The sequence below is a fragment of the Ambystoma mexicanum genome, chromosome 1q (genome assembly GCF_040938575.1).
Source record: "Ambystoma mexicanum isolate Mex_15411 chromosome 1q, UKY_AmexF1_1, whole genome shotgun sequence".
Lineage (NCBI taxonomy): Eukaryota > Metazoa > Chordata > Amphibia > Caudata > Ambystomatidae > Ambystoma > Ambystoma mexicanum.
Window position 1 is genome coordinate 564,113,458 of NC_090922.1, and position 72,089 is coordinate 564,185,546.

Consider the following 72,089-nt stretch of genomic DNA (forward strand, 5'->3'; position numbering starts at 1 on the left):
CACACTCCTCATTGACACTTAAGCTCTAGTGAGAATGTCTGACTTACAAGATCATGCATCACAATTCACCAGCCTGCCTGATATGATATGATATATGATGTGATAGGTTATTTATAACAAGCTTAACACCCAGTGGTTTCTAAGCGCAGACCCTGTGATCGCACCTGCGTTGCTTCGTGTTGTCTTGCTTCCAACGCGAGCACGTTGCCCCCGAGCTATCCTCCCGAGGCCTGGCAGAAAAGCCCCACATTTGGTAAAAAGTAAGTAAAAACCTTGCTTGTAAACTCTGGAATCCAGAAAGCAACACACACTTGAGCAATCCTCTGGCAGATGTGCTCCACCATCTAGAGCTCCTTTACATCAGAACTCTGGCTCGAAGCAGACATCATCCATTCTGGGAAAAGCCTTTCTACTCAACCAAGATGCACTTCAGACCCTTTCCCCCAGGGTGCACCAACTCACCTGTGCATTTGTATAGTCAATGCACCAAAGTGCAATGCATGATACCCAAGTTGTATCAAGTTGCCTAAATCTGCAAAGGCCACAGTTTCATGTTACTTTTGTACACAGTGGTCTGAAACCTGGACTTGGACGTGCTCATTAAAAACATTAAAAAAAAAGGCAGAGACAGCTCACGAATGTACCAGCACTTTTTATTATCTGATGTGTTTAGGTGATATGTATGTTAGGACAGAGAACATCGGTTTCATCGTCTGGCACTCTATGTCCATGAGCTGGCCCGTGGAGGTGATGCACGTCTTGGACAGCCAGACCAGATGTCATATTTAGTTTAACGCCAGGGTCTCCTCGATCCAGGGCAGTAGGGCGCAGACCTTGGTGTACACACCAGGGTAGTTCCTCTCAGCACAGCCATAACCCCAGGACACGATGCCTTGGAGTTCCCCGTTGCACACCAGAGGTCCTCCGGAATCCCCCTGCATCGGAAGGGAAAGAGATGGTCCAGTTATCATCCAACAACAGGTCCTATGTCCATTAGTGACACCACCCCCTGATATGGACACTTTCAAGGGCAAGCATCATAAACCTAGCCCCTCCAAGCAAATATACCACATCAGCAAAACTTTGAGAATAAGCATAAAAAAAAGGCTTGATTGTCCAGGATAGAAAATCCAGACAGGAGATGCATAACTATCCAGCACGTCCTTGCAATGCCCTTTAATCGCTTGCAAAGCACTGCAACACGAACTTGCCGATAGTCTTTGCTCAACAAAACTTTTAAGCAACTCAGACCTCATGCCTATTGGCGCTATTATGTCCATTGCCCAAAACTCCATCAGAACATAACCAAAGGGCAGCTTCTTCCCCTAAACCTCTGCCTCCACAACGCTTATCACACAGAAATAAGAGCGGGAAACGAACAAGCTTACTTGTTTGCCATATGCACACAGCGAAATTCCCACTCACTCCAAACTCTATAGTGCCCGGAGTTGACCCGGAGGTAAGACCCTGAAATAATGTGGCAATGGGTTTCAAACTCTCACTGTTCTACCAAGCACTTCCAGGAAACCCTGACATGTTCAAAAATGGAACCGGTGCATAGTCAATGAAACCAAAACACTCTATACGGCAGCAGGCCGCTGGCTACCATTTTCCACAGTGTGCGCTAAAAATCTCCACCCACGGCACTGCAGAGAATGCCGGTCACCTTGCGCATAGGCTCAGATGCTGTGATGACACCCTGGACAGGGTTCACCACAGCCTTATGCAAACCATGGAGGCCAGAGCCTTGCTGTAACTGGACTGCAGTGCACAGAAAAAAAGCAAATACCCAGCAAATAAACTGCACCCATCCTCACAAAGGCCCAAGATCAGGCTCTGCCCCAGCTGCTGCCTAAAACCCATGTGCTCCTAGAGGCTACTAATCAAAAGAATAAGCTAGCCCAGGGGTCTGCAACATTTGCCTCTCCAGGTGTTTTGAACTACAACTCCCAATGCCCTAGGCAGTGTAATCAATGGTGGGTGGTCATGGGAGTCGTAGTCCAAAACACCTGGAGAGTCACAGATTGTAGATCCCTGAGCTAGCCTAACAAAGGTCTATCAAGCAATACTGGCTGAAAGGTTTACAGAGTCACAGAAAGTGTTTCTTTTGGCACTTCCTGTCCATAGAGGGCCGAGGGGGAGAAAGAGAATGTAATAACGATAGAAGGGAACAATGATGACAGAAGGAGGAAGGCGGAGAAAGATTGTTCATTCTCTTTCCTCTCATTGAGGCTCTTGGGGCAATCTGGGGCCTTCCCTAAGGTGCATGAATGAATGAGTGATGGGACATTTGCGGCAGGAGCAATGCTCTGTAGGATTTCAGTTACAGGATATCCGTTAACATTGCTAGGAGGGTTCGGCTCTCTGAAGATACAATGATGCCCTGTAATTCCATGTCCATGGCAAAGCCAGGTCGGTTACCTGACAGGCGTCCTTGCCTCCCTCGAAGTACCCGGCACACACCATGGTGCTGGTCAGAAGATAGACCTTCTCGCAGTCTTCATGACTGAGAATTGGCACATCAACGCACTGCAACCTTTCAGGATTTTGCTCTATTGCAAAGAACATGCAGAAAAGACATACATGGAGTTAAAGATGTATCACCATATCTCTCAGAGAGAACAAGGAGGCGGCAAAGCATTATCACGAACATGGCCGCTCGGAGGGCTTAGTCTTAGTAGCAGACGTGAAACCAGAAGCACTGCTGACTCTAGGGCCTATCCCACCACCTGTTGCCTCCACCCAGGTTCCCTTTTCTTATTTCTCCAATTCTTTGGATAGACTGTACCACACCCTTCTGAATCATGAAGAAGAGAGTCAACAAGTGAACGAGTGTTCCTGCATAGCTAACTGCTGCGTACAATAATAGTTCTGCTACTCACGGATATCACTGCGTGTGGTGCCCCATCCTGACACCACACACTTTGTTCCCACTGCTGGACATGCAGTGGGTAGTGCAATGGGCTGCACAGCGTTGTCGAGTGGCACAGGATGGTAGAGTTTGATCAACATGATGTCATGGTCCAGGGTTTGGTAATCGTAGCTAGGATGCCAAACGATGCGATTGATCTTCATCAGCTTTTCGGTGCCTTCAAAGACTTGGATATTGTGATCACCGAGGATAATCTGCATGGCATATGGACTGTGATAGACAACAAGAAGGGACTCAGGAATAGCCAGGAATAGACATTGACAAGGAACTGATGAAATGGCAAAAAAAGACGAAGGAAGGGTAACAGGATAGCAAGAAGAAATAAGACATTTGGGATGGCTCTAATGGCAGACTGAAGGAAAGGGGTATTGAAGAAGGCAAGCATGAGTCAACAGGAAGTAGGAGGAGCTTTGAAAGAACTATGAGAGACAGCACTGGAGTTTGAGGAAGGAAACTGTGACCATCAAAAATATATGAGAATGACTTCTCCGGAAAGAAAGCGCATTAACAGGGAATACTAAAGGACTGCAAGAAACATTAAGTATGGAATGGGTGACTTAGGAAGAGATTGCTAGAGTCAGTAATAGGGGACTGAGGAAAAAGTGGTATAAGGCAGTAATATAGGACTGAGTTGGGTAATACAAAAGTTAACAAGAAGGGGCAGGGGAAGTGCAGAAGGCAACAGTATCAAGGGACTAAGTAAGGGCCTGCATGTGCCAGAAAAAGCCTTTGAGAAGGAAATCACAAGTGGCGGTGAAAGGATATCAAGAAAGTGAATGACACAAACAAAGGAACACGCGGAAGGGAGCGTATGGGACTGAGGAAAGAGATGTAGGAATGGGCTGCATGAGGCACAGCTTTAAGAGAATCAACTGACGGAGAATCTGAGAAAAGAGAAAGAACTGCGAGAGACACCAAGAATGGATTTAGGAAAGGTCAGAAATGGACATTGACAAGGGACTGGTGAAAGGACTACAGGAGACAGGTAAAAGAGAAGGAGGAAGGACAACAGGAAATAACAAGAATGAATCGAGAATAGGAAATGCACCACAACAGAAAGAAGGAAAGGGGTATTAATGAAGGCAGACACAAGCCAGCAAGAATCAGGAGAAAGAGCTACAAGAGACAATAGCGGAGTCTGAGGAAGGAAGTAGTCGCCATATAAAAATAGAGAAAGAGGGACTGCTGGGGATATAAAGCTCAATGGCAGGGAATGCAAAAGGGTTGCAAGAAACAATAACTATGAAAGGGATGAATGAGAAAGAGACTGCTGGAGGCAGTGAGAGAGGACCAAGTAAAGGGTGGCAGAAAATAGTGATATAAGAGTGAGTAAGGGAATACAAAAGACAACAAGAGTTCGTGGTGATGCACAAGAAACAGTAACAAGAGAATGAGGAAGGACCTGCATGTGACGGAAAGAATATACTGAGAAGGAAAACACAAGGGTCCGCAAGAGGATATCAGGAAAGGAAGTGAGTGTCATCAAAACAGGGGACTGAGGAAGGGATCTTATGGGACAGGAATGAGGGACTTGAGAATGGACTGCACGAGGCAGAGGTTTAACAGAATCAACTGGACAAGTAAGCAAGAGAAGAGTAATGGCTACATGTACTGCAAGAAAGAAAGGAAAGAAATGAAAGGGCGTTGCAAGTGACAACAGTATTGAAGAGGAAATACCAATGCGGAGCGGGGCATGTGACAGTACAGCAAGACATAACAAGAAAAGACTGAAGAAAGTGCTGAAAGAGAAAGCAAGAGGAGGAATCTGTGGAAGGTACTTGGAGAGACATTGAGGAGAGCGTGAGGAAGAGACTATATGCAACAATGAGAAGAGCCTGAGGAAAGGACTGCAGAAATAGTAATATACAAAGGAAGGGTCTACCAACTGCAGCATGATGAAACCACTGGGGAATGGTTACACAAGACACCAAAATAGTCTGAGAAAGAGACCACTAGAGAACGTAGGGACCGAGGGGACCGATGAGGAAATTGTCAGAGATATTGAGAAGGGAGATGGCATTTAGGAATCAATTTTAAAAGCAGTGAGGATGGATAAAGGAGGAAAGAGATGAAGGAAATGGTACGAGACTGTCATAAAGATTATGACTATGGGATGCCCTCAAGAACACCAAGAAAAAAGCATGGAAGCAGTGGCAATGCTACAGAAAATTGAGAAAAGAGAAAGCAGTGAAAGAAATGAGTGTTTCAGCACCAGGTGTGTGATGTAATAACTTACTTGTACCAGCAGTGGGCAGCAGACACCACCCACTGGTCGTTGATGAGCGAACCTCCGCAGAAGTGGTAGCCTATATTTAGGGACACTTGCCATGGTTGGGAGTTGGGCTGACAGTCATAGCCACCTATGATCTTTTCTTCACCCCATGGGGCGGCGACTAGTGAGAGAGCGAGAGAGGGAGAAAGAAGCAAACTGTAGGTTGTGCTTCGGAAAATCTGTTTCAGATCGAACATTGGAGTGCTGGAACGAGCTATGTGCATGTTTCGGACACTGAGACAACATTTCTCTTCTGAAGTGCAATTCCCCAACCAGTCCACGATTAAAAGCTTGGGAAGAGGTCACACCTGATGGATATAATGTTTGCAAAGACATGAGTTAGGAGTCTAATTTGAGCCATGGATTAGTAGAGACTGCCTAATTTGCACAACCCCAGACGTTTACATCGCAACAATCAAGAGAATGATTTGAGTAGATCTTTGGTTCAGCGATGGTCCGGGTTTGAGGACTTACACAACACCCTGTTGTCAGTGAGGATGTGGGCATGTTGAAAGAATGCACAGGGGAGTAAATTCCCCCCTACTGCTTCCCTAGCGACAGAAAGGCCAGGTTCTATAGACAGGAAAGCTGTGTGGAACTACATTGTTTCTTAAATGTGGGTGGGATATGAACTGTGGATACTGTGGAACAATGCCTACAGTATGCAATGCCCTGCACTGGGATTCCTGGTGGTTCCTAAGGTCGGCAATGAGCTCTATTGGGATTGCTATAGGCGTGTTGGAGACTTGATCTCTCTTGCGATGAGTCGGCATTTTTTTCTACCTTTTACCTGGACTGCTGTTTCCCTTTGCCATTTAGATGTCAGCAAGGTGATCATGGGTCCAACAAAGGTGTAGAGCCAGTTTACCACTTTACATTTCCATGTCTACTTAGGAGGTTTAGGCAATGTTGATGTACTAAGTTTCGCTTTATTTATTTTTTAATAGTGATTTGTGGAGTGCTACATGTCGCCTTCCAGCTGCCTGAAAGTGCTGGTAAGCCTTGTGCATAGCATCAAGTTAAAAGATTTGATCTTATATTAATAGCTCATCCTGATTCTCTGATTGGCTGATGGCTTAATAGTCGTGCAAAGGAAGCAACCAAGTGTTCTCCTGTTGGTGCGGCCATGTCTCTCAGATGATGCTCCAGGCCTCCTACAACCACCATCCTCACGGTAAGCTGCCATCAGCCCCCTAGCCCCCACCTGAATTCCCCACTGCACAGCACGCTCCCCAACATGTTTTCTAACCTTCCTTTGCTCCCACATCCCAACCCGCCCACAGTGCATCCTGATTGTGACTTGCTCTGACCACGTGACTGGCGTGTGACGTTTTGAATCAGCGTATAGTCTGTGTGCAGCTCTGCAGGCCCTCTTTAGCTACAGGCCTCCTACAGCCACCATCTTCATGGTAAGGTGTTCCCTGCCTCCTGATCCCCACCTGAATTTCTCACTGCATAGCGCAGCCCCCCAGCCATTTTTACGACCTTCTTTTCCTCCCTCATCCCAACCTGCCCACAGTGCATCCTGATTGCGACCCGCTCAGACCACGTGATCGGTATCCACCTTTTCAATGGCCCTGCCAAAGAAGCCTTGCCCAGGCAGCCGGCAAAAGGCCAGATGCAAACGATTGCTCCCTTCTGGACCACTCCCATTTCCTGTTTGCCCCTGGTCACCTGTGTACGCCAGTCAAACAACTCAGCCTCTACAATCCTGGTAAGGTGGTAAGGGTGGGGAACACAGCAATAACTGTGCTGAAGAAAACCCTGCCACTTCCACACTATTGCCCTATAGTGGCTTTCAGACACTGCATAGTTGAAATTAGGCTGTTTATTTGAGGTGCTGCAAATGTTTTGAATCTCGGCGTTTTCAGGTGCTGTATATGTTTTGAATCTGGGTGCTTTTTCAGGTGCTGCATATGTTTTGAATCTAGGTGATATGATATGTTATGGCATTTGTAAAGCGCCTTTACACAAGTGTTTCAAGGCGCGACGAGGCAAGGAAGGGGGAACAAAGGGAGGACAGAGACAATGATCTTACCAGGCCAAGTGACATTGAGATCGTGCAAGTGCAGGGGAGGTGGGAGGGGTAATGGGAAGGGCAGTGCTGTACATGGGATCAAAACAATAACAAGAAGTGCAGCCAGCAGGTGGCAGGTGCAAGGGTAAGTGCAGACAGCAGGTGTCCAAAAGTGCGGGTAGGGTGACTGTAGGGTTACAGATACAGACCCAAGTGCAAGGGTTGCTGGGAGGCAGTGCGGGTGTGCAACTGGGCGGGCAGGGACCTTGGCCCGTATTCAGAGGGTAGCCAGGTGACCAGTGCAGTATCAGACAGGAAATCAGCAGGGAAGAGAGAAGGCAGAAGCAAAAAGTAAGGTCTTGGGGTGCTTCCGGAACCGGAGATTGTTCTCCTCAAGTTTTAGAGAGGCAGGGAGACTGTTCCAGAGGGAGGCCCCAGCCGAAGAAAGTGATCTACCACCAACTTGTTGCTTGGAGAAGCGACTGACCCTGAGGGAATTGGAGGTGGAGGAGCAAAGAGCTCGAGTAGGAAGGTATTTACGAAGAGAGAGTTGGAGTTATTGAGGACCCAGACCCCAGAAGGCCTTGTGTATAATGCAGAGGGTCTTGAACTTAATCCTTGCAGCCACTGGGAGCCAATGCAGAGATTTCAGTGCTGGAGAGATACTATCCTTGGGCTTGAGGCCAAGGACAAGTCTCGCAGTCCTGTTCTGCATGAGTTGCAGAGGGTGCAGAGTAGAAGCAGGCAGATTTAGAAAGAGGCTTGTTGCAGTAGTCCAGCCTAGAGAGAACCAGAGCTCTAGATACAGTGAGCTTCTGGGGGAAGGAGAGGAAAGGAAGAATACCTTTGAGGAGGTGCAGTTGGTGGTTTGACTTCTTAGAGACACCAGAGATGTGAGGAGAAAAGGAGAGTGTGGAGTCGAAGATGACCCAGAGGTTCTTAGCCTCACAGGTGGGAGCAGGAAGAGGGCCAAGGAGGGCCAGCCAGAGAGTAACAGGAAAAGAGGGTGCAGGTGTGCCGATGAGGAGAATCTCCGGCATTAAGGCACAGATTGTCTTATTGGCATTTAGGCAGAGGTGCTTGTCAGGTACTGCATATTGTAGCCAGTGATCCCCGGGTCCGCGCTTAGAAACCTCTGGGTATTAAGCACGTTATAAATAACCAATTACAATTACTGAGCCTAAGTGAATGTGGATTGCGGTCGGTGCTTGAATCTGAGTGAATGTAGAGTGCAGCCAGTGTGTTGTAATATGCAAATGTAATATTACACACAATGTCTTCCCTGCTTCACATATCTTGCACAACAACTCCACCAGTAGAATGCAGCAATCCCCACAATAAAATTCAGTCCAGTTGCACACATAATGTCCCTCCGGCTCTTATATTTTGCACAATACCTCTGCCAGTAGAATGCAGCTATCGTCCATGATAAGATTCAGTCTAGCTGCATGCATATCTCTCGCATACTCTTCAGTCTACCTATAAGCACCCACCCACCTGCCTGCTCAACACGGGTGACCAGCGGGGACCTGGCCACCCGTACCTAACGTGGAACTGGTCAAAATGCACACACGCATTCTACAACTCTCAGACAAATATCCCATACTTGGACTCCGGTTCCCAAGGGCATTCAACCTACAGCGTGTTGCGACCATACCAATGGTGCAAGGCGCTACACAAATGCCCATTGCATTACATTACAATGTGGTAATGTAGTGGTCTCACATCTTTGGTTTATTGTATTTATACTTTATATTTATGCTTCTATGAATATAGAACTCTAGCTACCAAAATCCGAAATAAATAAAGTAAAATCTGGATTGGGTGGGTTGAAATTGGACAACTTGAGCTGTCTGTAGTATTTTCAGTTCATGGTGCAAAGCACAATTAAAATGGAGGTATGTGCAAAACAATTTATTAACCCAAAAAATCAAACCATCCCCATGTGAAGAGCAAGTGGTGCTTCCTGTACTGCCTCTTACTTTGCATTATGGTACTTGTTGTTTTGCTTCTCTATTATAAATGTGATTCTGCAAATAGAAGAATGCAAGTAACGAAGGCAGTCCTGGATGTGCTATTTACAAGTGAAATGGGACAACTTCAGATGTCTATAAACCCTCCTCGGGATTGTAGTATCAAGGAAACATCATCGTATTTGTAATTTGGAAGAAACCTACAATGCTCGAAAAAAGTAAACTTTGTTTTATTTGTGAATCAAGAAAACAGCTAACAGTGTTTAGTTCACTCTTCCTTCCACAAATGAATCAGCCAGAGTAAGTGCAGTTTGGTGGCATCTTGCAGGGAAGTCATTTGGGGGTCGCTAGGGTTCGCATCTGCACAGTGAATACAATTTACAATTCAGTCACAACTGCGAACAGGTTAATGAGGGTTAAACAAGCAGAAATTATAAAATAGCTTAAAACAAGTTTACGTCATGATTCAATTTGCTTCAGAGGAGGCACAGATTTAATAGCCAACTGGGGGCTTTAGAATGCACATGTGGCATCCTAGTGATAATTACCAAACATTCACATGCAACAGAAACAGCACATTTGCAGAGTCGGGCCTCTCTCACACTTCATTCATCAATGATTGAGACGACTGTTGCAACCCCGAAATGCACACGCATTGTTGAAACTAAAGACTCTGAGAAAAGACACAGAAATTGCAGCTAGCCCTTTGGGCTCTACAACAAACAAAATGTGCAGTAATGAGAGGCCAGCAAGGGGTCAGATGTCTGCCCCTGCCACCTCTCATTACGCTAACAGCGTACACATGTTGACTGAAAGGGGAGGAGCACTCTCCTGTCAGTCAGCGTATTCACATTGTGTTGGGGAAGAGAGGTACATCCAACTCTCCATGGTGGAGCAGCACGTGCAGAGGGTGCGAGAAGGTAAGTGTTTTGTTGTGACATGTGTATGTTTGTGTGTGCATGTGCAAGTTTGTGTGTTTGTTTGTATGTGTACATACAAGGAGTTGTTTGAATGAGGCATGAGTGTGCAAGTGAAAGTGCTGTGTGGGAGCGTGCATGTACATATGTGAAGGGGGAACTGGGACGCTAAATGCAGGAGTGCCAGTCTGCATTTACTTCCCTAATGGCCAAGTGTAAAGGAGAAATGATAACTGTTATAACCTGTCTAGACTGGCCTATATTAGTGGTGTCTGTCTGCATATACTTTCTTACTGTGGTGTGTCATTTCTTACTTGGCATCAAGGCTAAAGCAAACATTATAAGTGTTGTTAAGTGACTAGGCAAACCTCATGGTGGCGGTGGCGTCAGTTCGCATTTACTTTCTTACTGTGGCATGGCATTTTTGTACTGGGCCTCGAGGGTAAAGTAAGCATGATAAGTTTTATTATGTAGGTCGACTGGCCTACATTGGTGGCTCCTGCCTGGCCATATATTCTTTGTGGCAGGTGATTTTTGTTCAGGCATAAAGGATAAAAGCAAACATAAGTGTCATTAGTTATGTGGCACACTGGCTATATAGCAGGTCTGGATTTACTTTATTTCGGTGCATGGCATTTTTTACTAGCTGGGAATTCTTATATTGTAATACTGGCAGAGCCAGCATGAAAGTGTTTTTTTATACTGGTATATTTTGTGGGCATCATGAACATGAGTTGACAATTGCTCCTGTGCACTGTTGGTGACTTGAATCTATTGGGATTTGTTTTTCTTTCCTGTGCTACCATACAAAACTGATTGAAAACTTTGTGGCTTTTTATCCCATTTTCACAGTAAGTGTTGTAAAATGCAGAATATTAAACCTCCCTCCACCCGAACACCCCTGGTTTGTTCGGTTGTTGTTGCTCACAGCCGCCACTGCATATTAAATGCACACATTACTGCCTTTTCAGTTAAAAAATGTAACTCCCCCCATTGTTCGTTATTTCAATCAGACCGCATTTGTGCAGCCATGATGCAATGGTGCTCGTTTTGATACGCAAGAGTCATGTGCTGCACGGCACGCATTACATCATCAGTTCCTTTCACCATCTCTGGTGGGGAATGAAACAGGCCATTAGCTAAGGAAACTTTGGAACAGGTGTGGTCTATGAAACTAACACAGTGGCTTAAAAGCCATGAATGATTCATCTATTGTAGAATATACCTCTCATGAAAGTGAGAACCAATAGTGGGCCAGCTTCTCAAAACTTGTGGCAGGAGTGAGGAGACGTGCTAGTGCAGCTCCTCATTGGCGCCAAACAAGTACCACCCCAATTCACAAAGGGCATCTGAATCAGCACAGTCAGAGGCCCTTTTTCCCCCTTTGCACATATATGCAAATAAGGGGGCATCTCCGGGTCTTTAAAAGTGCATCCTGAATTCACAAACGCTATGCGCTTTAAAATGCCCAGAAACTAGCGTCACCCGCCTGTTCCTTCGGGGGAGGTGCACATCTTGTTTTCGAAGTGTGACAGCCGGGCCCTTTAATGGCCCGTCTTGGTGAAATGCGCTGCCGGCAAGCATGTGTCTGCTGAGAGCTGATCAGACATGCACGGGGGATGGACAGTGCATATTTGCGCCACTGTCCAGCCCCTCCTGTAATGCTCTGGTCTCCTTTGAGAATAAGGTGACCTGAGCATTGAGGAAAGTGGCGCAAATGAAACGAGTGCATTCGCTGCGCTCCCTTCATTTGTGCTACTTTGAGAATCTGGTCCATAGTATCTCATATTAGAAATCAACAATCCAAACAAATATTAAAATAATAATATTGAAATAAGAAAACAAAATCAAGTCAAAACGGGAACTGCCAACACCAATCATTGTAGGAATGAGAGATAGTTTGAAAACATCTGCTCTTAAAGAGGCACATTTTAAAGAAATGGTAGGTTTTGCTTCTGGTGCACTATTAGCAGTGATCAGTGAGGTGTTCATGCCTCAAAATAGCTCCTTTTATGTCTCAATGCCTGAAGGAATTGCCTGGTGAGACATCAGACTTTTCGCCCTGACTGCAGTGGTGGGACCATCATCAGGGTTTACAAAGGACATCTCCCTAGAGATGCTGTTGCCATGCAAGCTTTGGAAATGACGAACACCACGAAAGGGAGAGGATGCTCCAGTGCCTACATCACTGGAAATGGCCGACACTGCCCCTGCCACATTCTGGCTTGCACCCAGTTCTTTTTCAGATCTGCCAGAGCACCTTGGGACCATGCAAATGACAGCGGTTCGCGGTAAAAATCCCAGTGACGTAGCATCTCTACTGATCCTAACACACGATGCTGTTCTATCTAAAGCACCTCCTGATACAAATGCAGCTAATGCAATAATATGTTTTCTATAAAGCTCCCTGCCACTCCTTTCAACCATGTATGTGCTGTATTAAAACCCTAACACAAATACATGTCATTCCAGGGGTCACAAAAGCTATGTAATGGCTTAGCTTCCCATCTCTTCCAGATTCCTCCTGAAATCCAGCTGTTCTTCTCCCGCGTCTCCCATGATTCCTGGCCAGATGTTTAGCGCTGCCCTCTCCTCTGTGATGATCTCACCTGCTGCCCCAACCAGCACCGAGAACAGGAGAAGCATGATGCCAGACTGCAGGAAGGTCCACCAGGAAACAATGCTCACAAAGATCCCATGTATATATTCCCATGATATAGGGCACAGGTTTATGATTAACTGAACTCCCTCGACCGAAGGAACCGAGCCAAGGGCAACAGATGGTGCTCTTTCACGGAAGTCTGGAACTTATGTAGATTAATTCTGAAATCAATCAGACCCTGTATCAGAAATATCTTCAGCGTGTGTATTACCCTTGAAATAGTTGGCCATATGGAAGCAAGATAAGCACTTCAGGGTGATGAAACTCTGGGCTCCTGCCTCTTACTTGTAATTCAATGTGCCTGTGACTCATTGGTAAACCTTTCAGCCGCAGAGTCTTTCTTCTCTGGAGGCCTGCCTCTATTCCCATGGTGTCTGCAGGATGAGCCCACCAAACCTGGTCTCCACCAAGCAGTATCTGGGACTCTTCCAGAATAGCCCTGAACACGCACTGAAGGCGCTCAACATTGTCTTAACAACCACCACGCACTTCACAAGTAACTATTGTAGCACTTTCTAAACAACCACCTAATCACTTTCTAAGAAAACACAATTACAGTTTCTTAACATGTAAAGGAAGTGGTGATCCCCCACTATGCAAATGGACCTACGGAAGCGATGAACTCTGACAAGACTTCCTTGTGGGGACTGCTAAGTGCATGTTATGTTATTTTATGTCATTAGGATAGGGTCCCGAACCCCTGTCGTAAATAAGGCCATTCCCCTCCAATGAGGGGCACGCACCACAATTTGAATACCTCTCTTCTATGCTAACCTATGTGATGTACACTGGACCAGGTAAGTAAGTAGACAAGGAGCGCAAACCATTCTGACCCAGGTAGGTGCAGAAGGAAAGATGCATCTTTATGCATCATTTACATGTTAGACATGGGAAAGCAGGGTCTGAGCACCCACTCTAGTTCCTTCCTTATCTCCGAGTTCCCAACCGACTCTCCTGAAAGCTGCCAATCCCCCTGGTCTCACACACATCACTGCATCCCACTAAGCCTCACACACACCACTGCATTCCACTAGGACTGTCAATGCAAACACTCAACACACCTTGATTGAAAGTCACTACAAATGTCCTTCCTTAAAAAAAAAACAAATGAAGGGGGGACACTGCTGAACAGCCACAAAATGGCTGCCTACTTCTAACCCTCCGTCGTGTGCTCAAGAGTGATGGAAGAAGCCCTGCTGAAGTGTGATGACATGGAATCCAGATTGAGAAGGAATAATGTCCCCATAGCGGGCCTCGCTGAGAGCTGTGCACGTGGCTCCATAGAAAAAGCCATTGAGTCCCTGCTTATGTAGATGCTCAGTCCCATACACTATGCTGTTTCTGGCTTGGCTGTAAATACAACACTGAGGAAAACCCCTTTTTTTGATGATTCCGGAGGAAGCTTTGGCCTTTATTGAGGCCAATATACCCATCCCACCCTTGGGAGATTGCAGCAGAATGGGGGAGGCGATGACCTCTCCCACTTGAGGGAAGTACCGTGCAGTGCTGGGACCCTGGCATGCTTGGTTCAGCTGGCACCTTTTGGACTGTGCTGATAATGTTGTATCCACTGAATAGGGGTAATTCTATGCTGGATTAATATGCATGAATGATACACGTAGCAGGCAATTGGTCTTATTGTACAATTATCCTGTGCATAGATGGGCGGGCTAGTATCAGAGGTTGGTGTAAATGGAAGAAGTGCTCCTCTATGCAAGGTTGCTGGTATGGTACTGGCTTGGAAATTGGTATTAGGGGGGGTTGGGCGGGGTTTGGCATGGCCCCGGTTGAAGGGGTGCTGATTGTGGTGAGAGGACAGGCTGGGAGGGCATTGGCATTACTCTGGTTGGGTGGGTGATGAGGGAGGTGAGGTTGGGGGGAACATTCAAGGGAGTTATGTTAAAATAAAATGGACAAGCATGTGGCAAGAATGCTTGGTACGCTATCTTGGTGAGAGTATACCGTCCCTGGATACTCGCTGGCACAATAGACCTTAATGGGGACTATTAAAATACTGAGCTGGAACATTAGGGGTCTTGGGAATTACTCAAAGTCTAGGAAGATAGTAGCATTTGTGGGCAGGCATCCATACCTGGGGCTGTGCCAATGCTCACTTAACATAGGATGGGGAGACAATGGGCCCCAATATAAGTGTGACGGTCCGGTAGTAACTGTGCCGGTAAGCTACCGGCACCATTGCTACCGGACCGGCAAACTACGAGTTGTTCTCGCGGGTGCCTTTCTGCCCAGCAGGTCTGACCTGGCGGGCAGACCGGCACCCGCAAGCACAACTCGTCGGATGCACTGGCACCATTCACGGTACATCGGACCTCCCCATTCCCATTGAGCCCTGCAGGGCTCAATGGGAATGGGAAGTAATGAATACCGGCAGTGGGGATGGACCAATCCACCGGGGCTGGAATGCCTCAGTACATCCCCATTGCCAGGTGCCGGTAATTTCACGTGTTTGGTGGCAGCCGTGCCGACTACCGCCAAACTCGTAATGAGGCCCAATAGGTTTTACAGCAGCTACTGGACACAATCCAGGACAGTGCTTACCCTAATACATAAAAGTCTCAAGTTCGGACTACTTCACTCCCATATTGATACTGAGGGAAGATATGTAATTCTACAATGTAAACTGTTCAACACTTATGGGCCCAATCAAGATGGCCAGACTTCTATACAAAGGTGGCCGATGTGGAGGCTGCCTATCCCTTAGTACCCACTGTGTGGGGTGGGCATATGAGTACCATACTGGATCATCAGCTTGATAGAACCGCTAAGACACCCTGGTTACTCTCACAAGCAGCACGTTGCTTACTGAGCCAGGTGGTTAGGCTTGACTTATGCGACGTGTGGCAAACACTCCACCCGAAGCTGCTGGGATTCTCCTTCTACTCCACGGCACAAAATATGTGCTCCAGGTTACACCTTTTCCTGACATCGAGATGCCTTGTGGGGCAGATATCGGGAGGGACTATAATCCTGCACACTTATTCGGACCACATGCCTATAGGACTGTTCCTGGACTGGGGCGGGTGGCCCCAGGATCGCTCAGCATGGCAGTCCAAGTCAGCCACCTTACAGGACCTGGATTTCCTGGTAGATACAGAGGAAGATGTGCGCCCTTTTTTCCAGACTAACAACAACAATGCAGTTTCATAGGGTGTACCTTGGCAACCATTTAAAGTATAAATCAGGGTTTTGGCCATGGCTAAAGAGTGTGGGGTGATTAAGTCCATCCACAGGGAAATTGCCCAATGGAAGAGTAAGCTTAAGGAGCTAGAAGATAAATATACGGTTGATCCCAGCCAATCCCGTGCTGGCCGAAATAAAGACTCAGCTGGACCTATATAACGAACATGGGAATAGGGAAGTGAAATACTTTGGGTGCCTACTACAGCTAGAAAATACGGGGAGGGAGAGTGACTGGGTAGGAAACTGTCACAAGTAGTGCAGCTCGAAAGAGATTAAGCCCACATAGTGGGGGTCAGAGACATTCACCAAAATACGAAAACTCGGATCAGGATATTAACTAGATGTTAACAGATTTCTATAAGGCCCTACGTCAGGCACCGGCTGAAAGAGGGCGGAAATGAGTTACAAACGCGGCTAGACACAATCCCAATTTCACTCATCTCGGAGGAGGCCAGAACACGAATCAGTAATCCTCTTACACAAGAGGAATTTCTTAAGGTAATTGCAGAACCGCTGCACAATAAATCCACGGATCTGATAGCTTCACAGTCGAATTCTACATGGACTATGGGCCTATCCTTGCTTCTTACCTCTTCAGAGTATGGGAGGAGTCCTTGCACAACAGGCAACTTCCCGAGACGCTACGAGAAGCCAATATTATAGTGCTCCTGAAACATGGGAAACCCAGCAAGGACTGTGGCTCATATGGGCTGTTGTCTCTGATGAACGTTGGTACTAAAATATACACTAAATCCATCGCTAATAGGCTGCTGCCGCTGATGCCCTTCATGGTCCACGGAGACCAAGCAGGCTTTATCCCTGGCAGATCCACATCATTGAATCTCAGATGGCTGTTTAATGTTATGGCCCAGATCTCACCTGCTTCCCAGGTGTGGAGTGGGAGACTGCATGCTTCAGTACAGTACCTCCTTTATACTAATCCCATGGCCTCTGTCTGTGTTAACAGGGTACGCTTGTCACCCTTTGTGCTTGGTAGAGGGACTAGACAAGGCTGTCCACTGTTGATGCACCTCTTTGCCTTGGGAATTGAACCCATGACAGACCTGATCATAGACCGCCACGGAAAGCAGGGTATTAGAATATCTGGTCGGCCAGAGATCATCTCGCTATATGCATATGATGTCTTGCCCTACGTTCGAAACCCACAAGAAAACCTGGATCCATTCTCACAGACATCACTGAGTTGGGGTGCCTCTGAGGGTTCACAATAAACTATCATAAGTTGAAAATTGTTCCTCTTGCAGATAGCATGGATCGTCCACGGGTGAGGTTTCCATTACAGTGGCCACCGGAAAAAGATTTGCGTACCTGGGGAGATAGTGTCCAGAGGTAAGGATACTCTGATGGCTGATAATTACGAGGCGCATGCCGCATACGTTAATATTAGGATAGATTGTTGGAACCTTATACCAATGTCATTGGCAGGACACCTAGTGCTAGTCAAGATGATACTATTGCCCAAACTGTTGTATCTCTTCGCTAATGTACCGTTGTAGCCGGGTAAGCACTATTTTCGCAATCTTCATACTACTCTGTCTCAATACTTGTGGCATTCTAGGGCACCGCGGAAGAAATGGAAGAGCATGGCTCAGCCCTACCACAGGGGAGGGTTCAACAATCCACACATGGTAGTATACTGGGTGACAGCTCAGGCACAATACGCTACCTACTGGTACGGGGCAGACGGGCTCCCTCCACATGTTAAGCTGGAAAAGTCGGCGGCAGGGAGTACAGATATGAAAACACTGATCTAAGGCTCCAACTACCAAAATGAGTGCTCATTCAACCCTGTGCAGACCACGCCTTTTGACTGGAGGGCCGTTTTCGGGAGGACGGGAGTGACAAACCCATACAACAGATGTGTCGCTCTTGGTGCTCTGGGATATCACTCACGGGAGAGAGGAGCATAAGGGCACTGCTACTGAAATACTCCAGATGTATTGATTGAGGGCAGCGATGCAACTGCAATGGGAGTGTTACCCGCTGGAGCCCCCTGAGAATGCTCTATTGGTTCTTATATTCCATTTGTACGGCTGCCGGAGCATAGTGACCTGTTTGTACGCCAGTATGCTCCCTTTACAAAATGATAAGGCACATGAGAAATGGGCAAGCAAACTGAAGTTAGACATAACAGATGAGATGTGGTCGAAAATGGAAGTGGATATTTACTAAACGAATATGAGGTTCAATTTGATACAGTATAGGGTCCTACATAGGCTGATGTACACACCACGGGCGCTCCGGAATATATACCCTGATCACATGAGCACCTGCCCGAGGTATGGGCAAGATGATGCTGCCTACATGCACATGTTGTGGAACTGCCCCAGTCTGGTCCTCTTTTGGGAATAGGTGTGTGCTACATTAGCTGAGGTGGTAAGTGGGCAGCAAGAACTGATGCCAATGAGCGCCTTGTTTGTCGTGTGGTGCGTGATCCCGAAGAAGAAACCAAGGGCCCTTCTAAATGCTGGGTTACTACTCGCAAAGCGCTGCATCTTACAGCGATTGAAAGACAAATCACCTCCCAATAGGCGAGAGTGGCTACGAGACTTAACCTCGGTTAGTGAGTGCGAAGATAAGTACATCACTATGCGCCAGTGCCGTCGCGCCCCAGGGCATTTGGAATGAGTTCCAACCATTCTTAGCTCAAGACTAATATTCAATGTACAGCGTTATGTCACACCACTGTGAGCGCTGCGTTATCTTTTATGGAGACCTTGTGTAGTAGAGATGAGATGTACGCACCGCAAGTTTGCTTTTTCTCTCCTTCGATGTATATTTACATGTGTTTGTCAACTTAAATAAAGTAAAAACAAAAAAAGAAAAACAAGGGTGTTGTAACTTGCTTGTAATGAAGACAGGAGTCGCGGGGCTTGTCACGCTGTGTTTATTCTCTTACAGGTTTCATGCACAGTGCACGCCCAGTGCGTGCCTCAATAACAAAGGCCAACTGGCCTAACGTGGCTTTAAGATGCTGCCTTACTGTCCATGTCCAATGAGTGTGGGCCGCGGGCCCCGTTCTCGGAGGAGCCGGCAGGACGCACCTTATCGCGTCCTTGGCTCTTCCCGTAAATGCGCGCAGAGCGCGTGGGGGCGGAGCTATCATTCGCGGCGAGATCTCGCGAGAGCAGGGGCTCTCGCGATATCTCTACACATCTCCCTTTTTCAATGCACAGCAACAAAACTGTAAAACATAGTCATTGTATCTCACCGGTCTTCTGTGTTCTCTTCTGGGCCGATCTTCAGTTCCGGCGCGAACTTCCTGTTGCTCCGGTTCGGGATCTGCGCTCAGTGCTTCCGGTTCGACCTCGGTTTCCACCCTCTCTCTGTCGTCTCCTTCTGGTTCTCGTTCTTCGCCTGTTCCGTAGTCTCTTTCGGTTTCCGTTCGTGATCTCTCCGGAGTCCTCGCTCTTCCTCGAGTCTTCTGGTATAGTGCCACTCTTTCGAGGTTCCACGCTCGCCCGTCTTCCGTGCGAACATGATTTGCTCCTTTGTGAATCACTTTGATGGGTCGGCTAAACCGAGACCCCGTGACCTGATCTTTCTTCGGTAGTCTGATCTTGACCAAGTCTCCTTTTCCTATGTCGGACACTTGCTTGGTTCTTCTTCTTCGATCACTCCATGATTTCATGCGTGTCTTGCTGCTTTCGATTCTCCAGACTACTTCTGCCATGTCCACCGCTTCGTCTTCTCGTATTTTCGACAACCATGGTGGAATCAGCGTGGATGCCGCACTCCTCCCTCTCAACATTTTGAACAGGGATATTTGCGTGATCCCATTTGGAGTGAGTCTGTGGGCCGCTATGGCCTCCTTGGTGGTTTTGAGCGGGTCCATACCTGAAGCCGTTGCCAATTGGATGGCACCCTTTATGAACCTGTTGGCCCTCTCTACAAGCCCGTTGGCCTGGGGGTGGAATAGGGCCGCTTTCTTTTGTTTAATGTGATTTCTTTTTAAGAATTCTTCCATGTCCTTAGAGATCAGTTGCACCCCGTTTTCTGTAACCACTTCCTTGGGGAGGCCTTCCCTCTGAAAAATTTCTGTAAGTACTTCTATAACTGTTGCTGTAGTTATGTTTGGGACAAACTCCGCCTCCACCCATTTTGATAGGTAGTCAACCAGTACTATGCCGTACCGATGTTCAGGTGCCATTGCCTCCAAAGGCCCTATGAAGTCGATGCCGACCTTTGACCACACGGCTTCTGGTATTTCCGTGGGTATTAGGGGTGCCTGGCGGACCTTAAGTCTCTTGTCGCTATTGAGGCATTCATGGCAACGCTCTATCATGGATCGGATTTCTTGGTCCATGGATGGCCACCAGTAGGCCTCTCTCACTCTGCGACGGGTCATGGTGTTTCCCAAGTGGCCCGCGTGGGCTCTATATAGAATGGTATTTCTCATTCCTGTGGGGGGAATAATCTGATCGGTTTTCATTATTATCCCTTCCGTTTCAGATAGCTCGTCTGACACCTTCCAATAGGGTCTCATGCCCTCGGGCACCGTCTTTTCACTTGGCCACCCTTCATTGATCCATTTGCGAATCATGGCCATGGTGGGGTCTTTCCCGTCTTCCTCTTCCCAGTGTTTCTCACTGAGTTCTAGGTAATCTGGTGCTCTCAAGTCCGTGACGGATGCAACTATGCATTCTCCATGAAGGAACGTGGTAGCTTTATCCTTACCCTCCGGCAGTCTCGACATGCAGTCAGCTTGCAAATTTCTCCAGCCTGAGATGTGCTGGACCTCAAAGGTGTACTCTTGCAGTTTGGCTGCAATGCGTGCTAATCTGGGTGTGGATACTTTAGTGCCTCCCGGGCTGAGCATATGGATGAGGGCTTATGATCAGTCACTAGTTTGAATTTTGTGCCCCATACGTATGTCCTGAAATGTTCCACTGCCCATGCGCAGGCCAACATTTCTTTTTCTATGATGGAATAGTTCTGTTCCGCCTCCGATAATGCCTTCGAAGCAAAGGCCACAACATGTTCCGTGTCACCTTTCTTTTGTGTTAGCACTTCTCCTAGTCCATATGCACTGGCGTCTGTAGTGACGACTGTTTCCCACACCGGATTAAATGGCTGAAGGCATGGTGCATCTATGATATGTTGCTTTATATTATCCATCGCCGTCTTTTGGCGTTCTTGCCATATAAATTCCGAGCCCTTTTTGAGTACGTCGTGGAGGGGTGCCGTGGTCTCGGAAAACTTCGGTATGAACTTCGCATAGTACTCAGCCAGTCCCAGAAATGACCTCACTTCCTCTTTGCTGGTGGGTTCCGGTGCTTTAATGATTGCTTGCATGAGGTTCTGTTTGGGACTGATTCCTTTTTCTGAAATCTTATACCCTAAGTATTCAACTTCTTTCACCCTGAACAAACATTTTTCATGACGTAATCGCACACCTGCTTCTTGTAGCTTGTTTAGGACAATTCTCAACGTGGCATCGTGCGTTTGCTCATCCTCCGCATACACGAGGATGTCATCCTGGAAGTACACCACATTTTTAACTTTCCGTAGCAAGACATCCATCATGCGCTGGAAGGCCGATGCTGCTGATGACAACCCGAATGGCATTTTGGTGAATTGGTATGTGCCAAACGGAGTGATGAATGCCGTGAGGGGTTTCGACTCTTCATGTAGCTGTATTTGGTGGTATGCATTCCTCATGTCCAGTTTCGAAAATATTTTGGCTTCTTTCATTAACAGAATGAGTTTGTTTATGCTTGGAAAGGGGTAATTATCTGTGATGACTTCCAAGTTTAAACTGCGCAGGTCTATGCACACTCTGAGTTCCTGTGATTGGGGTTTCTTTATAAGCACGACGGGGCTCAGCCATTCGGATGCTTCGATTTCTTCGATGACCCCCTCCGTTTTCATCTTTTCTAACTGACATCTAAGGATGTCTCTTGCCGTGGGTGGTACTGGCCTCACGCGGTGCTTTACGGGGACTGCATTTCTTTTGAGCACTATTTTATGCAGAAAGCCCTTAATGTGCCCCGGCTCCTCCGAGAAAAGTGTTGGGTAGTCGCTTTTAACGACGGGTCCGCTCTTCACCCTAAGCGACAGGACCTGATCTTCGGTGCTGGGATCCAGTCTGATTTTCAGCTTGTCTTGGTCATCCCAACCTAGCACTGCTGGACCTTCGTGACTGAAGTAGACTCTGGTTGTGGTTTCCCTTCCTTTGAATTCCACTTTGCCCTTGATGTATCCTAACAGTTCGACTGACGCCCCTCCAAACACCGTGGGTTTATGCCTCGTCGTTAACACTTGCACCTTTTCTTTTCCCACCATGTCTTTATAAGTCCTAAGGGGAATGATCGTTAGATCCGAACCAGAGTCTGCCATGACCCTTGTTTCCATGCCATCAATTTTGATCATGCAGTGAGGCTTCTCCCTCCTTGCTCTTGTGCTGTTCACCATAATGACTGTGGGTCTTCCTTCATCTTCTGAGGAAGATTCTTCCTCCGTATTGCGATCTGTATTGAGACTGGAGACTTTCTTGTTTCTCCACCGACACACGATTGAGAAATGGCCAATACGTTTACATATGGAGCACTCCTTGTCTCTGGCTGGGCACTCCCTGTCGAACGCTAGGTGTTTCGTGCTGGTGCACCTGTGACACTTGAGGGGTTCTTTCCTGCTCCGTCTCCCTTCTCTCGTGTCGGTTGCCGGCCTTTCTTTTTTTGCATGGAAGTCCACTGTTTGTATTTCAGCTGAACTCTGGGCCCCTGTAAGCTCCTTTCGTCTTCCTGCCGTTTCTTCGACTGCTCTGGCGATCTCAATTGCTTTCTCCAACTGCAGTTCCTTTTCAACAATGAACTTATCTTGGACTTTTCGACTGTTAGTGGGAACGACCAACATATCACATATGAGGCTCTCTGCATTGTTGCCAAAACTACACAGCGCCGCTAGTTCCCTCAGTTTGGTGACGTAATCGTCAACTGGTTCAGACATTTCTTGCCTTCGAGTGTAAAACCGTATCCTGTGGAGCACTGTGTTCTCTTTAATGGCAAATCTTTTTATGATTCTCCTGACCGCCTCCTTGAAAACATCGTCATTGTCGCCAGCCACCGGTATCGGGGTGAGACTCTCGAATATTCTTTGTCCTTCCACTCCCAAGGCATTGAGTAGCATGGCCCTGCGCCTTGCCGCTGAGAACCCTGCTCCTCCTAGAGCCTCCACATATGTTGTGAATAGGGGTTGCCATTGTGGCAATGGGATGACAGGCCTACCTGGAGTTTGTAGAAAGGGTGGCGGTGGTGTTGCCCCTTGCATGATCCTCCGTGAGTTCTAGTGGTGATCCTCGTCACCAATTTATGTTGTAACTTGCTTGTAATGAAGACAGGAGTCGCGGGGCTTGTCACGCTGTGTTTATTCTCTTACAGGTTTCATGCACAGTGCACGCCCAGTGCGTGCCTCAATAACAAAGGCCAACGGGCCTAATGTGGCTTTAAGATGCTGCCTTACTGTCCGTGTCCAATGAGTGTGGGCCGCGGGCCCCGTTCTCGGAGGAGCCGGCAGGACGCACCTTATCGCGTCCTTGGCTCTTCCTGTAAATGCGCGTGGAGCGCGCAGGGGCGGAGCTATCGTTCGCGGCGAGATCTCGCGAGAGCGGGGGCTCTCGCGATATCTCTACAAAGGGCTTGACAGTAACTCAACCTTCAACATGCCACGAAAACTACCTAAAAACAAAGAACATCTCCTCCTACCCTGGCCTGCCACATTGTGGTCTTAGGACTGCCACTCCCGAGCACAACCTTGCCTCAAGTGGGCAAAATTACAATTCAACACTCGCAACCACCAAGGAAACTAATCCTCCTTCTGCCAAAGACTGACACTCTCTGGCCACTGGTCTGCCACACCCGAGTGCACTTCTCACCCCACCAACAGGGACAAAACACACTGGCCACAACAATATCCTAAGGCATCCTTCTAACAGACCAAATAAAACACAAGGGCCAAATGACAACCTACCGACATCCCTTCTCTCACAAGAAAACACATAAAAGAAATGAAAGGTTGATAGAAAAGAGACTCACAACACAGAGAACACAAAACATAACGCAACCACAAAAGGCTTAGTGCATAAAGAAACACAACATTGTGGGCAGCTAAAGTGCTTGTGGTAAAGATCTTAAAAATGTGTACACTTTTTTTTAAGTTCAAATACCAATTTTAAATCCTTACTCATAACCATTTTAGTATGCCTCATCTAGATACTGAATTAGATACTGGACTGTCAACTGTGTGCCAAAATTAAAACTTCAATCCTAAACCTCAAAACTGTATCATCTGACATCACAGCACACTCAGAAAGAATTCCAACTAAACAAGATTGACCTAATAGGACATTCCAGCAACATTTGCATGACACTTCTCAAGAGACAGATATGGACGTTCACTCACTATACGTCTCATATACTAAGTGTGCCTGGGCACTCCCACACATGTATGTGTCTGTCACATTATATATCACTCTTTACTGTCATGAACACCCTCACAACGTGTGCCTCATGTTCATCTAATTTCCCCATCATGGACACATACCATGTATCTTATGTCTAAATTCCAACATAGGATAGTACTCCAATCATGGACGCTGTCACAACTTTGCGCCTCATGTTTCACAACATCTCTTGACAATACATCATGGACACTCTCACAATATGTATCTCATGTTCACAACATCTCTTGACAGTACATCCTGGACACTCTCCCAATCTGCATCTCATGCTTTCACATCTCATAATCATACACTCAATTCAACTGTGGCAACACACCTGGCCAGCCTGTGAGCCACAACATATCACATAATGCAACATAACAATTTAACATGCACTCTCATTCACCTGAAAGAATATACAAACGAAATGTAGGGGATGTAAAGTAGCACTTGGCAGAGCAGTGATGATCAAGCACCGCTCTGTCAGAGACAACAAAAACATAAACATCCCAACATCCAATAATACATTTCATAAACACTGTGCATGAAATCCTTCACCATCATGAATAGCAATATCATTATGGCACTCTCTTATCAATATCCCATTAAAGTACTCAAGCACTAATTTCACTGTAAAACATCTTAAACAGGGTTTAATGCAACACAATTCTTCTAAAGTGTACACTCTCATGTCATTGCTATTAAAAAATTGTAGTCGCACGTGACTGTAAATGCGACCTTGCTAAAATCGCAGCAACTGTAATTTTGAACCAAACGTTGTAGAATTTTAAACTCTAAAGCCCCCAGGCCTCTCAAAGTTGCTTTCATGTGGTGAAAAATCACTGCAGCAACACATCAGACTGTGAAACAGAACAGTAAATAAACAAGGAATGTAGAACTGCATTCACCCCTTCAGTATCGCGGTCCCCCCTCAGGGTCAGTCGCTTCTCCAAGCAACAAGTTGGTGGTAGACCTCTTTCCTCGGCTGGGGCCTCCCTCTGGAACAGCCTCCCTGCCTCTCTGAAACTTGCGGAGAATCATCTCCAGTTCCGGAAGCACCTCAACACCTTCCTCTTTGCTTCTGCCTTCTCTCTTCCTCTCCCCTGCTGATTTCCTGTCTGAAACTGCACTGGTCACCTGGCTAACCTCTGATTTTGGGTCCAGGTCCCTGCCCACCCAGTTGCACACCTGCACTGCCTCCCAGCAACCCTTGCACTTGGGCCTGTATCTGTAACCCTACAGTCCCCTTACCTGCACTTTTGGACACCTGCTGTCTGCACTTACCCTTGCACCTGCCACCTGCTGTCCGCACTTCTTGTTATTGTTTTGATCCCATGTACAGCAGTGCCCCCTCCCCTTTCCTCAGGCACTTTTCCCCTCCCCTCTCATTTGAACTTGCGCAATCTCACTGTCACTTGGCCTAGTAAGATCGTTCCCTTTGTCCTCCCTCTGTTCCCCCTTCGTTGCCTCGACGCGCTTTGGAACACCTGTGTACAGGTGCGTTACAAATGCCATATCATATCATATCAATAAATGTAAAAGTTGAATTCTTCTCTCCGGTGCCGTTCCCATGAAAAACATGTCAAATATGCTTGATCCAATGTCAGTAAATGCCTGCTGTGTATTCAACATAAATCCAGCCAACCAGCAAATTTACTTTAAATTCTTTCTCCCAGCACTGCGCTCAGAACAAACCAATATCTCTTGTCTGTACCTACCTACATGGTGGTGCTGCCGCCGCATCACGTTACTTACAGTGCATTGTGTCTCAAATGGAAGCTGTAAACTCCCGGGCTGCCGCTCATAATATCATTAAAGTACCTTTGCTCTCAAGGAAAACACCTCACACGCGTTTTTAGTCCACATGCCATAACAAATCTCTTCCATGGTACAAAGGGGGTCTGCCCTGATGTCTGTGGTACTGGGGTCTACCTATTGAATGCAGTAGGCCTAAATGTATTCTATCATGTCACATACATGAAAAGACATTCTAGATGTAGTAGTACTCATGAAATTGAGAATGCAGACAAAAATAGATGTAGAGGGTTCAGCTTTTGTTTTATTTTGCCGTTAATGCATTTTATAGTCATGCATTTGTAATCTTTTTATGATTTTTTGTACCATGTATTATTAGCCCATAGCTCTGACGCTCTTAGGGCCGTCCCTCCAGTTACAAATAACAAATCTCTTCTCCATCGCCGACCCACCATTATGATATGATATGATATATGATAGTTTATTTATATAGCGCCTATACACAATGTGTTTCAAAGCGCTTCAAGGCAAGGGAGGGAACAAGGGAAAATACAATGACATTCTTATAGGCCATGCACAGTAAGGAGAGTGGGAAGGAAATGGAAACAGACAGGCAACTACTGTACTAGGCCTGACGACATTTCTGGTAGAGCCGGAGAAAAACAAAAGGTGAGGGAGAGGGGTGCAGAAAGGGAGGGGAGGACCAAAACAAGTGACTATCGGACTAGGCCTGATGACATTTCAGGGGGGGGCAAAAAAAACAGTTTTTGTATTTGTATTTATTACTTTTATATAGTGGTTTACTCCAAAGCGCTTTACAATTTAACAACAAGAATACATAGAACATGAAAACAGTAGACGCAAATTACAAAATATGAATCAAACCAGTAAAACAGTATGTAGAAGTAAAACAGTATGTAGAACAATTTGCCTATGAGGATAAAGAAGAGAGGAGGGTGTGGGGAAGGAAGAAGGAGAGAGAATGGGGAATAGAGTTAGGAAGTAAGAATAGGCGAGGACGTAGGCGAGAAAGGGGCAGGTAAAGAGAAGTATGAAGGGGGTACTAGAGGGGAGAGAGAAAGGTTAGAGGGGATAAGGGTGTCAGGGTGGGGAATGGAGAAGGAGTGATTTCAAGGAGGCACGGAAGGAGGAGTAGGTCGGGATGGAGCAGATAGAAGGAGGTAGGGAGTTTCAGTGTAGGTGGGCAAGGTGGGCAAGGAGCTGAAAGGAGCGGAAACGAGAAGAGGCACATGGGGGCGGGGGAACAGAAATTAGGAAGAGATCAGCAGATCGGAGGGAGCAAGAGGGGGTGTAGAATGAAAGAAGAGAGGAGAGATATGGGGGGCAAGGTCATGAAGAGATTTAAAAAAAAAAACAGAGGAAGTGGAATTTAAGTTGGGAGTGGAAAGGAAGCCAGCCAAGGTAAGACAGTGAGTTGTGGATGGAGTTGTGAGGAGAGAGAAGACAGAGAGTACGGATAGCAGAGTGGTAGAGGGATTTCAGGGTGCCGAGATGGGAAGCAGGGAGTCCAAAGAGGATAGAAGAAACGAGAGGAGATGAGGGAGGAGATTTAAAGTTTGGTAGCATGGAAGGTGAGAGAAGAGCAGACTTTACGAATATTGAAAAGGTGGTAGCGACACGCGCGAGGGGTGAGAGAAATGTGGTGGGTAAAGGAGAGGGAAGAGTCAAAGTGAATGCCTAAATTACGAGCATGGGTAGAGATGGGAAGATTAAAAGAGGGAAAATGATTAGTAGGAGGGGGAGAGAGAGGAGGAAGCGTGTTGGAGGGAAACAATAAGACTTCAGTCTTGTCAATGTTGAGAGAGAGATAATGGGATGACATCCAGTTTTTAATGGCGGTAACACAGGAAGAGAGATTTAGATGTAAGTCAGGGGTGAAGGAAGAAAAGGAGAGGAAAAGCAGAGGGGGGAGGGGACAGACGAGGTTGCTATCATACTAGGACCAGGGACAATTCTGATAGAGTCAGTACATAGAAGAAAGAAGAAAACCACTATATATCTTCTGTTGCATTGTGGCAACTATATACATGCAAAAGAACTATATTTAAAACTCTGTTGGTGGTAAACAGTTCTTCGCTAATACTTCTCCTGAAAATGTCTCTCAAAATCTCAATCACTGTTCTGGTGGTCATATCTGGGGCAAAGTGAAGCTCACTTCACTTGGATAGCCAATCTACCATAACATCTGTCAGTTTCCATCTGATCCAAAGGGACAATGTAATCCAGCCCTCTTCAAGGGGGATATTTACTGTGAAGTCTATTGTCGCTAGTGCGATACTCATTGTAATGACCGACTAACCTTTCAACATCATCATCCATTTGATCTCACCACCAGTACTGCACCCCTCCCACAGTTTGCAATAGAGAAACACAAGTCCCAAATTTCTTTCATGTTAATAATATTATAATTATTGAGCGAAGACCTAGCTTTGAGAAGCCATGCAGTGCTTTCCAGAGGTATACACCAATACAGATATATAATGGAGGGCTTTACAGAGGTGTGCAACATTACCGATGCATAACACAGTGCTTTTCAGTTGTATCCACAGAACAGATATACAGTGGGGATAGGATAAAGAGGGGGACAGAGGAGGGGTACAGTCGTACCGGATGGTTGGGAGGAGAGGGACTGGAGGTGTCTAGCAAGTCAGGTGGTGCGAGGAGCGACGTGATGGCCTAGATGTTCATGTTCCTTGTCAATATTAACATGCCTCTTATAATTATTCTTTTATAACGCGCTTAAGACTGGAGATCACTGTCTAAGCTTGGGATTCAAACCTGTGTTGCTATGCGTTGTCTTGCTTCCATGACAACGAGTTGCCCTTGAGCTGCTCCCCCCGGCCATGAAGGGAGGGTTGTCTGTGTCTACTCAGAATATTCGATGCTTTCTTACCAAGAGTTTTTGGGTTGATTTTCCTGTGCATTTATAGTGCCCGGTAGTAAACACTTTCATTGGGCCAGCATTCAATTAGATTGTTTTGAACTCTCAATCCTGCAAACTCTATGTGCATTGCGTCGATGAACTCCTTTCTTAATAGGTCTGCTTGATCTGTTATGATGTCATCTAGAGATTGTACTACATATTCATCCTTTAAGAAGATAGTATGCACTGGTTCCTTGCAGAACAGGCATAGCATGCATTTAGTCGGATTATTTGTATAGCCAGGAACATGTTTGACTGTAAATGTATCAACTTGTAATTTGGCAGGCAGTTTTGCCAATCTCGGTCTGTATGATTTAGTGTCTCCTGGGGTGAGCTTGGGTACCAGGGCTTTGTGGTTAATAGGTAATACATTCCCAAGCACAGGCCAACATTTCCCTCTTTCCTGTCACCCTATAGACCCGTTCTGGTGCGGATGCCGTTTTGAATGCAAAAGTGACTGTTTCCATTCGCCTTCTTCTTCAGGGTCATGTTGCTCCTATTCAATGGGCAATGGCATCATCTCTGATTCACGTGTCCAGCCGGGCGAATGGTCTGCAGTGAATTCTTACATCACCATCACAGAGTATTGGCAATGTTAGGGTTGGAGAAACCAGGCTCACACATCTATTTTGGACGATGGCAAACAGGGGCATCAATTATTCATTGGCTTGCAAGTCAAGAAAACAGCATCCTGCACCTAACAGGTTCCCACCTTGCTGACCTGACCTCCAGATCCCTAACCTTTACAGAACACCAATATCCCAACCTGAGAAAGACTAGAGAAATCTACTGCTAGTCCTTCTGGGACACTTATCCTGCCTCCTGTCAAAACATTGAATTTCATTCATACATGTGTAGCCCTTCTACTATTTTCATATTCGATAGTGATGTAACGCGATGATATCCAGTCTGCTGATCTTGGCCGAGGAAGCTGAGACCTCCACCCCTGTGATGACTTCCTGTTGCTTATGAGAGCCTTTTGGCCCTTAACAGTTCAAACCAGCTTGCGTCTGCTGTGTGTGGGCAACCGCCCTTGCTCTCGTAACCTCAGCCAGACCCAACCTGTAGTCCAGATTCCCACTCAGCATGTGTGAATGAGTCCATAGTTGGCCAAGCCAAAGATGGAAGAGGGCCTAAGGTTGTCTGCTATAAGAGGAAAGGAGCTAAGGAAAAGTGGACGGATTATAACGTCATAGGAGACCAGGACAGATGTTCAATACATGCTCATTACCTGTCAGTGTTCCTGAAAATAAAACGTGTGTCCCGCTCCCCTCCATCCGATTGTTTTTTTTATTATTGCTCATTTTCCACATTAGTATTCATCTCTGCCATTTCGGCTTCTTGCTCTTGTTCACATTTGAACTGTGACCCTGTTTTCAGCAGCTGGCATATGGATTCTGTTTTTTCAGAGAGGTTCGGCACTCAGATGCCTCTTAAGTACTACGGGCGTCTATGTTCGCCCTGAATTCCCATAAGAGAGCATTGTAGGATCTGCCCACACCTGCAGTTAAGTTTAAGAAGATTTGAGCTCTACTTTATACATTGAGGCTGCGGGATTGCTAATGGCTTTGAGTAGATCTAGTTTCGTCCTGATTCACGTCACTGGAGATGGAGTAGCCCAGATCTCCTACAGCAGCCGCCAGGATTGGGATGCACACTTTCCCTTCCCACGGAGGAGTCCTGCACTTTGCAACCTGTATAATCCTGCATGCAAGCCCCCTTCAGGCTGAGCTCATCTTCTCCATAAATCGGAATGTCGTCCTGGAAGTATGACACGTTTCTGAAGTCCCTCACAATGTGCTCATCGTCCCTGGAATACCGAAGTGGTTGAGGAGCTACCAGGCAGCATAGAGGGGTAATTGTCTCACTTAAGTAGGAAATATAGAGGGTGGTGGAAACGTATCTCTGCAGGAATATTCGCAGGCAACCTAGTATTTATATGCACCCTGATGGTTACTTTAGCATGTAGCATAAGGGCGAGGAGTGTGGCTTAAATTTCACACGCTGCAGCATTCCTGTCGTTTGATTGCTCTAGTGGAATGTGTGATGTGTTATCAGAGATCCGTCCCACCACTGGAGTTTGAGCAGGGAAGAAGATGAGAGTTTGAGCCCAAAATTAATACTTGCTCACACATTTCATGCTTCAGTGCTTAACATAAAACCAGAACTTGAACTGTGAAAAGGAGAATTTCTTTTAAATGATGTCCGGTACCTTAGTATTTCAGAAGTAGAGGACGTCGCATGTATGTGCTGCTTAGAGCAAAAGTAGGGCTATCTGGTCGGAGAGTGCTAAGTAATTATCCCGAGGAGTGATCAGTACATAGGATAGCGCCTAGCAGTATGAGCAGGGCTTGCAGGGTTCCATGCAAGACTTTTGCTCTGCATAAGGTTTTGATTCAGAGTTCAAACAGGTCTTTGGTCTGCGTGCCATGTCGCTTGATCGTTGGCATAGACTGGTCGCATTTCTGTGCCCGTCTGAGGATTGAGTGAGAGTATTTCCTGGGATCCTTCTGATTTCGCCACTTCCTTAAGGCTTTAAGACCCTTGCAAGGCTTCCTCTTTAATGCCTCTTGGCTCCCTTTCCTTATGTTGGTGTAGATTTCTCTCTCTACCGCATTGCCTTGATTAACATTTGGCATAAACCCGCCTCCATTGCTGCGCGAACCTGGGATTTGATCTTATGCACTGTTCCAAGATGTATTTTCTGAGGTTGAGCCCGCCCCTCCCTCAACCTGTTCGGTTTGTGTGTCCAGGTTAGAAAGACCTCCTTTTTCTAGAGTTTTGTTCATCCGGAGAGTTTGAAGGAGGTCCTTATTTACCCACACCTTCCGTCTATAATTCCATACAGCTCTGATGGCCACTCTGAAATTGAAGTCCTTTTTAGCATTTCCTGGGCCCAGCATGCTGCTGGACCAGACATACACTTTGCTTCTAGGAGCGTCCTATGGTTCAGATTTAGAGGACATCCCTCCATTGACACCGACCAAGCCCTGTGTTTTGTTCTCATGCGTTGGTAAATGACTTTTCAGTATTACACAGTCACTTGTGATGGAGAGACTCACCCCTGTTTTTCTAGGGGACCTGAAATAATCAGATGCCTTCTTTTCTAGAGCATTTGAAGCATCTCGTGTGGGTTTGTGTCTAAATGAGTGCATGACACAGGACTGACTTAGATCTTTTTCTCCATGCATTTGATCTTGAACTGTCGATCTTGAAAAAATAGACACTCCTCTATCGGAAAGCTATGCATTATGTTGGCTGAAGACCAACCGTCTCATGCAGCTAGTATTAGAAATAGATAGCCATAAGCTTGACTAAGGTGTGGCCATTTTGAAGCAACTGAAATCACCATTTTGTTTTTTCTCTAACATTTGCTTTTTACCTCATGTAAAACTGCTTTGCTGAAATGTTATTCTGCTTCACTGGTGCACAATGCAAGGCCACGAGTGGCATGTTGAAATATAATGCAGTAACTCAGACAGAAATGTCCGGTCCCCTCCCTCACATATCCTTGGAGAGCGAGCAACAAGGCATTTTAATCAGTAAAGCAGGTGCCAGCTAGTCTCGGTAAGCACAGTAGAAACGCTGGAGCAAACATTTAATGACTTGAATTATGCTCTTCTTTGCGGCCTCCCTTCCGTGAGCCTGGTACAGCCCTGGAGAGCAAGTTGGCCCCCCGGCGCAGGTATAGAAACTAGGAGATAGCAAGGCCTGGAATTTGTCTCTCCCTACGCACAGCTTGCTTGCAGAAAACAGAAGCATTGTGTTCTTTAAAACACAGACTTAATGTCTGTGGGCTTACAAAATTGCAAATTGTTACACAATGAATGTTTGAAGGTGTCAAACTCATCACCATTGTCAATCATCGTGCCTAGTTCAAAGGAAATGCAATAGGGGCGGTATAAGTTGTGACACTACTGATTACTAGATGATTGTTTTGCATATATGTAACTGTTGTATGAATTTCGCTCTCTTGCATCCCCGAGGTCTGATAGACACACGTCGCGGGGTGTGGGACCAGTTGGCCAACTGAGACTATTTGCTTTGCAATAAACCCTAGATTTTGGGAATACAACCTCGTCTCTGGCGTATCAGATTGTGTATGGTGATTGTGCCTTTTTTCCACAAACGAGGGTTCCTCAGGGGCCCCTTCAGAACATGTGGACGACATTTTGTGGAGTTATGTTGAAGATTGCCAGTGCTCCTGTGATAGCACTTCATTCTACTCCCCTCAACCTACCCCATATTTTCATGTCCTAGGGGCCTCTTTGCCTATTTATGTTTTCCATTACTTTCCATATCATAACATTGTGGTGTGACTTCAAGTTATAACTCGATTACCACAGGTTGCTTAAGTAACCTGAGTGACTGTGAGGTCATTGCCTCATGAGTCGTTCCTGGGCCTAAATGGATAGTGACAGTAGGTGTGTGCTTGTTATTTTTTTAGATTTACAACAATTCTTTAAAATGCTCTGCCATGTTGAGCACTTGCTCCAAGTATAGATCTTTGGCGTGTATGCATTTCTCTTGGATCTTGGAAATTTGTGTGATGGACTTTTCCAGGACTTGCGTGGAGTTCGCCCAGGCTCGTTACGTCTCTGCGATCCATCGAGCACCTCGTGCAAGACACCATGCAGAGCAAGGGCATGGCTTGAGCAGAGGGCTGGAAAGGGGTGGAACGCAGAAAATGGGGAAGAACATGCAGGCAGTCCCTCGCACGCCCACAATTGCCACCCGTTGCAGCCTATCGGCATACAAATGGCCATGCAAAACCCTCAATCACTACGCCACCCGAAGTCTTGCGTAAAGACACTTGTGCATTGGAATCGCAGCGCGGAGGTGGGTTTGCATGTCAGATTAAGTGATGTGTGTACGCAACCGAGTTCCGATCTAACTTAGGGTGCGCATACGCACTGTAGTGAAGTGCAGGAACGCTTTACAGGCGTTCACAAGCAGATTTTCTGAGTTTAACCCAAGTTACGAAGTCTCACACGCATATTGTCGGGGTGGCGGTTAAAGTTAAGGGTGGTCCTTGCGGAGGCTTCCCCAGATGCAGGCCTGCTTGCGGGGGACACCATGCACTGTTGGGAGGGTGCATGTATTCGTGCCCGGGGCAGCATGCAAAGGTAGCTTTTCTGGCTGCTTATGGTTTGCGTGAGGGCACGTCAGGGGCGTTCCGGGTAAGCCTCTGTGCAGAAATTTCGATGAATACGGGAGGGGTGCAATTTTTATTCTGCGTGCAAGCGTGCAGTGTCGTTTTCGGCGTGCGGCAACTGGAGGAGAAATGGACACTTTTCCATAAAACGGGCCATAGTATTTACTACATTCATGCCTTCAAAAGTAAAAGGAAATTAACAATTGCAGTTCCCTGCTCCTCTTCACTGTCAAAGACCACCTGCTTCCTCCACAGAGTGGCCGAAACATTTCTGGGGTTGTTTGGGGTCTCATGTAGAAGAGATGTGACCAAGCAATTCGGACTGGACTGCCCCTTTTGGAGTGGACCAAGGCTAATTTTCATGGGGTCTTCCCCTTTTGTAATGGCTTGGCAGGCTGAAGGACAATGGTCTGGAGGATTGCCCTGACTATGCCAGAGGTTAATATTAGTTCTACACTTTCCTGCCATCACCTCCTTTGGTTTGCTCTCTACATAGACTAGCAGTGCTCTTGGATAGGTAGCCCAGAGTGACGTAGAGGACCCTGGAGAAAACTTAGACAACACTCAAATAGAGGTAATGTGCAAACACCTCATGGAGGGAGGTGAAAGAGAGAAAATGTGTGTGAGATAGAGAGGCTGGCATTTCAGAGGGTCTGGAGTGACAGCTGACAGGCTAGATAATCCATGAGAGAGGCACACAAGAAGACAAACTGTACAAGAGGCTCATGTCGACATGCTGACAGGCCAGCAGAGAGGCTTGCGCAAAGACAGACTGTGAGAGAGGCTCAGAGAAAGGTTGCAGAAGTGGCACACAAGGAGACTGATTTTCTGATTTTGATAGCGGTGCACACAAAGATAAGCTGTTGGACACACAAGGGCATGCTATGTTATTTTGATTTATAACGCGCATCACTGCCACCTAGGGGCAGTCTACGGGTGCTCATGCAATAACATTGCATTCTTATATAGCGCTTCCTGCTTTTAATTCTTGTAATAATAGGTGTTAATTTAACCTCATTTTGAAATGGTACTTGCTTTATCAACTTTGGAGAGCTAGAAAACAAAGTCGGCCATGCCACGGGATTCGGACTTGCAAAGTGCAGGATGTGTACATGTCAGAGAACAATGCATTACTGCTATAGCTATGACCCTTATACTCTGAGAGACCAGGTGAGAGATACATAAGCAGACACAGGGCGTTTTAAGCACTTTTGGGGCCCTGGGCACGGACATCTTTGAGGCCCCCCTCCACCAAACCAAGGGAATGAAGGGATAAAGAATACTGGTCGTGCCCCCCAAACCCGACCCGTCGTGCTCACAGCCTATAGGTTAATATGCTGTCTCGCAGCATAATAAACATGTTTACTCCCTTTAAGTCCCCTTGCCCACTTCATTCTTGCTCTAATCAGAATGATAAACAAGTAGCATTTGAAGACCAACATTAGCAGTCTACAAAGGGGTTACTGTTCTAGTACATACAGGATACTTTTTATCAATAACATCCAGGAAGGTAGATGTAGTATTAATGCAGGACCATATGTAAAATGTACTGTAACCCATAATAGACAGAGAATTCACATTAGCTGCCTCACAGAATGCAAACGTGCTCATGCATGGATAGAGACCACCAATTGGAAAGAAGGAGAATGCTACACATACCATAGCATGGATAGTGGAGGCAGATTAGAAGCTACAAGGAAGGTGTCTTTATCCAGACACACTGAGATTAGAAGTGGGATATGGTTTTCAAATAGTGTTGCCATTGGGTATCAAAGGAACAAATGCCTGTGGTGTGCGATATAAATATGCTCACTATTAACACAGTGAAACCATGAATAAGGCTTTTATGAAGATCATACCACACAAAGGAAATCACTCGGAAGGGCTGACAATTTTGAAAGGTTTAGAAACTGGCAATATTGAGAGGTTAGGCAATAAAATATTAAATCAGATGCCCAGGATCACACATTCCTTAACGGGTGAAGGAGTGAAGCTGGGATTTGTGCCAACTCTGCAATTTCTGCATTTGAACACTTTCTTTTCCAGTTCTTACCATGAACTAAAACAATGTAGTTTTAATAAAAAAAATGGACTTGGAAAGTACACAAATCTCATTACCAAACATGACAATTTTTAAACAAAATATTATTGAAGGGTGTTATGCAAAATTGGAATTATTCTAGCTTCATTCTCTCCATCATCAAGGGAAGTATATAAGAACCAGCATACCAATCGTTGGCATTTAACAAATTTAATCTGGGTTTGTCTTTTGTATTTTAAAGCTTTAAATACTTCCAAAACAATGGCTTTGACTTTTTCATTTATAAACGTGCATAAAAACCTCTGACTTTTACCAAAAGGCAAACCGTTTTTTGGGTCAAACAAGCAGACCTTAAAATATTCTTGCCTGAGGCTTGCAACATATGGTCCGCTCTCTTCTGTCTACCAACCCTTCCACTCAAATGGCCTACGTAAGAAGAAAGATAAAGCAATGGGCTAAATGATACCAGCAGCATGCAAGACGGCAAACCTCACAGAAGACAGCACAGTAATGTAAGATATATTAGATGATTCGACCAGGATCACTGTATCGTCCGCTGGCAAATCGACGATACATACATGAACGCTGTTGTTCCATAGTCTTGCATTTGGATAGGTATTCACCTCTTGGACTAACAGTTTATGCCATCGCTGGAGGCGATTGCCAAGGTTTTACAACACCCCATTGAACAAACCAATTTCTAGATCTTCACCATACAGATGATATGTTAGTTTTTATAGCAACCCCTATCTGGTACAGGTATATTGATGATAATAGCAGATGTTGTTCTGCAAAACCAAGTAGATATGCAGGCAGGTTTATAAACTTCAGACATAGGAAAGGCTCTGCCAGCCTTGCTAGAATGTGATATTCTAATTTTGCATATGAACACATATCTCTGCAATGGGTGCTTCACACACTGAGCTAACATCAGAACCATTGTGGCACTCAATTTATCAATATGCATTTCACCATTGCTATTGCACATGATCAACTACAGAGTTGTGCCATAAGGAACACACAAACTATGTATACCACAGTGAACACAGAAAGCAATCCATGATGAATTGATCAAGGCAGCATGCACTTGACAAAAAAGAAAGGCAATGGGTTTAGAGCCTTAGCAGCACCCCATAAAATATCCTGAAGTGTGCTATTTAAGACTGGTGAACAATGGAATCTTACTTCTTCAGATCAACTAGCCTTGTGGGGCCCCCTACAAGGTGGGGGCCCTGGGCAAGTGCCACCTTTGCCCTCCCATAAAAACGTCTCTGAGCAGACACACATACTAGTAGATAGCTGGGCGGGCAGACAGACAAGAGTGCCTGCCTCTGATGTGGAACAAGCCTGCACTTTGAAAGATTAAATCATGGCGATCTACACCCAGTACAAACCACAAGCCCAGCGCAGACACTGCCCCTGAGCAGCCTCCTTCTTCCTCCCGCCCACACCCCTCCCACTTTAGCATTGCAGGGCTTCAGCAAGGAAGAGCCATGCAGAGAATTGCCAGCACATGCCAAGTGCAGATATTTGAAAACATCGAAAGAAAACCTGCTGGGCATGTTATGGGTAGAGATGGGAGGGTAGTGGTCTCCCTTGCTACCCCTAAAAAAATACAAATAAAAATAAAAACGTTTTTTCTATTTTAAAAATAAAATAAATTGAGGCTCCTGGCCTGTGCCAGCAGCATGTGGCTCTTTCTTTCTGGAGTGGCTGGTTTTCTGATAGCTATAGACATTAATATAGCTCAGTGGGTTGAGCGCTCACTGCTGCAATTTGTGTGTGATCTGCAGGTTTCAGGTTCGACTCCTGGCAAGGTCAGCTCAGCCTTTCATACTGCTAGGGTTGACAAATGAGTACCAACACAGGATGGTGATATTGTATGTATATTTGTTCTAAATGAAGCGCTTAAGCGTACACATCATTGTCATTTGGCCTTGGGCGTCTGTTTGTATTCACAGTAATTTGGTAATATGGGCCTATACGTGTTGATATAAATGATACATATCCTGATCCATTCTTGTATACATGTTTATCACTTTACAGTGATATTGTAATCATATTTTTCGTAGTGTACTTAGAAACAATGCTATGTGATGCCACTTCCTATTTGGTCAAGGGGTGAAAGGTCGTGCTCCATCGCTTACAGTGATGTCACTTTGGGGTGTGGTGAAATGACATCACGTGATGTCATCAGAGGTCAAGGACTGAGTGATGTCACTTCCGCTACCCCTGGCATTTTGATGAAATGACGTCCCTGGTAGGCAAGGGACAGCCATAGCTATAGCAATATCTTTGGCTGTGCAGTGGGAGGAGTGCATTCAAGTGCTTCTGTGCACCCCCACTGCCAACTCCTCCTCTTAAACTCATCTTCTTCAATCCCTTCCGATTCACACCTACACGTGTGGCTCATTTGGTGGCTTTTACCACCCATGCGTCAAAACCAATGCCAAGGGCAAGGAGCAGTAAGTGAGCCTGCCAGAGACTAGATTAGTGTTTCTCTTGGCCTTGGGCATCCCAGCTGTCTGATGTCTGGGGTGACCTTGGTGATGGTGAACCAGGCTGTGGGCTTGCCATTTACACTTGCCTTGAATAAAGCTTTTAGTTCTTGCTGCTTTGGAGTGAGCCATCTTGTGTCATACTTTTTTCGCCAGTTGGCGAAGGTTTCGATTTGTGTCTTGGTATTCAAGAATGGAAGGAACGAATTGTTAAGTGAGGGGGTTCAAGACAAGGTAGTAGCAAAGTTCAGACGAGATGGTGCAAATGATTCAAGCTTGGGTGAGAGGATGGGAATGCCTTTGATGTCTTTCCAATGCATCGAGAATACTTCTGGGAAGCAGTCCGATATTTGTCTGGCTTTGCTAGTCGCCCATATCAGAGAAGGGAAGGGCAGTTCATCTGATCATTTATGCTGGCATGCATCTGAAAATATGCTGGCTTGCAAGGCAATTTTCTGGAAAAATGGAGATGGCTTTCTCTGGAATAATGGAGGTGGAAATTCTCTGGAATAATGGAGGTGGCAATTCTCTGGAATAATGGAGGTGGCTTTCTCTGGAATAATGGAGGTGGAAATTCTCTGGAAAAATGGAGGTGGCTTTCTCTGGAATAACGGAGGTGGCAATTCTCTGGAATAATGGAGGTGGCAATTCTCTGGAATATTGGAGGTGGCTTTCTCTGGAATAATGGAGGTGGCAATTCTCTGGAACAATGGAGGTGGCAATTCTCTGGAATAATGGAGGTGGCAATTCTCTGGAATATTGGAGGTGGCTTTCTCTGGAATAATGGAGGTGGCAATTCTCTGGAACAATGGAGGTGGCTTTCTCTGGAATAATGGAGGTGGCTTCGAGAGAATGTCTTGGAACATGGAGGGCAGCTTTTCCCAGTTGCTCCAGACTGAAGGATTCCAGATTGGTCACTATGGAGTAGACCATTTTCTGGTAGGTTCTGTCAATTAAAGAGATCTTTAAGCAATGCAAATAATCCGAATTTTCAAAAAAGATGGGCTGCCTACTGTAATAGCTCAGTTTATCAATCATGTATTGCTCAATTTTCACATTAAGCATTAGCTGACACCAACAAAGCCACAATTACTGCACTTGAAAGCAACATTTTAGGCATATCACTCAATTAATCACTCGATTATTTCCTTTGCACACCCCATCATTATTATCAGGCAAAAAAAACCTTATGCATGGCTGATAGAGCAATGGGAAACGTTCTCTGTTGTTTAGCTACTTGGTGCCACCTTATCAATCAACATGGGTCGAACACATTCATGTACTGTCCACAGGGCACACAGGGACACCGTCCTCCACCAGAAAAATATCCTGATGTGAGTCATAGCAATTTTCAGGCAAGACCGCAATACACAAAAAGGGGGGGTGTATTGACAGCTAAACAGTCCATCCCCATCAGAAGGATCCAAGGAGACCCCTCCCACAGTTGTGACTACATGCTCGTCAAAATCAACCCCTCACCAAGCTGCACCATAACCGCCCACCTCACATACCACCCACCAGGACCAGCGGGAGAATTCTAGGAAACGCTCCTACACACCATCAGCAACAACCTCAAGAAAATCACCACGTCCATCCTCCTGGGTGACATGAACCTCGGCCTCAATGACCCTTCAGACAGGAATGCTGCTTCATTCAACAACGCCCTCGCAACACTGGGATTCAAACAAGAAGTGCTAAAACCAACACACAACAAAGGCTGCATCCTGGACTGGATCGCCCAACACAACTGTCAGGTATCGACACCCATTATCTCTCCCATTCCCTAGTCGGACCACTCCATTATCCACTTCAATATCAACTACTCCAGAACTCCACCCACCGCTCACGAAGCTCTGTTGCCCGCCCTCACCAGGAGTGCCAAGCAACTAACCACGGAAAGACTACTTCCCCACCTCTTGGTTCCCGAACCCAAACACCCTTTCTCCAACAACCCTGACACTCTCGCAGCATCCTACAACGCCATTATTACCAAGGCCTTGCTGCCAAAGCCAACTCCTTCAATACCAGGATCGCCAAAGCTAAATCAGGATCCAGGGACATCTTCGCAATCTTCAGAGAATTGGAGTCCCCAACTCCCCCCTCAAATCCCATGAATAAAGACAAAGAATGGTGTAACAACATCCAAGAAACCATGCTCAACAAACTGAATACTCTGCAAGAAAAAATCATCAGTCGCCAAAAATCCCTATCGCAACAACTATCCAACCTACACCAGAACACCGCCCCAGCCGGAATCCCAGCCTTCTCGTACCAGGAGATGACAGAAGAGGAAGTCCTAACCATACTCAACTGCATCAAACCCTCCAATTTCAAAGGTGACTCATGTCCAGCCCAGCTCATCAAGGACAGCGCCCCCTCACTGGTACCATTCTTCACAGCCTTCATCAACGCCTCGTTCAAATCCAACCAAGTGCCATCCTGCCTCAAAGAAGCCTGGGTCTGCCCATTATTGAAAAAACCTTCACTAGACCCCAAGATACCAGGAAACTATAGGCCCATCACAACAGTTCCCTTCCTTCTCAAGATCCTGGATAAAGCTGCATACATACAAGTTCAGAACTACTTAGAAGCTCATCACCTACTTGGTCTCCGGCAATCTGGCTTCCGCCCAAACCATGGCACAGAAACAGCACTACTGGACCTTAAGAACCAAAACGATGACCTAAGAGACGTAGGCAAACCAGCTCTCCTACTTCTACTCGACCACTCGGCGGCATTTGACCTGGTCAATCATGAAACCCTCTGCCACCACCTCTCTACAGCGGGCAACTTCTCAGCAGAAGCCACCGCCTGGATAGCATCCTTCCTTAGGGGCAGAGAAATTAAAATCTTCTCGGACACAGCCTGCGCCCAGCCACATTTAATTGAAACCGGTGTCCCGCAGGGGTCCTGCATATCTCCCACACTGTACAACCTTTTCACAAGGTCATTATTCAAATACCTCGATGCAATGGGCATCACCTACACCAAATATGCGGACGACACTCAAGTCCTCATCCCTCTCACCGGAGACTAAGAAGCCGACCAAAAAACCCTCCTCTCCATTTACTCCACCATCCAAACCTGGATGGCTGAAAACTGCCTCTGCCTCAACAGCGAAAAAACAGAGCTACTCATCATCGGATCACCAGCCACAATCAATAAAATGGGGCCCCAATATGACTCCTTCATCATCGACAATTGCCGCATCTTGGTCTCCAAAGCAGTCAAAACCCTTGGAGTCTACCTGGATTCAAACCTCACCATGGACAGACAGGTCAACGCAATCTCTTCAGCAGCAGCCTACCACTCAAAACTTATCACTGCTGCAAGGCCCTTCCTTTCACAGGAAAACTCCCGCACCATCGCAAGAGCTATCATAGTCTCCCGCCTAGACTACTGCAATGCACTCCTACTAGGCACTTCAGCCAAAAACATTAAAAAACTTCAACCGGTGCAGAACAATGCCCTCAGAGCAGCCACGGGAATCTCAAAAAGAGACCACAACTCAGCCACCAGATAATCCGTCCACTGGCTTCCGGTCAAAGAACGGATCCTTTTCAAATCACTGGCACTCACCCATAAATGTCGACATGACACAGCACCGCGCTACCTTGCTCAGAGATTCTCAGGTCCCCCCTCTAACAGACCAACCAGATCTAGCCACACTAACCGCCTAGCAATTCCAAAAAGCATCAGAACCAGAGCAGGTGGCGCTAGCTTCCCAGTCCTCTCCGCCACCAACTTGGACCTATTATCCGCCTTGATCAGAGGCATCAAATCCCACCTGGGCTTCAGGAAAGCAATAAAAACTATGCTGTTTGTATAAACCCCACTTGGGCCCGGTCAACTGTATAACCTCTGTAAAGGCAAAACTTCCTTTTTCCCAGGCTAGGGGTAGATACGATCTCGCTGTAACACCCTCGATCTACCCCTCCCTGCACTGCAACTAAGTCATTTTCTTGCAACAGTGCCCCGATGCCTCTGGGCTGCGTGGCGCTTTACAAATATAAAAATAAATAAATAAAATAAATAAATAGCCAGCGCATTGGTGCACAAGAGGATAACACCATCACCTCAGAATTGAGCAGCCCCAAGAGTTGTGGGTCTTACCCTTCCCATCAATAATCTTGTATCATTACTTTTCCTCTCCCCCTTATCAATCTAATCGTTTTTCAGAAAATGATTAGCCAAGAAATACCAAATACCAAAAATATCCATTGCATACTGTCATGGTTTATTACACAGCACACGCCAGCCAGGGAATTCCTTACCCTACAATGAATGTGGCGCATAATAAAACACGTTTTATTTTGAATATACTAGGGATTCTCTTTGTGTAGGCCTCCAACCAGTCTCGCACCCAACCTCCACAAACACACTGTCTCACAATGGACTAGGAACCAGGCAGGTGTGTACCAATAAGAATTTATTAATTAATTATTTCAAAATCAACTAACTGCACAGCCAACGATGTTGTGGCAACACAAAATGCAATAATCTCTACAAAACCACAAGGTTAAGATATACCACTACAGTTAATTTCGTTTTTTTTTTTTTATGGCATAACAGAAAAAGAACAATTTACCAAAAAGTGATAGCACCAAGAGTTAGGCACTCCCACTGCAAAAAAAGAAACATGGGTTTTCAATGATTCAATACTACTGATATGGGACAGCACACAATGGTACTTCAGGCTGCTTACACTAAAGGACAAATCGGGCTTCAAAGCAGACTAGCTAGCACACTTAGGAAATTAGATGTGAACACAGGCAGCCCATGAGAAAGAAAATCAAAATCAAAATAATAAAGGGGATGCAATTCAAAATCCGTGATCAGGGTATAGTAGGGGAAGAGATAAGAACTAGGGACAAGTTTTCCAAGGTTAAAAGACATTTTTAGAAAAACGAAAAGACAAATCACACTAATTTAGATGGTGTTTTTTAGTGACATGAAGGAAATGCAATTCGAAATCCATGCTCAGAATATAATAGAGGAAGGGGATTACTCTAGGAAAAACACTTTCTAAAGGATGAAAATAAACTTTTAGAAAAACGAAAATGGAAATCACCTTAATTTTACTGGGGCTGGAAATGACACACACGCTTCAAACAATGGGAAAGGCACATAGGAAAATTGTTTTTTAGTTAAAATGACAGGGGCAGCTAACGGGTAGGCTTTGGGCAAAGGGATTACTCACAATGGGAACAACAGGTTGGGTTTAATAGGACAGATGCAAATAGGAATGACACTGGCAAATGAACATTCGCTTAGCAGGGCATAATTTAAACTCACAGAAAATTTGGTTTTCAGCCCACAAGGGGATTAATTCTCTTGGGCAACACTTTAATGACTATAACAATCAACAACAGCACTGGGAACAAAGATTGTTGGTTTTGAATGCCAACAATCCCACTCCTGTGATATTCAATGGGGGAATTAATTGATTTACTTACAAAATACTAAGGATTTACACAGTCAAATGAGGGGTTTTTCAAAGGAGATATGCTAACATACAGAAGCAAACAAGAGATTCTTCTATGGGGAGATGGCTGAACTACACTGGCAATTTGGGGTTTTCAATGGGGAAATATTAAATGCAATGCTCCCAAAATTGAAGGGCTTATGCAATTTAGGGCTGGGGTTATTGCTACTTACATAGCAAGCCTTTGTTTAAGTTTCAGGACAGCCAGCTGGATCTCAGGACACTCTGGAAAGATAGGGCAAGGGTCTGGTCACTGCACTCTCAAAGATGGTAATTTTCAGCAGCCTTTTCTCCGTCCTCCTTTTTCCGTCTTCCCCGGTTGTTGTCTGTCCCTGTCCTAGTACAGTCCCCCCTATATAGCAGAAATGACATCACTAATTGTACAATCTAGGGGGAGTACCCTGTAATTTTCCCTGCTGCTAGGATTGGACAGTTACCATCCCTCTCTTCAATTTCCATCTTTTCACCAATTCTCATACTTGTCACATGTTCAGATCAGCCAGAAACCTACTCTAACTGGCCATTACAGTTCCCAGAGTCACAGGTAAATACAATTATATCCCCAAAACCACCTGGAAAGTACATGAAACATGGCATAAAATTGAAATCGATCCTCAGTCTGATGGCTGCACAAAATGCCTAAAATGAAAACAGTCTTTTACTATTAATTGTGAGTGTTTCTGTTCATCAAATGGGAGGATGCTTCACTCCCTACAGCCATCAGTCTCCCTGGGCTCAGCCTGTGACCAGAGTTTTTTTATAAGTCTCTTGGAAGTGGTGTGGGCTATTTTGAAGTGGGTGCCATAAGGGCTCACACCTTTTTTGTCATGCTTCAGCGAAGGATGATTTTTCCTTGAAGTCCCTTGCTTTAACTGCCTTCAGTACCAGCCAGTCTGGGGAACAGTGGGCTTTCAACACCTGCAGCAGCAGATTCTATTGCAGGGCATCATTAAATGGGAGGTGTAACATCCAGCTGGAAGTGGGGCAATTCATTGTGAACTTTAGAACTCAGCAGAACAGGTTTTTCCTGAAGTGACTCTTCACATGTTTACAGGAGTTTTTTGGGTGAAAAATACTATATATTGGGCCTCATTACGAATGTGGCGGCCACGGTATGAATGTTGCTGGTAAGGGACCGGCACCGTTCATAGCGGGCCGCCACATTACGAGTTCTGCAGCGTGCAGAGCGGCACCCGCTAGCAGAACAGGATGCCAACAACGGACCCGTCATTAATGGGTCTGTTGTTAGCATCCTCCCGATAGGGCTCAATGGGAATGGGGACGTACCGGGTCTGGGTCCCGCGAATGGGAATTACCAGGCCCGCAAAGGTCAGAATGGCCCGGTAATTCCCATTTTGTGGGACCCGGACCCGAGTTTGGGGGTAGCCATGCCGCTAAAAACAGCATGGCTACCCCCAAGCTCATAATGAGACCCATTGGCTTTGGTCACCCCCATCCCCCACATCAGGATTTGCTTTCCCTCACATTTTCCTGTGAGAAGTAATCTCTTTTTCCATTGCGGCTTTTTAAAGCTGTTTTTATTTGCAAACACCTGTGCAGGCCGTTTTTGTTTTTAATGTTTATAAATCCTGTTTTCCATGTCACATGATTCTTTGATTCCTCCTTCTTGGGGGAATTACATTTCTGCTGGTCCATTGATAATGACAGGTTGGCCCCTTCCCCCATAGTTCTTTAATTCTAAATGAATAAAAAGAAAGGCAGGCCGTTTTTGTTGCGGTGTCTAAATTCTTGCCAATCATGTGAAATAAAAGCAAACGCCAGGCCATTTTGTTGCAGAGTTTAAATTCCTGCCATTCAGGTGATAAGGAAAGCAAAAGCCAGGCCATTTTTGGTTGTGGTGTGAATGAGAGAGTGCTTTCTGTGCGTATGTTATCCAAATGTGTGTGTGTTTATTTAGTATTCAAATATGTGTGTAGATGCATGTATGGTTGTGTTATGAGTGAGTGCATGATGGATGCGCATGTGAATGAAACAGTGTTTGCTGCATGTGTGTTGTGTAATGTGTGTTTGTATGTTCATTAATATATTATTTAAGTATGTGTATGGATGCATGCATGGTTGTGTTATGAGAGTGCATGATGAGTGCTCGTGTGAATGAGAAAGAGTGCTTGCAGTGTGTATGTTGTCTAAATGTGTGTGTTTGTATGTTCATTTATTTATTTAAATGTGTATGGATGCATGTATGGTTGTGTTATGAGAGTGCATGATGGATGTTCATGTGAATGAAAGAGAGAGAGCTTGATGTGTGTATGTTGTGTAAATGTGTGTGTGTGTGTTTATTATTTAAAGATGTGTATGGATGTGTGTATGCTTGTGTTTTGAGTGAGTGCATGATGGATGTTCGTGTGAATGAAACAGAGAGTGCTTGCTGCGTGTATGTTGTGTAAATGTGTGTGTGTGTGTGTTTATTATTTAAATATGTGTATGGATGGGTTTATGCTTGTGTTGTGAGTGAGTGCTTCATGGGTGCTCGTGTGAATGAAAGTGTGCTTGCTGTGTGAATGTTGTATGTGTATGTTGTGTAAATGTGTGTGGTTGTATGTTTATTTATTATTTAAATATGTGTATGGATGCATGTATTCTTGTGTTATGAGTCAGTGCATGATGGGTGCTCGTTACTGTGAATGAGGCAGTGAGTGCTTGCTGTGTGTATGTTGCGTAAGTGTGTCCAAGATTATTGTGGCGAGTGGGGGTAAAGGTTTCTACAACAAAGGCATTTTCAAAATGCATTTGTTGCACAAACCCCCTCTCCATAGGTCAAAATTAGATCTCCGTCTGATGTGCTGTGGGGCCCAGGGGATGGTATTTTTTACTAGACATCTATCATAGATGTCCAGTAGAAAAATACCATCCCCGCCCCCTGGTCCCCCAGTACCTGGTATACAGACATAACCACATTGATTGAGTGCATTTGTGAGGAGCATGGGACCCATAGGACAAGCGTGTCATTTTTTTACTACCATAGATGGCCAGTAAAAAATAAATGCCTTAACCCAGTGCCACCAGCACCTCGCAACCACACATATTAACGTTAATCATTATTGTGATTATGTCCGACTGCAAGGCGCTGTTACACCCTGGAGCAGGCATGGGATGTTTTACTGTGCATGGTTAATAAACCAAGCATGATAAGTGTCACTATGTAGCTAGACTTGCATTTTAATGCAGCCAGTCTAGCCATTTCTTATTGTGGTATAACATTTTGTATTAAACATCTTTGATAAAGCAAGCAGAATCAGTGGTAATATTCTTACTGTGCATTTTTGGTAAAACAAGCATAAGTGTTATTATGTAGCTAGACTGGCATTTCAATGCAGCCAGTTTAGTCCTTTTGTATGGTGGTATGGAATTTTGTATTGGGCATTGTTGGTAAAGCAAGCATGATAAGTATCAGTATGAAGCAAGACGTCACTTTTTTGCACTTAGTCTAGCCATTTCTAATTGCGGTATGACATTTGGTATTAGGCATCTTTGAAAAGCAAGAATGATAAGTGTTATTATGTAGCTCAACTGGGATTTTGGTACAGCCAGTTTGGACATATTTTCATATTTTGGCATGTACTTTTAATGGTAAAGCCATCTGGAGTATGTTCTTATATGGGGATAATGCCATATATTGGCAGAACATACATGGACATGTTTTCTAATAGTATGATTACTGGCATTATGCACAAAGCAAACCTGAGTACATTCCTATATAAGAATAATAGGGTATAATGTTGAAGTCAACATGGAAATGAATCGGCACAGCCAGTGTGAAAAGGCATTATGAAAATATGTTGGAGAAATGCTCCTGTGCCCTGTTGGTGACTGGCATCTATTGGATTTTTTCATGAGTTATCCTACAAAATCCAATGGCAAACCGTTCAGCATTTTACCCAATATTTCTAAAAAAAAGTGTGCTCTAAAATGCACCATGTTCACCCATTATTAAAAAAATACTCTCAGGGGCATAACTTGATGGGGGTGGGCTCCCTCACTATGCTCGGTCACTCAGGCATATCTGGCATATCTGGGACAAATATTTACACCCTGCAGTTAAAAAAATCACCAGCCGCCACTGCACAGCAGTTGTGTTACGTTACATCCCATTCAGAATATGCAGGAAATTAACTGTGGGAGTGGGCAGAGCATAGAGTGATTTCCTAGGGGAATGCAGGACGAACATGCACGCCCTTAGCACTTAAGGGGTGTCCCCAGCATGCATGGTGGTGCATGGAAATGTGGCACATTACTAAGTGAGATTAATTAATGAAAGGGGGCTTATGTTTGTGGATAAACTGAAAAGGCATTGTGTTATCATTTGGAACACTTTTCAATATATTCTCTAAACCCTCTCCCTGCATAAAAAGTGAAAATGGATGGTGTCTCCACCCTTATACACTAACCTCTCACAACTGTATTTACAAACTATTCCACTCAATGTTCACGCTGCCAATTTTTAAGGCTCGGCTGGGATTAGCTTCTAGGGCTAAGCAAAGCCAGACCCCCAGGCTCAGCTCGGGCTTGGCTTTACCCACAAGCTCTCTGACTTCCCCACCCATAATATTCCCTGCAGCAGCTCTGCCGTCCTGAATCCTCATGCCTCCTCTTGCACACCAAGGAGTTGTACTGGTTTAATCAGCCTAGTTGGAGACACCTGCACTGAAATAGAATGGTGCACCACTCCTTATCACTGGTGGCTGCTCCTCTACAATGGGCGACACAGTGCCGACCCTCCCCCATTATGGCGGAAAATAAAAGCCAGAGTCGAGTGAAAACCTGACCACTTCTTCGGCTTCAGCATGCGGCTGAGGGAGCACTACTGATCGGCCTGTGTTGTCCAGAAACAAGGTTGCAAAAACCCAGCTATACATGGGCAATGAGACATGCAAGGCTGGGGCGTTTTCGTTTCCATGCTGACTGGGGCAGTGCACCCTCAAAATGCCTAGGGGGAACTTATGCACCTCCCCATGGATTAGGGGGGGTCTGGGGTGACCAGTCCCTGCTGCTCACCCTCTCTCCCCAGCACCAGGAAGCAGGTAGAGGTGCTCAATTGACACAATGCCATGCTTCTTTCCTGAAGGGTTTGCAGGTAGGGAATTCCTCACCAGCGTAGCAGATGCCCGGAATTGACGAACACGTAAGCATTTTATTGTATTTATGGTTGTAATTGTGTATGTGTGTTTGCGTGCATGTATGTGAGCGATTGTGTATATGTGTAGAGAAGCAGATAAATACCTCTACGGGAGAGCCCACCCCCTACCTCCTTTGTATTGGGGACATGAGACCATGCCTTGCCTGACACCAGTTATCGTACCAATATCGTAGCGATTATTTGGAAGGAGATACCCATTGAAACAACCCTGTCGAATGTACCCCTGAAGTGATAACAACCTACAGGAGGAACTCCCTGAAGGAATATGAGACAGAGCTAAGAAAACAAACTGATAACATCATAAGAAAGTGTGCACAATGTCTCAAAACACTGAAGGAAGATAATGGGCCTCATTACGAGTGTGCTGGTTTTGTAACAACACTGCCGGTAAGCCTACTGGCACAGTTGTTACAGGACCGGCACACTGCAGGTTTGCTTGCAGGAGCCGCTGTGCCTGACAGAGCAGACCCTGCCAGACATAGCGGCCAGAGTAAGCAAGCCATAATGGAAGAACTGGTTACTAATGGTTCCAGTACTTCCGTGATCCCCCTTCCCATTTTGTCCTATGGGACTCAATGGGAATGGGGAATTTCAAAATTACTGGTGCATGACTTCCCGGCCTCCTGACTCGGAATAGCCCGGTGGCACCGGGAAGTCAGGTGCCGGTAATTCATTACGGGTCTTGCGACAACCTGCCGGTTTTACCAGCACGTTTACCGCCAGATCCGTAATGAGGCCCAATGTATGGATCCTAGAGGACAAAGTGATAATGGGCCTCATTATGACTCCGGTGGTGCTGCCGCCGGAGTAATTCTTTTTCCGGTGCCCGGGAATGGGCAATTACTGTGGCATTACCGCCCAAGAGGACCCAGTAATTTCCCATTCACGGGCGCTGTAAAAAAATGCTCCCCATGCCCATTCGAGCTCCATAGGGCTAAATAGCAATGGGGAGGTTGGATGCACCGGCACCATTCGTGAATGGTGCCGGTGCATCCAACATGGTCTGTTCGTGGGTGCCGGTCCACCCGCCAGGTCAGACCTGGCAGGCGATAAGGCCCCCACAAGGAGAACTTGTAGTTTGCTGGTCCGGTAAAAATGGTACCAGCAAGCTTACCGGTACCATTGTTAACGGACCAGCAACCTTATAATGAGGTCCAATGTAAAGAGTTGAATTCACTCTTAAAGTGAAAAAGACTAAGATTACATGCTAACAAAGTGCTGCAGAAAACAGAAGTTCAATGAATGTACAGACATAGAAACGCAAGGCAGATCAAGTCATCATAGAGGCTAGCTATGAGTAGTAAACATAATGCAGGCGAAGCCAGCATTGTATAGAAATTTGACATTGGTATCATGAAAAAGTAAGCCAAGAAACCATGAAAGTAGAATGAAAAGCTGTGTTGCAGCAGAATAAGCAGGCTTGTGGAGCTGCATGGCGAGGCTGTCTGGCCTGAAATCAAGATCCTAGAAATCGAGGTCAGCTATCTATTCTGAAGAGAATGAGTGTGCAGAGGACGAATCCTCTCATATTAAGGTGCAAAAAAAGAACACAAAGGATGATTCATTTGAAGTATTTAAAAAGCTGCAGAATGGACCAAATCGTGGTCTCCTGTCATGTGAGCCACAGATGGAAATAGAGTTTGAAATAGGAATTCCAGACACGATGACGAGGGTCCTCACTCCTGAACGTTCTCAGGACGAGAATACTCTACAAGGCCAAGTACAAAGACAATTTCATGGCAGAAGACATGGGCAATGAGAGATGTGGGGATAATTAGGTGGTGTGGTATCTTCATGTCCTATCTTCCTGCACCTGGGTGTTGGCTTACACGCAGCTAAATGAACAGAATGTTCCAGACATGACACAAGTATGCCAACAAATTGCATCAGTCCATTTAACAATGGACCATACAGTTTAGGAGACCAATGAAATGCCATGTAAACAGTGTTTCTGAAATGACATGTTTGAAGAGGTAGGCATAAATTGTCAACCTGATAAAGGGCAGCCAATAACATTCCTAGCTCCTATATGATTGTTTATCTAGATGTTTCCCTTAACCAACCTCGATCCTTGATAGGTTTTTCATTATTGCCATGTAGTATACCATCACTCTGACGCATATTGAAATGCATAAATTGCATTTTTTGGAAAAACATTGAAATCAAAGTGTACGTCTGTTGATGTTGGTTGTAACCTCCCTGTTTTAGATAAGTGTTAATAAAACAGTGACTTGCCATCTTCTTGAGTTTGTCCAGTTATTCTGATGTAATTTCTAAGGACCATATGCTCACATGTGTGATTGAGGGTGTTGTAAAGGTAGCATGGGAAACCCCAGTTCTACCGGAACAGACCGGTCAGGAAGTCCCGAACCCAGTGACGGAAAGAGTCAAAGTAAATGGCAAAGCTCTGCTTTATTAATAATCCATATAAAGCAGGGACGGCAATGAGACCACAAGTCTCCAAAACCCTTCCAACCTCTCCAATGCCAAACATCATGTTTTAAACTCAAAATACATCATGATTGACGTCACATCAAAATTTTGGTTCCAAAACCTACAGGGTTTTGGGATTGGTTAGGGGAATTGTCTATATATGGGCATGCATAGGTGTTAGTTTCTTCATTGACTACGATTATCTGATGGCTCCACCTCGGACCACTCCTAAACTGATAAAGGTAAAAAAAGACCTCATCATAAAAACTCAAAATTGGCTACTGCAACAGTTACAAAATGCATCATTTTGAGAGTTGTGATTGGCTGGCATCGGTCTCACCAACCTTGGACATTTGGCAGATCATAAGCACATGAACAAAAATAGTGGTAGGTGGGGCGACATCAAGGAGCTGATTCTCCAATTTAATAAGACACCATCCCTTATTTCTGAGGCTCCCAAGTCAGGACATCTAGCTTTGAATGTTGCCTTGCCTGCTGCCTCTTTCTCTGATATCTTTTGGGGAATTGAGGCAGGTGCATATATGTGTTATCTGTGTCTGGCGCTAATGAATGGATACTGTCCTCTAAATGATGGGTCACATGTGAGTAGACCACATTTTGAATTATTCTGCTCTGCTTTTATTAGGATTTTAGATCATATTGATCTGGGTGCTGTTACTTTCTCTGGCCTCTAGAGACTTGGTTGAGCTACTCATCACACAATATTTAAGCTTTGAATTACTATGCACTTGACCTGAAAGGCTGTTTATACTTTTACCTAATCTAAGAGGACTATGCTTGATGCTTTGGAATTATTATCTTCTGTCCTCTTCGTAGCTATCCAAACCCACCTTTTCTGCAGTAACCTTGGAAGGGGTTGTATAGCCACTGTCTGGCCAGCATGAATATGTATTTCAGCTAATTTCAGCATGCTGAATCCTTCTGCAGCTTTGAGGCTTCTTCGATGCTTCCCATTCACTCTAACGTAGCTACGCCGTCCATTTTATTCAATATGGCCGCTCGTTACCATTTTATTTATATGTTATTTATATGTTAATCAAGCTTTACGTGTATGTCATTTGCCTTGCGTTTGAGCGCATACATTGTTTATGATATGTTTCTGATGTCTATTGGGTGCAAGTAACATTCTTCTTGTCGAAATGTAAGTTTGATCTAATGTCTGTGTTTCTTCATGGTGAGTGCATATTTGCTTCAGGTCTCGTGTATCTACGTGTGTCAGTTTTGCAGTCAGGTCACAGTTACGCTCACTTGGCATCCATGGGGACGCCCTTATGCCCTGATTGCCAGATTCACCCTGGAAGTTCCCAATTCTGGACGATTCCTTCTATGGCGGTCGGGCCTGAAAACACAGGAGGACTGGATTTAGGAACAGATTTAATTTCCTCCCACCAGCCCCCTGGACTCGACCTGATCGCCCACTCCCCACCTTCTGTGCAGGGGTGCGTAGTTTTCTGCGGATTGAAGCGACCGAGTTAACTTTACTGGTGCTAACCCATTCAAGTGTCTTTAAGGAGGTAAGTCTGGTTATAGCAGTCGTTAAATGTCCTTGCTTTCCTTTCTTGCTATTAATGTCTTTTCTTTGTTTGTTTCTCCTTAGGTGTACGGAGGTTCGGTGGGTGCGCTACTTGTATCAGGCTCCTGCCAGGATGATGGAGGCAGGAGCGTATGATGGATGGTAGGTTAAGCGCGAAGTGTAGCGCGGTAATGTCTTTTCTTGCTAACCTGTATTCTTTATTCCTTTTCAGGTCGCAATGGTCTTTCTGGGCGTGTGAAGATTTCCAGAGCGGAACCAGTCAAGAAATGCCCAGCCAGGTGAGGATTTTGTGATTACTGCCGTGAATGCCGTGAGTAACCTGTTTTAATGTTGTCCTTCTTTCTCTCTCCCTCCAGGTGCTTCATTCCGGTGCATGCGTGGTGTCCTGATGATGCTGCCAACTGTGTGGAAGACCGCGAGCAGCAGGAATCGGCGGATGGAAAGTTGCAGGTAAGCAGAGACTGCTAATGATGTTCTTTTGTCTCCTCTGCAGGTTCGTTATTTAAGGATCGCCGGGTGCTGGTCTCTGAACACGATGAGCGTCACGCTGCTGGCTGCAGAATAACGTGAAGCACATTCTGTAGCTTGGGTGTGGTTTATATAGCCCTCTGTAAAGTAGTCCAGGTAAAGTAGTCCGGGCTACCACACCTTAAAACACTGCACCGCACAGTCTGGTTCTTAGGAACTAGACTGTGTGGGTGCCTCCATGTTGCCTGCAGGCCTTCACAGAAAAAGAAGTTCCTTCAAGATAATCTCCCAATCTGAACATGAGCCTGGCGCCAAAGGCGCCAGGACTGGAGAGTCTATGATGATAATGCAAGGCCCATGGGGCCCCAAGTGAACCCTGAGTCCTAACCCTACCTGGCATGTGGGGGTTTTGGGTCACGGGTCGTGACAGTCACTTGCTCTCGTTATCTTCAGTTACAGGATGTTCATTTCTTCCAGAGTTTGCAGATTGATCTATTCTTCGATGGTCCCAGAATAAGGTTGGTAAGGTTGTCTTAGTGAATAGCATCTCTCGTGCTTGTGGTATTTAGGCTGGGAAGGGGCAGATGCCATAAATGACATACTCCTCTTGTTTCTATGGTATCGAGGGTATGGAGGTGGGGGAGGGGTCGATGCTATGAATGACGCATTCATCTGCATCCCAACATTGTAATGCTTGAATTTACGTGTGAATAAATGCAGGTAATTGCTGAATGTGAATGTATGAATACTGAATGTATGTCAGTGAATAAATGTGAATGCTGCTTATTGAGTGAGTGTATGAATGGGGAATATATAGGCACAGCCAGAGCAGACATCTTTTCTTATAGTATTATTGCTAGCATTATGCGGAAAGCAAACTTGCTTATTTTCTCATATGGGAATACTGGAATATATAGGTGCAGCCAGTATGGAAATGTAAGGGCACAAGCAGTGTGAACATGTTTTCATATTGACATAAATTATGGGGAATGGCTTCTGTGAAATGCCCTGGTGACTTGCATCTACTAGATTTTTTCATGACTTTACCCGGTCAGTGCATTCTTCTAACCCATTATTCAAAACATTAAGCCCCCTCCCCAGTGGCATCACCAGGAATCAAATTTAGGAGGGGCACAGAGGGGGCCAAAGACAAATGCAGGGGGGGCACAGACAAAAGTTGGGGGAACACCTATGAAAGGTAATACGTGACATCACGAGCACTCCTGCAGAGAGGCTTTTGTGCACACCAACTACCCAAACCCCACTGTACCTCCCCTCCCATCAGAATGCAGCCACGAAAGCATTCAGTGGCTAATGGCCCATCATTAGCACTTTTGTGGACTACATTCTGATGGGAGAAGCTGCTAGTTGCTCAATCACTGCTCACTTTGAGACAAAGGGAGTATTGCCTTGTGATCTGCAGACATTTGCCTAAGTGAGTGTCCCAAAAACACCACAAACAGAGAACACTGTCACTGCTCGCCTTTGGTAGTGGGGGCACAAGTGTGGGGCACAGGATTTCAGAGGGAGGCCACTGCCCCCCCAGACTCCACGCCTAGCGACGACACTGTTTCCCCTCCAACACCACCCTTGGATGGTTCTGACCCCCTTCCTACTCACAGTTGCCCGTACATATTTGTGACAAATATTTACGCCCCACCAATTAAAAAAATCCTTGACTGCCACTGTCTTGCACTCAAGTTTATTGGTGTGAGAGATAGCACCCCTCCTGAAGCGAGATATCGGTGTGTGGCCAACCTTCGGGAAGCAGCTGCGCATACAGCTCACCTTCTCACACAGCAAGAGCACGTGGGAGGCTTTTCAAAACACGCCACGCTTTACGACAGAAGTGACGGACGGCTGTGTTTCTTGGTAGCGTGGGGACGACAGGCGGGAAGGAGCCTGCAGCGGGAGCTCTATTGCAATGTGAATGCTGATTCTGCGCGCGCTTTGGTGTGGCACATAGATGAGACACGTAGGGGCGGTTAACGTTTGGTCCGCAAGTGATAAAGGAGTTAAAGAAAAGCCTCTTGCAGACCTTGAGCCGAAAGACCAGTGAGGTAATCACCAGCCTCAGATAAATTCATCATTACATCAGCAGCTCTCTGTGTAGTCCTGCTTTGAGTCTCTGGCCAGTTCTGCAAGCCACCTCTGTCCGCACCCGAAGCCTCCTTAATACGCCTCTCTCCTGACCTCAGCCCCATGTGGGCCAAGTCTTACCCTTATGCGAGCTCTGCCACTGCCCACGGCCAAGCCCTCGGCTCTAATAAAGCACCCCTTACCTTGACTTCATCCCTTGATCTCTTGTTACTGAGGACCACGCCTAGCTTTGCTGGCCATCTCCAAATCCCTTGCGTCCACATGAATGGCTCTGATTCCTGACCTCAGCCCAAATCCTCCACTGGGTGTAATGCCAACAGCCAGCTGATCCCCCTGGCATTAAGACCTGTGTGTGTGTATTCAAGTAACATTAGACAACTGTCAATTGCCTGCATGTGTGTCCCCCTGTACGCACGTGATTGAGGTCTTGATATGCACAGGTGTTTGAGCTTGAGAGGCGTGGGGGCTATGTTGGAAGTGCTTTTGTGTATTATGCATGGGTGCAGGTGGGTTGAGTGGGTGCATGCTCGTTCGTGTAGGAATGAGCGTGTGTGTGTGTATTTGTGTGTGTGTGTGCGCGCACGCGCGGTCTGTTACAGCCATAACAATGGCTATCATAACTTGCTAACAATACCAAACTGGTCTTACATGTACACTAATACACTGCGTTGCTAGCTCCGTAGGCAGCATGCACCAATGATGTTGGTTATAAGCCAGAATGGCGACTTACCCATTCTGTCTATGTCAAGACTGGAGGCTTCCTGTTATGCATTCATCTTTATCTACTTGTCCGGCAGCAAAGAAAAAGTGAAACAGATTTAAGAGAGAGGAAATGAAACGTAGTTACTATGAGTTGGCACATGGCCGCTGTAACAGCCAATCAGAGAGGGTCGCAGTACATTATAGGCAATGTAATCAATCTCTTTTACTTCTTTGCTGCTAATCACAGCAGATCCATTTGCAGTTGCCTCCGAAAAATGACATGCTCATTCCATTTGAAATGTCTCAATTACCTTTCAGTAGTTATTTATGATTCGATTTGTTCAATGCCAGTGATTTATGGAACTTTAATTGTATTTATTTTCCACAAAAGGAAGTGGCTTTGCTTTCTGTTTTGCCACAATCTTTTGAGGTGCTCGTCTTGACAATGTTGTCAGAGTCCAGACACAGCGCCGCCTGGGGAGGGGGAGGCACCTGCCAGTTGCGTAAGTAACGTGGTGACTGGGAAGTCACGTGGTGGGTGACATCAGGAGTAGTGACGTCATTAAGCGTGGCACAGGTAGTATAGATATAGCTTGCTAAGACACAGGATCTGGCGCAGCGCAAGGAGTCCCATGGGGGAACGGAATGGAGGGTGTATCAGTTGTTTAGTGATGGGGTAGCTAGTGCAGCGCGGGGCTAGGGGTGGGAGTGAAAGGGTGAAAGGGAACTTAGGGGATATCGGGGTAGGGGCCTTTTGAGCAACGTGTTAATATTAGAAAAGTCATGTTTTGTAGGCCCAAGTTAGGAAAGCACTTTTGTAGACAGCTCGTAAAGGGCTGCATGCTTTTTGTGACAGCAGTATTTTTTGAACATGCAGCAGGAACAGTGCACAGTAATTGTGGCAAGGCTGAAGTTTTCCGAGAGAGCGCAGCTCCATCCAGTCGATCTAGATGATACTTTCAAGGCCACTGAGCTAAACACTTGTGTGCGAGGAAAATTGGCAGAGAAATAGAAACCAAATACAGATAATTAAAATCCAGCCATGTTGTGGTAAAAAAAATTCGGAGTATATTTGTCAGCAAGGTGTGAGAAGGGAGCCGAGGGGGCTCGAGCAATGAGGTAGGGTTTGTGGGGCTCACGACAGGGACCAATCAGAGCAGAGTGGTTTCTGTGTTCCGAGGATGCAACATTGTAAACCGTCCTCGCTGATGTCCGCTGGGCACATGATCTTGTCATCTCAAATGCCAAAACCGAATTACAGCAGGTTATCTATTTGTATATTGGGCATTGCCAACCAATGGCAAAAAAGTGTTTTTTGATGGATCAGCACAATCAAGTAATTGCGGGAAGGTTTGTGACATCACGAGGGGTGTCAATGTGATTTTGTTCCAAGAAATGTTTTACCCAATAAGGGCCACGTTCAGTATAGCTTGCTATAAAGGTCTGATGTCGTTCCACCAATCAGCTTCTGTGACGTGCCCTAAAAATGTAACTCAAATGTTGTATGATTATTGTGTAATTTGTTTATAAAAAGTCCTGCCGCAGTGGGCGGTGTTGAGAGCTCATTTCATTCAGTTTGGTTCTACAGGGCTGTCTGAACCGTGTCTCCCAGCTGTTTGGGTCCAATAAACCTGCTTTACTTCTTGCATGGTGCACTCTTTTTTTGGATTACATTTTATTTAGTGGGATTACTTTTGACACAGGACCCCTGGTACAACACTAGCCCCTCTTGCACAGGCTCTGACAAATATATTTCTGCTCTGCAGGCGTACAAGGATGAGTAGAGGCTAAAATGCCCACTGAGCCCTCGCACTTCTACAAACCAAGAGCTGACACAATCATAAAGGTAAAACAGGTACAGTTAAGAGATATACCTCCTTTGCCTTTTATGGCAACCTGGACCGAGGGAAGGCTATGCTCTTAAGAGGGGTGTACGTGTGATCCAGTAGAGACCCAAACAACACAATAAGGCAGTCCAAAATAAAGGGAATGTCCAATCAAGGTTCTATGAAAATAAACATACTTAAACCAAACACACCTTCTGCAAGAAAACTAAACAGAAAACATTGTACAAAACCCACCCCTGTGGAAAGCGCAGAGAAGATGCAACAGCTAGAATAATGTAGCACTCTGAGAAAGAAGACAGGGGGATAGGCACATTATTAACCACAAAAATGATATGTCTTTCGATGAAAAAGTGACCTAACCAGTTTCTAGGGCCACAAAAGGACCAAAGGGGCAGTTATTGGTAAATAGTACCTTGTTTTGGTTCTTTGGCAGTTCAACATCGAATCCGGCTTCAAGCAGTGATGCAAGCAGAACAACCTTAATTTGCATACATTGGATCATGTGTGCACAAGCAGCAAGCAGGCATCGAGCAGGTTCGGATGCAGTAGCTCTGCGCAATTCTGTTGCACTGCTCGACAAAGCAGGTCAGGGCGCTCCCCAGGATCTGTTCAAAGTCAAGCTGGGTCAAGTCGGGTTGCAACCCCCAGGAAGGGTCGATGAGTGATGACCCAGCTGTTTGAGTCGGTGGATGGCGATTGTTCAAAACAGCGATCCTGTTGCTCCGGTGTGCAATTCGGTGAAGCAGCTGTTTGAAGGCAAGTCAGGTCAAGCTGTGGTGTAACCCCTTGTTCTAGTGAGAAAGAGACTCCCCAGTGTTTTGATTTGGGCCCGGTGATGAGCAGTTGCTTCGAGTTTAACAGGTGATAAGATCAGCAAGGGCATGATGCAGAGTTGAGCTGGTTTGACATGCACGCACTGTAGTTTGAATTTTCGGAGGAGTGCCAAAGGCAGCACCAGTTGGATCCCTTTGGTTCGATGAGTTACAAAAATGGTTTAACGACAGTTTCACCAGTTTAGGGCAGCAGCACATGGAGCTTTAGCTGATCTGGACAACTAGATGCTGTGAGATACACTCTTCTGCGACTCTATGGCAGGATGAGTCCTTTCAGGGTCTGCTCCCCCACCCATGGGAGATTCTGGTGCAAAGTGGAAAGTGGTGGTCCAGAGGAAGAGTCATGCCCAATGTGCCCTTGGAGTGGGTAGAGAGCAGATCTTTCCTCTGCCTTGGACTACTTCCACACTTCAGTGGTTGAGGGCTTTAGAAAGCGTATTTCTCCCAAAAGAGGTTCAAATAATCCTCCTCAGGTGTTTGTTCCAGTGTGAATCAAAGAGGTGTTGAGAGACCCCTTCTTTTAAAGGTAAAGGTCTGCAGTTGATTGGACTAAAGCTACCCCACATTAGTCCAATCCCTGCTTCTGGAATCAGTGGACTTTTCCTTCTGACATCACACCCAAAGTGCTTTGGGCTACCAGAAGTGGAGGGGACATGAAGGAGAGATATATGCAGAGAGAAATAAGATGGTGGACCCTCCCCCCAACTGTACAGAGCTCTCCCTGTCTACACTACCCCCATCCCTTTTCAATAAGATCAAAGGCCTCTTTGGCATGCAGCGCCCACTTGTGAGGCTACTCCTTTTGAATGGGTGTGCTTCTTTGATTCCTAAGCCTAGGCCAGCTTCCTGTTGAAGGGCTGTCTCTGGGTAAAGCCATTATCTACCCTCACAAAGAGATTAAAGAGCGGCATGGCGTGAGGAATTCGGCCATCCGCACAGCAGGTGTGCGCTCACCTGGGCCTTTTTTAAATGTATGTGAAACTCAATGATGGTAGATCAGACTTTGAGAAATGTGTGGGGCTAATCCACACACTCTTTCCTATGCTTACTACATGGCATACACATAGACCTGTGTACTCTCGGGTGGACAGATTTAGTTGGGATCTGACAGGTGAAGTAAACGATGCATCTCAGAAGGGGGGGCCAAACCCTTCCTCCTGTCATGGCCAGCCTAATTAACTGTCAAACACTCCATGGATGTGCCCTGTTCATTTGTTTACCCTCTGCAGATGGTGGCAGCAATTAACATAATGAATATACTAATAGACTATACTTCAAACAGGCTCACATGGGGCCTAGCTGCAGAGGTTAGAACAAAGGAGACAGGAATCCCCAACACTCCTTTGATATGCTCTGTGTCAACCTGAAGCCATCTCCCGACTCTCAGTATCAAGGGCAGTGACCTGTCATGTCTGAGACTATGTGTTTACAGTAGGCAGCCCCCACACAGGGACCCCATTCAGAAGGTACAAGTATGTGGATTGATGGAGACAGAAAGTCTGTTCTCACTACAGCTTCAAGGGAGACCTGCCGCTTTACTCAGGAACCACAGAGAGCTGAATTAACCAGAAAGTCCCTTTGATCCACAACATACAGGAAGATGGGTAGGACTTAGTATTACGTGTTTTCACTCCTTTACCTTTTCTCTTAAAAAGCACTCTGGTTATGACCTCATGCATACAGGAGATTGTTGGTGGGCACCCATGATTGGTTCATTAAGGTAAGCTTAGCCTAGACCAATCACTGCGGCCTATTTGACTTTAAAAGAGGCTTGAGCCCCTGATCATCTAAAGACTTTGCAAGGAGTAACAAGAACATCTCATTTGGACCCTGAATGAATGTACAGTCTGCCTTACAGCTTGTGCTAGTGAAGGAACGCAAGGATTTCCATAGAGGGACGCAGGATCCCTCCCCTAAACATCTCCCAGGGAACAGATGGAAATACTGAATCCAGAGGCCCCTCCTGCAGATCCAGAACCAGTACCCAGCCAGCACACAGCATGCCCTGTCAGGTTCTGCAAGCAAGCTTACTAAGTGGGAAGTGCCAGAGATCCAAACCCAGGACAAGGCCGTTACCTGCAACACTCTCCTCAGCTTTGGGCTGCACCCCTTAAAGGACGGCATGAGCCAAGTGAAGAAGCTAGGAGGTGTGCATCAACAAGCACCAACCAGTGTCCTCCTTAAAATACATTTTCGAGCTCCTCTAGCTGCAACCGACTACACCACTGACTGTTGTTATTCCACAGTCACTAACCCCGTTTGAGATGCCTCGACCAGTGCTTCAGATCCGCCAACCAGCACTGAGACAATGATTCCTGACCCCAAGCTGCCGTGTAGGCCAGCCTGCAGCTGTCCGTCCTGCCTCACTCCCCGAACTACCGGCTACCTGATACCTGTGGCTGTCTTAAACTCTGTTGCAGGAGCTGTAAAGCGCACTGAAACTGACTCTACACTGTCAAGCACCAAGAACGTCTACAAGCACATGGTACATTGTGGTTCTGTCACCCTGGTCCTTCTCTGAAGGCACCTAGTGACATTGTACGACCCCTTGCTCCCTTTGTGGTGAAACCAAGTATCCTTAAACTACTGTGATTCATTACTTTACCGACTACCCTCCTGTCAGTATCCAGAGTGCATCCCTTTTCCTTCTATGAAACTGTCTCTCCTCTGCATCTCTTTACAGGTTTGGTTGTATTTTGTAGTGTGCTAGAACTGCCTGTTGGAATAATAATAAAGTAGTTATTTTTATAAAACCTTGACTGAAAAGTCCCTTTTATCATTTGGTAATAATTGTACTTTTGCTGTGTTGCAACTAACCAACGATCCACGACCTTGAAGAGATAAGCCTGCGTTCTGTCCACATTACCAAATTGGACGTGGAGGTTTAGAATTTGCTTCGGTTTCCAATTTGTCCGGATCCCTTCTGGTGTACTAGCGGTGTTGGGATGATTGATGGTTTAGAAACCGATATTCATCCCTTGATCACTGGTGCCCCGGAAGTTGATTCGTCACACATGACCATTCAGGTTCCTGTCCTGTCACGCAGCAGGGCAAGCCTGTCTGGCCAGAATACACATCACATTCCACAGCTGAGCTGACTCACAGAAGCTGGCACGTGTTATATAAAATTGGATGTGACTATAATGATTATGAGCAGTGACATGCACCATGCCCTAACTGAGGCTCGGCTTATATTTAGAGTTTACCCTGTCACCAGCCTGGGCTACACATAATCATGATATTATAGAACAGGGTTGCATATCTTAAATGCCAACCCTTTGCTGCAGTGACTTTGGCTGTAACTTCAGCTGTGAAGTGGCCAGCTGCGACCTGAACTTGCTCTGTGCCACTGTAGTGCAAGGGCTGTAATCGGACCGTTAAAAGATTAGTTCTCAGCCATTATTCTCTGCAGCCAGCCATCCTGAAAATAAATATATTTTTGTGAAAGGAAGGGACATCAGCCGGCTGGGAGTGAATTTGTTTAATCACAACTCTTACAGTTGAAAAAGGAACGTCTCAGCTCTATAACACATACACCATGGGTTTTATACACTGGCAACAAATTGCACAATAATTTATGCTAATATGGACCTTTGATTTTAACAAATTCTAATTGGCCATGTTACTAAAGGTCAAAAAACATCACTTGTGTCCCATTGAACATAAACACTTTCTGAAACACATGACTTCCTATGCAAGTTCGTGATGACTAGGGACTTTCAATTTTTCTGAAATCACAAGGCCTGTGTTGCAACCTTTAAAAACTGACAAAACAGGTTTCTGATAATTATGCATTTGCCCCAGACTGTTCTAAGACACAAATAGACTGTCTGGTTCTCTATTGGCTAATTTCTCCTATTTTATATTTTCTGACTATGAGCCAGGTTCATTTCAAGAGTCACACCACTAAAAACTACATATTCTAATATTAAATGCTGTTAACTGACTGGCACCTGTTTTCAGCTGCTCAGAGTCAACCTTGGTTTTCTGCACCTAGCAATGTTTTCTATGTCTGCTCAGCACTCTTAAACACTCATACGATTCTGAGGCTTACAGCCATCATAATGGCTCTTGTTAAGCTATATTTTACATCAGAAATGTATATTCTGTGTTAATGGTGTGAGCACTGTAAGTATACCTATATGTTTTATTTTGGCCTTAATAAGTGTGTCCAGTTTTCCCTATTTACAATGTACTTTGCCTTGTATAAGGCAGCTTAACTACCTAAGTAGACAATACTCCTGATTTTTACAATGTTTTACAGGAAATGTTTTACTCTACACCTTTGCCAGATGGCAATTTCTCACACAGGCAGTGCAGCAGCGACAATTGCCTGTGGTTGACTGGGTCTGGTGTCGCTGTTTCCCCCTGGAGCGTGTCTCTTGCAACACCCATGCTTCTGTACATGAGAGAATGTTTCTCTTCCAAAGGTTAGCAAAGTCTCTGAGGATGAGTACTCCCTTTGGCCTCTGACCCACATCTAGGCTTGCGACCGGGAAGTGACCAGCCCGTCGCCCTGAAACCTGGCAGGCACTTCCTGTAAGATTTGTCTTTTTTTCCCCCTTCATTTACTTTGGCTTGTGTTACACTCCCTGCCTACTTGGCAGTTGGGTTAGTCTACGCCTGATTGGTAAATGATAAACATGCAGTGCTAAAGGTGCTGCAAGCAATTGTTTGCTTATTCCCTTACTGTTTGAGTGTCAGTGTTTGGCGCAGTTAACTCTGTTGCTGTCTTTAGACCTAGAGACTAGGGTTCAGCACTGTGGCAGGTGCAACTCTTTGCAGCATGTCCAGTTTCCCCTTCAATTAGACCGTCTTGAAAGACCCTCCTGTGAGCTTTTATAATGGGGGGAACAAGTCATTAGGTGTTTGAAATTTCACCACTTATGAAAGTCAGTGTGTGGTGCAGTTCACTCCATTGCTGTTGTTAGACCTGGGGGCAAAGTTCCGAAACCTTATAGACACTTGAAATTATTTTCAAAGATTTCTTCTGTAACTTTAATTCATCTTTAAACCCTTGCAGCTACTGAGAACAGCTTCTTCGAATCTGCACGCCTCCCGGACAGAACGACCTGAAAGAGGAAGATAGAGGCAACATTAAAGAAAGCAGTAGAGACATTTACGAATTACGAACTCTCAAAAGGCTTACCTGGCTGCTCGCCTCTCGGCTGGCACCACTCCGGACATTCCACTCGCGCTGAAGAACACCACGACCTACAAGGAAGGAAAACACAGGTTAGCAAAGGCAAGACTTCGCAGCGCTGCGCATAGCGCTTACTTACCGCATCATAGCGCTATTAATGCGCCATCATTTACCAGCGTGGCTCAACCAAGCCAGTTCGCCGCGCTGAAGCGCCGCATACCTAAGGGAGAAAAAAAGAGACATTTTAAACAAAGAAAGGCATGCAGGATAGCAACAAAACTAAAGAACAGCAATAACACCTACCTGAACAATATCAAATGGGCCGGCATCAGTGAAGTAACTGGACCGCACTCGCCCATGAAAGACAACATGCCCCTGCAACGAAGGCAGGACGGAGAGCATGCCTAATTCTACCACAAGGTGAGGAGAGGGCGCCAGAGGGACTGAAATCATACGGGGGTGGAGGGAGGATACTTATCCCAGTCGGTCAGTCTTGAACACAGTCCTCCTGTATTTTCAGGCAGAACCTTCCCCGCAGACCACATCAGGGCAAAGCTGAGAAGCATACCAGCGAGTAACCAGCTGGGTGGCGTCCCTGTGGATACCAGGTGAGCGTAACAAGAACAACAGGTCCTATAGCATATTCAGAGCGTCCCAAAGGACGATCGAAAAGTGAGATGGGAGAGTCACTGACATATGTGAGCAGATTAAGAACGTTACCGGGGAGGAGACGATCAGGAACCTTTGTCCCTGCTATGAATAGGCAGATAATGCAAGCTGACTGTGGGTTAGAGTTCACACAGTTTCCCTTATTGTAAAAAGGGGGAGCAAGAATGCAGTATATTCCATGGCCACAAGTGGATAAGGATAATTTGAGATGCAAATTTCCGTGTTTGACATCGGGTGCGGAAAAATTGATTTATGAATTAGAAAAGATGACAGGAGGAAATACGCTGGCCATAGGAGACATTAAGGGTCTCTTGGCAGCTATTATTGGAGAAAGAGCTGATGACATAAGGAAGAGAGCGGGTTATGCAAGTGTGATGGCACATAATACAGCGCATGATGGAGCGCCATTTAATAATTGCAGAGCAGACGTATGGAGGCCTCTTAGGGTACAGTATCCTGATACATTAGACATGGGTGCAATCATGACACGTAAAATGAAAGAAGATGAGGAACTGATTGCTTACATTCAAGACATTCAAGAGCGTTGGACTCTTGAAACGAAAGAGCTGTGGGAAAAAAGGGTGGCATTATTTGACCACATCTTATGTCACAGATTGCCAGAGCAAGTGTGGAGACAAATAAAGATATTAGTGGGGATGGAAGCCAAGCCTTGGGCTGAGATACAGTTGACGATAGTGCATCACTGTTGGCTATTGCAGGAGAAGAACAGAAAGAAGGATGAGGCTAGGAAAGCTGAGTAGGCTAAATTAGTTCAGAAGAAATTGTCAAAGTACACCATAGAAGGGGCAGTATTGACAAGTGGAGAAGGTTTAGAGATGCAACAAGCAGTGGGTACATCGCAGGCGAATAACAAGCGCCGGATGGACCACAGTGGTATAGGTTCATGCCATGAGTCAGAGGTATGGGATATAGAGGAAGAGGTGGATTTCAGAACAATCAAGATGGATTGCAAAATGAGAATCAGAGTGTACAAGGAGGAGTTAACCAAGGAGGACTAGTCATACGGTCACGTCCTGTAAGTTGGACTTGTGGGATGGTAGGGCATATTGCCCGCTCATGTGGGAGCCCAGGGAATGTACATAATGGTCAATTCACAAGAGGGGGACAGCTTATCCTCCACCATATAGTACACAAGCTAGGGACGGGTTTACCCAAGATCAGACAGTGTACCAGACACAAGCGCCACAAATGCAACACCACAACAAGCACAAACAAATCCACAGCAATGGCAGTAGCAACACGCCCCATGCAGATACAGCAGAATGCAAACACGGGACAATTATTGATACCTATAATGGGGGGTGTCACTGTAGTGGGAGGAAATCCTTTCACAGGTACAGGGGCATGCATGTACCCTCAATAGGACAGCTCACACAGCAACTTGTTGTGTTCAGTACTATCTGTGGCACCAGACCCCCAAGAGGAACCAAGCGTCAATGTGACAATAGGAGGCAAATCTTTTTAATTTTTAGTAGACACTGGAGCTACTTGTTCATGTATACAAGAGGGAAAATATCCATTGTCGGAATTGCCATGAATGCTCAAGGGTTCTCTGGATCTACAAGTAGAGTTCCTTTTACTGACAAATACCAGTCTCTATAGAAAAGTGTGATATGTCTGCTCCATTATTGTATTCATGACAGACACCGTTCAACATTCTGGGAAGAGATTTGATGACGAAATTTAACATGACGATTTCATTTACTGACAAAGCTATTGTGTGTTCCACTCCTGGGATACACTATTTAAATATAGGCGAGTTTATATTGGCATACACAGGACAAATGGTCTGCGAGGTGTTCCGATTGAGCCTGAGGTTTTTTCTTTATGGGGTGAGCATTCTATTACCATGGTTACCTGGCTTAGTGGGGAAGACTGTGAGGATACCTGATGAGTTCTTGTTCAGACCACAGATACATATTGACGAAGTGAGGGAACCAACTATCCCTACTGAATTAAAAGCAGCCATAGTACGAAAGGAAATGACAATGCTTGAAGGTACAGATGACGAGGGTAGATCATGGAAAACAGTGATAGCTATTGAAGAAGGGTGCAGATTGACTGACATTACCGATGATGACATGTATAGAGACGATTCTACAGATGATGAAGTGGTGTTTCACATGAGCATTACTTACTGGATAAGAATAGAGAGATAGGAGGTCCCACAGCAAATGGTGATAATGCAACAGTGTCCAGCATTGTTTGATGAAGACTTGGACAAATTACCAAGCATCCTATGGACTACAGTCCCTTTTGACGTAGGCCTATTGAAGGGGATAACAGAAGTTAACATAAAGCTGAAACCAGGAGCAATTTTACCTCAAGTAAGACAATACCCTTTGTCTCGAGAGGCTGATGAAGGTATTTTAAGACCATTTCAGCACTAATGGAGCAAGGTATTCTGGTACCGTCAGAATCATTGTGTACTACCCTGGTGTATCCTGTAAAAAAATCAAAGGGAGGGTTGTGGAGATTCATACAAGAGACCGATTAACTAGATTATAGAAGCAGAGTTTCTTTTAGTTCCTAATCCGGCGACGATACTATGCAGCATCTCGGTGGAAGCTGGATATTTCACAGTGATTGATTTGAAAATGTGTTTTTCACAATCCCGTTGCACAAGGACTTGCAAGACTTGACTTCATTTATGTTACGCCAGACTCATCTGAAACCTACAAGACTGCCCCAAGGGTACTGTGAGTCCCCATCAATCTTTAACAGAGTCCTACAGATGGACCTAGGCAATGTTGATTTGAAAAGCATGGTGATACAGTATGTAGGTGACATTTTGATCTGTAGCATGACAGAAGATGAGTGCAGACAAGATTCAATTCATTTAATGACTATTTTAGCAAACAAGGGATACAAGGTGGACAAAGAGAAGTTACAGCATTGTTTTGCATGAGAGAAAAAAGGTGACACCTGAAAGAGCTGAGGCGATTAAGAAATCTGTAAAATTACATACAGTAAAACAGATGAAACAGTTTTTGGGGCTATGTAATTATGTTAGAGCCTGGGTGTTTGATTACAGTTCGTACATAACACCTCTTTCGCAGGCTTTAAAAAAGGCACAAGTAGACAAAGCTACAATAGAATGGACTGAGAAGATGGAGGAAGGATTTGAAGAGTTGAAAAAGGCAATTTTGACAGCTCATGTTTTGGGAATCCCCAATTATGCTGAGGAGTTTTTCTTATTTTTGCACACAAATGGGACGGTTATGACTGTGGTGCTTACACAGAGGACCACATTGGGGTACAAACCTCTAGCATATTACAGTGGGATGTTAGACCCGGTTATGAGAGGACACTTTCCTCGTGAACAGTCATTGGCAGCTGCCGCATTTGCAATTAACAAATCTACAAGTATTGTAATGGGTTGTTCTATGACCATTTTGTGTGAGCATGCTTTGTTTGCTATTCTAGAGAAACCCAAAGGCACATTGACATCTCAGAGAGCTTCTGTTTACGAAGTAATAATTTCAAACCTGTCAATTAAAATTGTTAGATGTAAAATAGTCAAACCAGCCACATTGGTAGCTGGGCCAGTGCCAGAAAATGACCAGGTGCATGATTGTGCAAATTATATAGAATTATATAATGAAATACTGTGCGTAAAGGAAAATGCATTGCCAGCTGGGGTTTTGAGCCACAAAAAATAAGTTGCACAAAAGGATGGCTCATTTTCCCCATCCCTATCTGGTGAGATCTTGAAGATGGGACGAGCTTACCAGGGGCAAGGGCCAGCCCATCGGCAGAATGGGTATATTTAAGCAGGCTTATGTTCTTTGTTCCTAGGTTATGTTTCTTGATTATATGGGGTGATAACAGGGGAACATAATACCCCACACAGAAGTAACAATCCACCTCAAGGGCAGCAGCCAACTATTTTCTTTATCACAGGTAAAGTTACACTAGGAAACAAAGGAGCGGCCCTCTCCAATCAGAAGAAGAAGGTGGCATGGAAGTAATCCAGAGCTCCTGATTGAACTGGCATGATGGGGGCTTCGGGGGTTCACGGCAATTGATCAGCAGGGTTCCTACACTGTGGTGTTTCCAGAAAGAGGTGGTTGACACTACAAAGAGAATTGGCTGGAAATGATTGACTGAAAGAACTTAACAGATCATTTGTAATATAACTTGGGTTGATGTAAATAAAACCTGCTGTCTTCATTATTGGCAAATCAGTGTGTGGCTGTAATTTTGTGTATGCTTATATGTAAACTTTGCATAAAGTGTATATGTGTAGTTTTTTAATGAGGTGGGAGAAGGGAATCCAAGAGAGGAGCAATGGCGGGTTTGTAGTTAGCAAAGCTGTAGGCGGAATAGAAGGCAATGTTTTAAGACCCACATGTGCTGTTTACTGGGAATATGAAAAGGCCAGAGCACTGAGAACCCCCATGCACTTACTAGGTATAGGAGAACGCTAAATCTCTGAGAACTCCATGTGTATTTTCTAGTTATAGGGGAAGGCCAAAGCACTTAGAATCCAATGTGCATTTACTAGGACTAAGAGACGGCCAAAGCACTGAGAATGCTAAGTGCGCTTTGTAGGCAGAGGAGAAGGCCAAAGCATTGACAAGCCCACATGCATTTAGGAGGAGGAGAAAGCAAAGCTCTGATAATCCACCGCTTAGGGGTGGACACAGCACTGGGAAACCCTTGAACATTTACTAGGCCATGGAGAAGACCAAAGCATTAAGAACCTCATGTAAATTTCATAAGCAAAGGAAAAGGCCAAAGAAATAAGAACCTCTTGTGCATTTATTGTATAGACAGAGAAGAAGATGAAGCATGGAGAAGCCTGTGTGCATTTACAAGGCATACGAGAAGGCCAATCACTGAGAACCACACATGGATTTACTAAGTGTAAGAGAAGGCCAATGCACCAAGAGCCCCACCTACATATTGCAGGGGGAGGACCAAGCCAAAGCTTTGACCCCATGTGCATTTTGCAGGTGGAGGAGAAGGCAAAGCACTGAGAACCCATGTGCATTTATTAGCATTGGAAAAGGCCAAAACAATGAGAACCCAATTTGCATTTTGTAGGCAGAGGAGAAAGCAATGCGCTAAGAACCCTGCAATCATTTACTATACAGAGGTGTTTTTTGAAAGATTTGATGTTGTTGCTGTTGCCATTCTTTGGTGAATATTTGTCAAACTCCTAAAGAACTGAACTCTTGATATGGCAATACAGCCTTTGGTGTTACTCTACTGCAGTTGCATCCCATTAGATTACATGTGTTTGACAGCAGTAGCCGAAGCTATAGCATAAGGCCCAGGTGGCAATGCTATTCATTCAAACACAAATATGTCTGGATTATTTGGTCTTCCTCATATAATGTCATGTCACGACACTGCATTTATCTGGAAAAGTCACACAGGCCTGTAAGGGCATCGAACATTACACCCAGGTTCTCCACAAATACTGTAGATATTAACAATCGGTTTAGGCCAGAGTATTTGTTACGACTAATTTCACTCTGCGTTGTGTCACAAGCAGATTCACCAAAATGCTTGCATCTCTATAATTATTCCACACAGCCCTTAATGACCTTTCGCTTGAGGCCACCCAGCATATATATTAAATCTTTCCTATTTTTAGAAGCCTTGCTTCTACCTGTGCTGCACATTCCCCTAGCTCGCGCTGATTTTTTGGGGAGGCATGGTAAGTTGCATATAGCTTGACAAAAAACATCTTACATTGATCAATCCCTGTGCCTTCTTCAGAAACATCGCCAACCGCAAGCTCTAATTTGTGGTTAGCACAGTGCCAAATAGTTAACTGTGGCTACTTAATCTTAAGTAGTGTTCCTACACCAGACTTCCTTCTTATTATGTTAGAAGCCCTGTCAGTAACTAGCAGAATCAAATGCATTCTCAGATAGTCATCTGTAAAGCCATAACTCTGCAAGCATGCCCATAACCTATCCAAAATTATTTCTGCTCAAGTGCCTGGCAGCTCAACAAGGTCCAAGAAAAAGGTCTAAATGCATGCTTGTATACAAATAATTAAAGTAGTTACCTTACTGAAAGTAGTGGATTCGTCTATTAATGCAGATATATTTTATTCATTTTGCAAGATATGGTGAACCAATGTGGCCCGCATCGTGGTTGCAATGTGCTCAATAGTTTCAGCAAAGCTGTGGTCAGAACGCAGCACTCTTCCCAAATCTACACCATTCATTCTTTGAACATCTACATCCTGTGGTAGATCAGTGAAAGGACATTCGTGATTACCTATTTTGTAGGCACTTCTAAATACACAGCATGTTTCTTCATATAATTTAACTCGCATTCGGGCATTTAACTAAGGAATGGTTTTCATGAGGCCTTACATCTAAAAATGCCACTGCTTTCATAAGGCAAGCACTGCTCTTATCGAGAAACATTGTGTATTACACTGTGTTGTTTCTCTTGAGTGAGACCATATGAGCTGACTGAAGAATTAACCCATTCCAGAGAGAAATGAACACCTTGACTTGTTTCTGTTCCCAGATTTTTAACTTCCCTACAGATTGTACATCCAAGCTTTCCCCTGGAAGAAGTAAGCCAGGGATATTATTTGCATTTGTTTTCATACTGTTCCCATGACTAGCAATCAGGATGCTCACTTCTTTCATCCTCCACTCTCACGTTTTCCTTTTCAGGATGGACCAAGTCAATTACACCGTCTCTCTCATTGGAAGCTTCTTTCATCAGTGACATAACATCTTCAGAGGGTACATTTCTTTTTTTCTAAGGTACCTTAAGCATTTCATCTGTTCTACTTGCATGCACTGGACTACAGCTTCTTACATTTTCTGCCACTGCTGGGTCTTCTACGCTGACATCCGAGTTCCTCTGTGCT

General features: G+C 45.4%; 1 protein-coding gene across 2 annotated transcripts; it reads right to left on the bottom strand.

Moving 5' to 3' along the window:
* Positions 1-637: 637 nt before the first annotated feature.
* LOC138531946 (serine protease 1-like) lies at positions 638-56,832 on the bottom strand. Of its 2 annotated transcripts, none has more exons than XM_069641026.1 (5): positions 56,755-56,832; positions 5,169-5,325; positions 2,883-3,142; positions 2,422-2,552; positions 638-935 (listed from the first exon to the last, which is right to left on the bottom strand). In XM_069641026.1, exons 1-5 carry the CDS (start codon positions 56,756-56,758, stop codon positions 786-788), a joined length of 702 nt encoding a protein of 233 aa, XP_069497127.1. In that variant the 5' UTR covers positions 56,759-56,832; the 3' UTR covers positions 638-785. The 2 variants fall into 2 exon arrangements, with proteins under 2 accessions (XP_069497127.1, XP_069497126.1); XM_069641025.1 differs by lacking the exon at positions 56,755-56,832 and adding an exon at positions 12,721-12,781.
* Between the last annotated feature and the right edge of the window lie 15,257 nt (positions 56,833-72,089).

What these genes read in the sequence shown, in the direction of transcription:
- LOC138531946 (XM_069641025.1), bottom strand. Translation starts at nt 12,757, where the DNA reads ATGCTTCTCCTGTTCTCGGTGCTGGTTGGGGCAGCAG. An exon ending in GCTGCCCACTGCTGGTACAA is followed by an intron (nt 3,143 to 5,168) that starts GTAAGTTATTAC and finishes TGTCTATCACAG; the next exon opens with TCCATATGCCATGCAGATTA. An exon ending in GAGGCAAGGACGCCTGTCAG is followed by an intron (nt 936 to 2,421) that starts GTAACCGACCTG and finishes CTTCCGATGCAG; the next exon opens with GGGGATTCCGGAGGACCTCT.